The sequence below is a fragment of the Aquila chrysaetos genome, chromosome 4, assembly GCF_900496995.4.
Source record: "Aquila chrysaetos chrysaetos chromosome 4, bAquChr1.4, whole genome shotgun sequence".
In the NCBI taxonomy this organism is placed as follows: domain Eukaryota; kingdom Metazoa; phylum Chordata; class Aves; order Accipitriformes; family Accipitridae; genus Aquila; species Aquila chrysaetos.
The window spans coordinates 53823388-53895476 of record NC_044007.1 but is presented as its reverse complement, the minus strand read 5'-3'; the positions used below and the strand labels follow the sequence as shown (position 1 = coordinate 53895476).

At 40.6% G+C, this 72089-nt stretch overlaps 1 long non-coding RNA gene across 1 annotated transcript; it reads left to right on the top strand.

Annotated features, from left to right (window-relative positions):
• The first annotated feature begins 17066 nt into the window (after positions 1-17066).
• On the top strand, positions 17067-26835 carry LOC115340625. Its single transcript, XR_003923109.1, has 3 exons — positions 17067-17077; positions 26233-26235; positions 26726-26835. It is a non-coding gene; the product is annotated as an uncharacterized LOC115340625 (long non-coding RNA).
• Positions 26836-72089: the final 45254 nt, after the last annotated feature.

The following is a 72089-nucleotide window of genomic DNA, read 5'->3' as shown; positions in this document are numbered from 1 at the left end:
AGCAGTATCAGGTTGTATTGATATGATTTTCTCTGCCGGCTGTAAATGCACCAGCGCAGTATAAATAAATTTCCATGTCGACAACAAGGTTTTAGCAAGCATTCGTGAGTCATGTCCACATGAGTTAAAGTTGACCCAGAAAATATATGGGACAAAACTGCCTGCATAAAAGGAGATTTTAAACCATACTGAGCAATTGCAACTTTTGCTTCTTTTATGATTTTCCAATCAAATGGAACCCATTGATTAGGTCCACCCCCAGCCCCAGCAATAACCGGAAACACTGTGGGAGCTGTTATGATCTCTCCCTCAATTAAGGCATCACGAATAATTCCTTGCCATCTATGCCGGGGGTCCGTTGTTTCTGGAAAGGTGGGGATCGGTTCCCTGGGAGGTGGAGAAGGCAGTGGTATAGGTGCAGGACAAGGAAGGGGCAGAGGTAAAAAAGGGTTTGAAGGAGGGGGAGGAGGAAGAGGGCGGGGGGGGGGAAAGGGGTGCATCAAAGGATACGGCTGGCGGTTTTTCTTGCTTCACAGCAGCCTCCAGCTGTGCCAGCTTTTCTATTACTGACTGCAACTGCTGCGAAGTGAGCTCCAGCCCCTCTTCATGCTCTTGAGGCGATCCAGGCGTAGACAGAGGCAACGGAGGGTATATGCTAGGTATAATTTGTTCATGTTGAGCAGCGATATCTGGGGGCTGTTTTCTCGTAGGCGGATTTTTACTCGCTTCCTGATTCTGTAAGGTTTCCTTTAAGCATACGGTTAGGGAGGCTTGGGAACTGTCAGATGGCTGATTAATATCAGCAGTCCCGGGGAGTGGAGCAGAAGTCAAGGGCACAGGAGCAGGTGGACAAGCTCCAGGGAAGCCAAAAGTCTCTCTCACTGCATTATGTTTTTCTCCCCGCATTTCCCCTTCGCTTGCGGTTGGAGAGACAGCAGCAAAAGCAGATGCAGACGCTTTACAATCTGCTTTCATTTCTTGCAGAGTTGTCTTAATTAATTTCCATAAAGTTGCAAGACCTTTAACTTCTTTAGACCCGTCACTAATTTCATCCCATAGGGAGGTTCCGATAGCTTCCCAGGTACTAAGCTCAAAAGCTGTACCCACACTACTTAAAAGGTTTCTGTCCTTGCTCCATTGTAAAAGCCGCTTTAAACAAGCTTCATCATATTTTATGCCTCTGAGAGTATATGGAGGAGCTTAACTACCGCTTCTTCTTCCTTGGAAAGCGTAGACCCCATCTCCTCCCCCAACCTCTCACCTCTTTTACGGGTGAGTCCTCACCTCGCCTCCTTTACGGACGAATCCTCACCTCGATGGGCGAAAAAAATGACAGCGCTGTCTTACCTGCCTCTACGGGCATACCAGCCGGGGCAGCCGGTCTTTCGGTCGGGATCCTCCCGTCTTCCTCTTATCCTGCCGTTCATTCTCCAAACGTAGCGCAGAATTTGGGGGTCCCTGTTCAGGCACCAATTGCGGGAGCATAATCATGGACTCAACGACAGATCAATATGATCATAGTTGAAGACCCTTTACTAGAGCATCAGACATCATTTTATACATTGGTTACATCCGTACATGCGTTTAGCTATTTTACTATTGGTTACACACATTATTCACGCGCTGTCCGCATGCCTAGTTACACTTAATGATTGGTTATATCAACACTGTACACACGCATAAACATAAGACATAATTGGTTATACTAACTAAAACATGCGAGACTTGTCTCAGTCTAATTGGTCAAGATAAACTGCCGAATTGAGGTTCTTTGTGCCAAGTTCCCTTTATTGTGGAAAGCGCACCTGTGTTCTTCTAATTGGTATCTTTCTTTTTTTGTCTTCTTGTTTATTCTGTTCAAGGCCTTCTAAAGGTGTCTGGAATGCTCTTGCGACCATTAGCTAAATATATGTCCACATACCAGTATTGATGAAATCAAGCCCTTCATTGACTTGGTTGTATGGGTGCAAGAATGATGTCTAGAACAGGCTTGATAAAAATGCAGCTTTTCCAGTGCCTTCCCAATAGCTCCCAGATCAGTATTTGCAGAGGTGACTCCTGACGTAGAACAGAGAATAAAAAAGATGCTAAGGGCAGTGGGAGACTGCTTTGTATTATGTTGTAGACCAACATGGGCTATCTACTTTAAATGACGCCTTCAGGAGGTGAACTTTTGAGGATGCTTTTTATTTCCATGGTTATTCAAATAATTACTGTCTCATCCTTTGCAGATTTGGAGAGGTGTGGCTAGGGAAATGATGCTGTTCCCTCTAAATATCTACAACTAGAGGGAGAAAATTTCTTTTCCTTAGAATATTGAGAAAGAGGGAGAATGAACTAAACTTGGGTGCAGAGGTGTGAGCTGCGGAAAGACAAATACTTGCTATGGTGAAAAAGCTGGTAACAACCAGAGGATCTGAGATGATCTCTTTAACCAGCTTTGCATCCATCTTAGAAGACTTGCATGAAATATCTAGAAGATGAATATCCAGAAGATAACTGAGAATTTTGGAAAAAAGGTTACTGGTAATAGTTTTGATTTTACTGATTGTTGGAGAGATTGGAGATCCCAGATATGCTTTCTATAGAAATTGCAATACCATGGTGTATTGAGTGTCCATGCCAATGTGCTGGCAGTGGGGGGTGCAGGCGTGGCCTCTGTGAGGAGAGGCTGCGGCTGCCCCGTGCTGGACACAGCTGGTTCCAGATAGCTCCAACCAACCCATCGCAGGGCACAGCTGGACCCCTCAGCCAAGGTGGTGGTGCCTCTCGGATAACATAGTTAAGAAAGGGCAAACAATGCTGGACAAGGAGAGGAGGAGAGAAACAAAGTGTGAGAGACAGCCCTGCAGACACCAAGGCCAGAGAAGAAGGAGGGAGAGGAGGTACTCTAGGGGCTGGAGCAGAGATTCCTCTGCAGCCCTTGAGGAAGACCATGGTGAAGCAGGTTGTTGCCCTGCAGCCCATGGAGTACCATCGTGGACTAGGTATCCACACTGCAGCCTGTGGAGGACCTCAAGCTGGAGCAGGTCGATGTTTTCCGAAGGAAGCTGCAGCCCATGAAGACCCCACACCGGAGTAGGGGAAAAGCATGAAGAGGATGGAGCAGCAGAGAGGACTGACCTCTGCACTGACCACAGCCCCCAATTCCCATCCCCCTGCACTGCTCAACAGGGAAGAGGGGCTAGGAGTGGAGGAGTGAAGTTGAGCCTAGGAAAGGGGGGAGGAAAGATGTTGTTTTAATGTTTTAATGTTTGTCTGTGGGTAACTGCTAAGCAATCTCCCTGTCTTGACCCCCAAATTTTCTCATTCTATTGCCTCCCCGTACCATTAAGTCAGGGGGCAGTGAGCAGCTGGCTGGACATTTGGCCCTTAACCAAGGTTAATCCACCACACAAAGTCAACTGCTGAGGTTTATTGATTCCTCTAACATAAGGAGGTGAAGCTGAGGAAAAAAAAAAAAAGTATTCGAAAACTCTTCAGTAGAAGTGGCTTCAGCATTAGATACTTCAGGTCTGTATCTTCTTCCAGGACTTTTTTTTTTCTTCCAGGCAAATACTTTGACAAATTGTAATAGGTGCTTGTTATACCTGCAATGAGAGTAGATGCTGTGAATTTTAAGAGCAGTTGAAACACCGGTAGCTGACAATAGCTGTTTTTTATTTGCATCTTTCTTTTGAGTATAGATTGAAACTACCTACATGGCATAGTTTATTAAGCATCTACTTGTGAGAACAACTGTAACATCATTACTTTTACTTTATGCAGACTTTGTGGACCTAGCCAAGCAAACCTTCTCTAATCATATGTATCACTATTGGCCTGAGTAAATAAGCTCAATTTTCTATTGCCAGCAATATATTTGCTCCTAACTAAACATTTTATTATAATCTAGCATTTTCCAGTGTCTCTGAACACTGGAAGGAGTTAATGCATAATCAAATGATTTCTTCTCATTGTAGTTTTAGCTAAACTTGCTAAACCTAGTAATATGGTACACCGAAGTTTTTTCTGTGCTGTTACCACATACACCAATGCATATTATGAGCTATCCTCCTCATAGCAACATTGATAAATCTTCTATTTGGCAAGTGGCAAGCAGAAAATTGTATTAACTACACAGTTGTGAATTCTTCCAAGCCTTCCACCTCACACTGTTTCCTTTTACCTTAGTTTTTCAACAGAGTTCTGCTGGAGGACTTCTCACTTCTTTGCTCCTTACATCAGTAGAGCCCTCAGCCTTGTTTGCCACTTTAGTTATTACTTCAGTACCATGACAGTATTAGCATAGACACTCACCTAAAGTATGTTTTCTGAAACATCTGCCTTTCTTCTAACCTTTAGTGAATAGAAACTAGTCAGCTCTTCCTCCATTCCCTGTCAAACTAACCTATTCATGAAGATGGAGAAACAAAGAAGCACTAATGAGGAACTCCTTTAGTTAACACTGATGATTGAAATCTGGAGAGACAGAAGTTAGTGGGTGCCTTAGGAAAATAGGCAACTTGTGATGGTATTTAGTTGCTTTTTATTAATCTTTGAAGCTATGTCTGGAGGTCTTAATTTCAGTAAATTGTTTCTTGGCTTATTCTTTCATGTAGTAGGTACTACTGAGAGGCTCAGATTTGACATTGTAGAAGAGATTTTGTACAGCTCTAGGTCTTGTGAAAGTAAGAGAATTTTTTTTGAAAAGAGAAGCAAAAAGAAATAGTTCTATTCAGTGTAAGTTGAAAAGCATTTTTATATCATGTTATTTACCCTGGAGTAGCACCTGGTATATGGGGGCTACCCCCGAGGCAAGGCAGTCTTCTCCTCAGTGTTCCTACATTCTAAGACCAAATATAACTTAGATGGTGGTAGAGCCTCGTGACTGATAGCTGAATGAAGAAAACAGTGGACTGCGATTATAACTAATAGTAGGCTAGCTGTGATATAAATAATATATATTTTTAACAAATATACAATATTCACAATATGAGTTAAATAGAATATATATGGTTATATACAATATAATTTATATGTTGTTACCACCATTGTCTTATTGCAGTTCCAATCTCTTTCTTACTCCTTTGTTTCATCCATAAAAGCCTGTCTCTGTCTGTGCTTATGGGTTGCTATTTATTACATCTGTATAGTACTCTGCACAAGAGTGCCATGACCTGTTGGGAAGCCTCAAGGCTTTATTGCAATTTGTAATAAGATAGAATTAGAGTCCGAAAATAAAATCAGCCAGAAACTATCTGTAAAAGTGAAGTAGACTAGTCTAGTTTAATAGTGCAAACTGGGAGTAATGTAGGAAGTAAACACCTTAGGGGAGAGTAAATTAGATCCTTTAAACTCTCTTGATTTTAATAATCTTTTCATAACACAGGCAAACCAATTTGTTAGAAAGTGTGACATTTAATCTGACAATGTTCCTTTAATAGTCTACCTATACTTGCTGTTGCTGCCATGGTCTCTTTGCTACTCTTAAATGTCACTGCCCCCAAAATGCCTTTGCTGTAGTAGGGGTGCTGACTCCCCAAAGACCATTTGCTGCAATTTTGGATGCAAAGCTCCACTTCTCTCCCTCTCTTCCAGAAAATAAAATGGCTGGGCTAGGGATGGGAGCAAAGCTGATCTGCATTGGAAACTCGTGGCCACGTGTCAGTAGCAGCAGCCTCAGGGGTCATTTGTCAAGGGCACTGATGAGCTCGGTGCTTCAGCTGTCTCTCCTGTCACATCCGTCTCTCGTGGGGCAGAGGCACCCCCCTGGGTGTTGTTGACTCTTCAAAATGCTCATGGGTTTCCTGGGGTGCCATGTCAGCTGCCAGCCATTTAACCTCTCCATTCCCTAAGAGGTGCTGTATATTCATCCATTCTGAAACCTTGAACTATGTAGATTTGAGCTCTTGTTTGTCTTATAATGACCCCAGATTTTTCTCCAGAGTTGTTTGTGCATTACAGGAAGAGTTAATCTCCTGCTTTCCTTTCACTTTCCACTCTTTGAGTTTTAAGTATCTTTTGTCTTGTTACCACTGTCACTAATAGTGTTATGCAAGGAGAAGAAGTCAGACTGAAAAACATGAGAGGACTACAAGACTTTGTATGTGACCTTACATGGAGTAAGAGATGATCACTGGATTGATGCAATTTCAATGGGAAAGCTCACTGGGCCGAGGGGAAGGGTAGAAGACCTGGCCTTGCACATACAGCCCTGTGGGCAGGGCAGCATTTCTGGGGGATTCCCTGTATAAAATGGGTGACAAGTGCCTCTCAGGAAGGCCTTCATCTTTGGGGATTGCTGCTGCTTTGTGTAGCCTCTCTCTCCCTTTTTTTTTTAACTCATCAGACCGTTTGATGTGTTCTGTCAGCTGCGTTCTTTAAAAGCTGCTGGAGATGTTTTACAGCAGGATCTCATTCATTCAGTATAGCTTACATCTTTCTTTCTTATTTCTGCAGTAGCTTGACAACACAGCTGTCAGAACAAGTCAGTCAGCAGAGCCACCTTTTCAATGTGTAGCTGTGTGTATGCATATACACACACACACACTCTTACCATTTCTGTAAGTATCCCCCAACATCTTATTAATAAAATCACAAAAGAATAAGTGATAAAGCACCAAATGCAGGCCTGGGAGGGAAACAATGCCCATAATCAGAATATATGTCTGTTTTCATAAGGGAGGGAACAGAAGGGGGAAATAGAAGAACTTTCATTTCATGCAAATATTAGGAATAGACCCAAGCACCAGTTCAATTCATCTGTCAAGCATGTACAACGTGTGTAATGATTTTTTTCTCTATTATTTTTAATGAACAAAGTATTTTTAGAAAGGTGACAAATTTACTATTTGAGTGTCATTTATTAGGAGATTAAGGTCCCATTGTGTGAAGCATTGTAAACATGTATCATAAAAGGCAATTGCTGCTCTGCCCTGAAGACTTTACTGCCTACAGAGCCAAACAAAGGGCTGCAGAAGGGAAATGCAGTGTTCAAAAAGAAAGGCAGAAATGCAAACTGAGCCAAAGGGAGAAACCTTAGAATCCTACTCCCATTACAGGACTTTGGCAGCACCTATATTTCCAAATTTCTCCAATCTAAGCCTTTTACCTGAGTTGCTAATGAATCTCTCAGTCTTTCTCATTTCCCACACGAATTCTTTTGGAACTGTGAGCAAATGCCCTATTACAATGTGGTGAACTTCTGACATATAACGCTTGGGAAGACTGGTCAGTAAATTGGCTTCTGGTCATTGGAAGATAGAAGTCCTTCACTATACTGCACCAGATTTTGGTGACTGAGAAGCACCTGGGAAAATGTACCTAGATCATGCACAGTAACATCTTGTAGTTCTGCAAGTTTTGTAATAATCTCTTGGAAATTTAATGGAGAGGCTATCCAGGGGCTATCGGTTCCCCTAAATGTTTCATCACTCCACAGGGAGCTTTTGGTGTAAAGCAATCCAAACTGCTAAAGGGACCTTGTGACGTTACCAACTTTCAATTGACCAGGCCAAGACTTATGGTCATCCAGGGCCTTTAGAGCCAAAGTTTTTAAGGAAAAGATGTTTTGAAACTTGTGGGAGTTTTCACACAGAAGTATACAAAAAGCCATTTGATTTCCAAGCAGGAGGTCAGGAAACACCACTAGAAATAGTTCTATTGGATCCCTGTTCCACACAGCAATGCTCTTCCTTAGTGCTGGCTGTTTAGGGAAAATCAGTGCTGCTGGAAGATAATTAGCCTTGTAAATCTTTGTGCAGAGTAGGTGAAGCATGGTATCTCCACCAAAATCAGTGGCAACTTGTCTGTTGACTGTGTGCTTTTTTGTCCTGAGGAGTGCAGCTTATTATCTGAAAGAATTTGATCTGTAGACAGAAAGAATCTAAAAGAATAAAACCAGAACAAAACTTGAGAAAGAAAAAAAAAAAAACCAAACCAAATCCACTGAGAGCACAAGGAAATGGCCTTTCAATAAGTTTCCTTTCTCCCTCTCTATTAATATTACATGGTTTTATTTGCTGTACTTTGTACAGTCTGAGAAAGCTTGTACTATGAAATATTTTACACATCCTCTACTTTCCTCTCCTGCACTGCTAATGCCTCTTTTACTGCCTCACAAAAAATATTCACATTATTTAAATATTTCATGTAGGACCTAGCAGTACCTTGCAATAGTTGTAGATACCATTGGGAAATGGATTTTAATATTACTTTTAGAATCACAAATTATTCATGTAGTGCAAATAACAAACTGGAGGAGAGCACAATCTGTGATAAAGCACTTGCTTTTTTTTAACATTTTCCCGTGTAGTTGGAGTTGACAGATCATCAGATGTTTAGTGCATTATTTATTAAATGTTTTAGCATAACTTTTAAATATTCAGTGAACACTGAGCCCACAAAAGACATGGCTGACTGAAGACGCAGTGACGCTGATGATGGAAGGATGTTGCATAGTTCTCGCTACACTACTGCAACATGCAGTTTGTGTTTTATAAGTTTTTGCTTATATTACTCATTCCATCCTTTTGGGGACTGTGGTTTATGCTTCACTGTGTTGAGAACACAATCCAATATTTTATGGACTGCTGTGCATGGCTTTACTGTATTTAACTGTGAAGATTAGAAACATTGAAAGAGTTGCCCTGGTTAATGTACCAAAACTAAAGTTGAAGAAAATGCATTTTCTAGTCTAATTTATGGTTTTCTAGGAAAGTGAAATGCGAAGAATTAACAACTTAATTAATTTAAAACAATGAAAAATACACAAGAAAGTAAGCAACAGTGGAACACGACCTTCAGTTTAGAAGTGTGCTCTGTCTGCTCATTCAGCTTGTCCTGGCACATTGAAATGAATAGACTGTATATTTCTGAGAACATAATCTCTTTAATTTAATCTGTCTCTGATTTCTTTAGTGTTTCATGGCATTTGGAGATTGTGCCAGAGCGATATTTAAGAACTACTTCAATGTTTTAGGAAGCCCAGATCCCAACTTTACTGTTCACTTTTTAAAAAAAAAAAAAAAAAAAAAAGAAATCGCCCATTTCCTCCCTTTCCCAACCAGATTCCTTGTTTGAGGAAGAAAGACAAACATTGCACTTCAGGATTATTTCTGACACTAATATGATCTGTATTGTGTGACTGTCAACCTATGACAAGCCCAAAAACCTAGTAGGGGATATTAGAGAGGAGATGCAACCAAAAATAACATAAGAGAAATCCTAGTGGAGTGAGGTTTGTTCTTTCTGTGAGTATAAGCATTGTTGTAACCCGAGCCTCCAGTGATCACCAATTCAATTCCTAGTGTTGAACAGAAGATGATACTGGGACTGTGTAGGATGGAAGGAAGCTTTGGTCTGAAATGGCTGATATGCCTAATAGTGAGGCACGTTTGAGGAATGCATGCCCATGTCAAAGTTGCTTACCTCAGTCACATTGAGCTACGTTCTACTAGGGAACCTCATATCCCATAACTAATACAATTAGACGTGGTACTGCAGCCTGGGAAATTAAGAGCTCTGAATCTGAAGAACAAGTTACTCAATTTAACTGTTAGTAGAGAAGGCATTAGAGATAACAGTCTTTATCCAAGAGATTTTTTTTTTGTTTTGCCTCAGGAGCAATCATCTTTAAATTAGCTTTACCTGGCCAGCATAACCATATCAAGAATAATGAATAAATAAACTCACTCAGAGAAGCAATAGCCACAGCAATGCTATAAAACAGTGCTGTGGGTCTTCTCTTACCATAAAATTTCCAATTTGTGAATTGAGTCCAAAGTCTCATTTCCAAGGGGATGTATGCCTGAATCAAGGCACAAAGCACTTCTCAGTAGCTGAACCTCACCTTAAAGCCAGTCTTCTTCAAAGCCTTTCTTTTCTTTCTGATGAAGTATTGGCAGACGTCAAGACCTTGTAGGCTGATTCTCTGTTAAAAGAAAAAATCTCAGCGATTCAGATGGATGCTTTGTTAGCATAACCTGCTTAATTTCACCTATTGAGAGAGTCCTTGAAGTGTGGTTGTCATACAGTGTATAGACCAATCCCAGTTTAAACAAACTCAGTGAAAATGCCACAGTTTGATTATCAAGAAAAATTCTGTGCCTAATCATTGCATGGAAATAAAAATTAAAAAAATCATGGGGCTGAAAGGCTTCAAGAGGTCACTTAGTCCATGCCCCTGTAAAAAGATGATAAAAAATACAAAGAATGTCCCGAACAAATGTCAGTGTAATCATTCTTAAAATCTCCAAAGGAGAAAATTCCTCAATCCTGTTGTATATATATGTGTGTGTATGTATATAACTTTATTTATCATTAAAAACAGCTGCAGCATTTTGCAGCAGCTAACTTAGATCTCCTTTGTTTTAAATCCAATTAATTTCTTCCTGTCACATCCCCAGTAAATTTGAAAAAACTGTAACAGTTTTCTTCACAGCGGCTTTTAAAACATTGGAAGGAAGTTGGTGTGCTTTCCTGCCCCTTCTCTTTCCTAGTCTGAGCAAGCCCAGATCCTTCAACCTTTTCTCCTAAGCAGTATTTTTCAAGTCTGTTATCATTCTTCCTTTTCTTCTAGATAACAGGCCCTAGAGATGGGTCCTAAATAGCACCAAGTAGAGCAAAACAATGACTTCCACCACGTTTCGGGTGTGCAAGCCCTGTTAGCACAACAGGGCATTTGATGCTTTGATAGGATCATTGTGCTGTGGAAGAAGAGACAAAGTCATTGCTTACTGCAGCTGCCACATCTTCTGTAGATGTGTTGCCCACCTGGCCGTACCATGCTCTGTGCTTGGGCAATTGGTCTCAGAATGAAACTGAGTCAGCCTGACCCATTTGGTTTCTGATAACCCCTGACCGGTGGATTTCTTATCTTTGTTATTGTCTTGAGGCTTTCAGGCCTCATGGTTTCTAGTATCTTGTATCTAGTAACTTGGAGTGAGGCTGACTGGCATATTACTTCTTCCCTCTTTTTACATGTATGTTGTGCTTGCATGTCTCCAGTTCTTTGATCATTCCCTGTTCTAATCAAGGTCCTAATGATACTTGCTAATGTCATTTTGGGTAGCATTTGAAACAGGAGTGAATTTGAACAGCCTGTGCCATGTTGAACACTTTTTTTTTAATACTTTCAAAACCATTTCAAAACCTGTTTTAGTCTGTATGCCTAATCCCTTATCAAAATTAAGTGCATTCACAATTTATGTTTATTGTGAATACAAAAGCAAAGAAGACAATCTATGTTCCTTTAAGCTCTTCAGCAAATTACTTACTTTCGTTTCCTCTTTTGTATGAGTCCATTAAGATCTGCAGGTGCTTAGAAAGTTTCTAATACAGTCATTTTGGTGTCCTATGATGATTTCCATCTTTTCTCCACATTGGAATGATTTACCCTGATGTGTCATATCTCTCAGGTTATCTTTCCATCTTTTCCTGCTCCCTCAGTTGTTGAAGTCTGCTTTTTTTGGAAGCCCACTATTTTAGTTTCCTATTCTGGCTTCTTCCCATATTTAGCCTTTTGACAGAAAGCAACGCCCTCCCCCTGCCCCAGCTGCTTGCAACAGCTTGTCAATAATTATTGTGTCAAAAGAGTAGCAACAACAAAACCACGTTCTTCTTTGTCCAGGAAGAGCCATTAACTAGCCTACTAAAAAACCCCACACCTATAAATCATATATGGTTTTGCCCCTCGTCATTTCTGCCCTAAAATTTTACTTTTCTTTAATCTTCCAAATGTTGTGTGCTACAATGGTCTCTGCTGACAATATGCACCTATTTTGTAGAGGTTTCCAGATATTTCTGGGAGTTTTGATGACCAGGTTGGAATATCTGGAACTGTTGTGCATACTGGCATTTTGAATTGGATTTTTGGACTTGGAGGGCAGCTGGGACTCAAGAGGGATGCAAAGAGGGACATGATGTCAAAACTGAGAGAAATCAATGCCAGAAATCCTTCAATACTACTCCTGCCACTCATTCCTCCTCCCATATCTCTCACTGCATCCAATAGCAAGCAAGGACCTTATCTGATTTTTCAATCCTTGACCAGCAGGTATGGTGAGGCATATGGAAGGTAGGAACTAACATCAGGAAAAGTTGGCCAATGTCATGGGACCCAGATCCAGCCAGAGCCTTGAAGAGACTCTGCCCAAATAATTTATTTAAAACAAGCATGTTAGCAGCACCAGATGGCCTTTGAACAACAGGAAAAAGGTTTTACTGGAGCACACACTGGAACACTGAACATTTTAAACCAGAGAAAACCCAGGCTGAATCAGAATATGAATAGCAGGGGGCTGCACAGAAAACTACTGCTATGCCTTTGTGAGACAGAGCCTTACCTCCAGCTTGTTCCCAGGCCAGTGACCACATGACTGTCTGCAATGCAGCAGCTGTTAGATGCTACAGATGCCACAGAGCTCTTGTTCTGGATGATGAGGACAAACCTTTCCTCCCACACCCAGGACCTGCATGTGTGCTGTCTTCCTGCTCTGCCCAGGGGTCTTCCAGTCCCTGCCTCTGCCTCTCCTGCTCACTCTCCCTGCCTGCCTCATCCTTGCTTGAGAGTGGGGGGGTTTCTACACCAAAGGGAGCTCAGTTGCTTCCAGGAAAAGAGGAATCTCTTCTCTCTGGCAAGGCAAAGGCAACTTTCCTCCCTGCTGCCCGTGCATGGCATTTTGGCAGAATGGGTGCAGAGCAAATACCCTCCTAAGCGTAACTGAGTGTAGGACATAGAGCAGACTGTCCATCCTATCCAGCAGCAAATATCTCATGCTCATAGCAGCACAGATGTTGGTGTACAGCTATGTATCAAGTAAACAATCATTTACAGGTTTGATATGTTGCACTAGCAAGTATTCCATTAGTGGCTGAAGTGGCACAGTTGACTTACACATCACCTGTGCATTGCCCGCAGCTTCTCCTACCTGGTGTCCTGTGCAAGGGATGCCTTGCTTTCTGGCTAGTTTGGAGCACACTGACTGGCCAGGCACTGTTCTCATGCTGGTTGGCCAGCAGGCTGCTGCCATCCCCTCAGTGGGTGCTCTGATTTGGTACCCACCACTGATTTTATGATGCCATTTGTCAAATTTGACTGAAAGTGGCTAGTGGGCTCAAAAAGCTATTGGGGAGAAGGGACTGACAGACAGCTCAACAGATGAACAGGCAGATGGACAGTAAGTGTGACTGCTTAAGCCTCCCTTTTGTACGAAGCCAGTCTGAAAATAATATGAAGTGAGACAAATGATTCCTTTTTTTTCCCCCTAGAGATATTAATCAAAATGAACGACTGTGAAAACCTCTCTCTATTTTTTTGCTACTTTTCTGCAGTCAGAAAAATAACAAAAGAAAGAAACAGATATTTCAAGCCAGAGTAGTGCATTAGTTTACAATGAAGTTGATAAGTTGCTTTTGAGTTGACACAAATTATACCTTTGCACTGTGTGTGATTACAGTGTAAACTACTGAGAAAACTAGCTCTCTTACCACTGTAGCACTTGCCACTCTGCTTCTGCCTGGGAGAACTTCAGTGAAGCCTTGACAGTGAGGCAGGGAGTAGAGGGGAGGGATGGATGAATGATCAGGAAGTATCTCAAGAGAGGGTATAGAAATATAATTTAAATGGAAAGCCGCAGATTCCTTGAAGGTTAAATGAAAATGTCTGTGACCTAACAGAATGAGTTTGGTACTTCAGCATGTAGGTAGCCTGACCATATTTCTGTTCTAGGTATTTGTGCAGTGCCTAAATGCCAAAAGCAGTAATTAAAATTCATATAAAGATTCTGGTCTTATCTAACAGAGATGATTCACCAGCAGCCATGGGACCTGTCAGAGAAGATTGATGGAGAACTTTCAAAGACCCTGAAGTACCCTGAGCATTGTATAAAGGATAGACTGAGACCTTTCATCTGAGGCAAAGGGAAATACATTACGTACTGCACATTCTTTTCAACTGAATGCTTTAATCTATCGGAGTTCTAGGTCTGTTTTGAGCTCCAGGATTAAAAATATCTGCATTTATCAAAGATCAAGGTTTATCAGATACCAAAACCGCTGTCTGTTCTGCTAATATGCTTAATTCCACATCACTTTTTTCTTTCCTCCAGTGAGTTATCTGCAATACAGTAAAGTCAGTAGACAGACAAGTCTTTTGTTTCAGTATAACCTTCAGTAGCACCAGGTTAGGAACCTGCTGCTCAGCCCTGGGAGAGGTGAATGCACTGTCCCTCTGCTTGGCAAAACAGGGAATGTTAGTAACACTGACTACTTGCAATGTGAAATCTCTAGTATAACAATAATCATACAGAGGAAGAGGTAGTGCACTTGGCTTTTCTTTCACCTGTGTGAATAAGCATAAGCTACTTAAACATGGGATCAAAGGCAAGTGGAAATTGATCATGGTAACATAACTGATTGACAGAATCTTTACACAGATCTTTCACTGGCATTTTCTGTTAACTTCTAGACAGCAAAGGCTGGCCACATGTGAAAGTGGGCTGGTACAAGCTCTTTATATAGCTCTGTTAGGATAAAATTTACAGTCCTACAAAAAGCTTTGGAGGTGTCAAGCTGAACCATAAGAGGGAAAAAAAGTCACTCTTGGGACTCAGTAAAAAAATTCTCTGCTAATATATGCTGTTACCTAGGGGAGCACTGCACCAAAGCTATCAGCTTGTCAAGGACAACATTACTTCAGCTAAAGTTGCTCATAACTCTTTGCTAAAGAGAGAGATTTTCGTGCAGTATGTCCAGGCAACTAATACCAGTGGTACTTATTACTCACAGATTAGTTTCTTCTTTGAACTCTGCATCTCTTTTATCATATTTCTTTCCATCTCCTTACTTTAATTTTCCTTTGCCATCACATCTTCTAATTTTCCCAAGTCACTTGATTTATGGCATTTCAAGAAATCTTTGCTGAAAGGAGTATACTCACAGTGCCTCACAGATTCCTGCTGCAGTTTGCAGGGCCTTAATTTGCAAGCACAAACATGGTGATGGAATGGGCCATTGTATTTCATATGCCATTGCTCCTAGGCCAGGAGACAGGGCACGGTTTGACTGGCACTCTTTGCTGCATCCACTGGAGACCTGCTCAGCTCTGTTGATAACATACTTTCCTGATTTCTTCATGGCACATAAGACATTCAGAATTTTCTGTTCAGTCATTCATGTGGAAACCTCATGACAAAGGATGACAAAAGAGGACTGTAATGAGTACTTTTTTCTTTCTCTCCTTCAAGAGCCAAATATTGCAGAAATACCATGCTGATGATGAAACTTCATATTTTTACCAGCATGACCCAATTTGACCTCCTGAACTTTCAGAATGGTTGTAGAAAATACATAAGATGACTTAAGACACCAGGCAGAGATTTTAAATCAGGAAGGAAGGAAGAGGTATATTGTTTTACTTACAATTTGAACATATTTCATGCAAAAATCATTGAGAGACAATAAACATAGAAGCTCTTGGGTCTATTTTCAGTCATTTTTTGGACTGGAACATTTGGGGCTTGATGCAAAGTTTATTGACTTTATTTGAAGGAGTCTCACTGATCTCAATAAGCTTTCAATCAGACATATGCAGTGTCATGACAAGGGGGAATTGTCTAGAAGCTCCTCATGCAGGTCAGCCCAATGCTGGCTCCAGAGGGGGAATTAATAATACTACAAACTCAGACAAAATGCAATACAGAGAATGAGTTTGGAATGAAGAAGCATCAGCTCTGTAGCTGTTCAAGGAGGGGGATAGCAAGATAAGAATGCAGAGGAATATAGTTTTTCCTCATTTTCTCCTATCACCGGTGGTTCCTGCTAAAGGGAACAATCTCATGCTATTTTCCTCTTCCAGTCTCACCCTCACTTATTTCCCAACACAGCATATTTCCCATCAGTCAGAGAAAAGGACATATTGCTGAAACTCAGAGTAAAAGCAGGATTGTTTGTCATTTACTTGCCTTGCAAAGCCTACAAACTCTAAGAGAAAATGGAGTGAAAAAAGATACCAAACAGGATTTCCTTACCTTGACTGAAAGAAAAATGCTTTTATGTTTGTAAAAAAAAAACCCCAAAAGTAGAAAGAAACACCCAAAATGTTCAATGAAGGACATAATTGACATTCAGAAATTTTATATGGACTTTCTTAACGAGATGGTTCTCATTGTCAAAGTGTCAGAAAAATTTACCCTTCATCATGAAATTCAGCCAAAAATAGAAAAAACATCTTGTGGAAAAAACCTGGTAGGAACATGCATTGAAGCAAGAAAAGGCTGAGTTAACTGTCCTGCATTTTTAAAGAAAATTAAGTCTGCACAACAAAAAGGGATCGTGAAGGAAAAGGAAAGTTCCTGTAGAAAACTGAAAGAGAAAAAAGACTTCTTTCTTATCTTTTCATCAGAGGTGGATCTGTTTAAGGACACAGGAAGCAATTCACAAACCAAACACAGCGTCCTCTAGAGTTCTTTGCTCACATTTCTGTAGGCTAAGTTGTTTGAAACTGAGAAATTTTTTAATGTGTATTTTTTTCAATGGAATCAGTTTTACACTGTTACTGTTATTCATGCAGCATTATTGCCATTAGCTATTTAGCTGTTAGAGCAATTGCAGCCATCTACATACCCTGTTAGGCAGCTCCCAAGCTGTGCTGTCCTCTGGAGGACTCTGCTTGTTGTGGCATCACACTTCTGGCTGCCTGTCCACTTGGGCTGCAGCTGTGTGGGTTCTTTGGTCTGAGCCATGCCAGGTGGTCTGGGAGTGGACATTACCTTGTGAGCCACAGACTGAAGACTACTAAAGTAAATAGATTCAAAACAAGATAGATTTGGAGCTGATGTGATGTTTCCACACTGTGAGACTGTTTCAGTTTCCTGTTTAAGGTACCTCCCCCTGCAGCAGCTCTTTAGGTGTTGAATTTTTCAGGGCAGGGCATTTCTCTTTGCTTAAGCCCATGTTAGTAACTTCAATTTGCTGAGAATTGCTCTACAATCTGAAGTCAAACCATCAGGAAAAGATGTAGACCCATATTCGCAAAACCTCAGCAACCAGAACAAGCTGGCTGCCGGTGGCATGCCTTTTGAGACGGCCCTCAGCAGTCCTCATCTTTCTTTCTTTACCAGTTCAGATGTAGCCACAGTATCTCTTATGGCAAAACCCAGGGCTTTGACTACTCTGTTCCTGTAGGTCACAGTGCCACCATAGCATAAGTGGTTAGTATTATAGCAGCTTCATGTATGGCCTATTGTATAAGGTTTCCACCAAAGCCTTCTCAAATATATTTAAATGTATTTTGAAAGTGTAATTGAACACAAAGGGGCATGGCCAGTATGAGAAGTAGTTGTTTCTGCATGTGTATGGATACTGTAAATGCTACTGAAAATGAGTTTTTCACAACTACTTTTGTGGTTCACACACATCATATCCATTCATTTAAGCTGTAATAGCCGAGGTAAAGGGCTGGGGCTTGTAGGAAAGATTTTACAAAGTGACCAACATGATCTTTATGGAGTGGTTTTTTATACTTGTGCTTCTAAGTTATTTTGTGTGGTTTAATAATAAGAGACCTAGATTGAAGATCTGGATTTTTAGAACTTTCTGATGGAGAAAGCTCACAGTAAATATTAATCTGAAAACAGAAGAAAAGGATTCCCCAAAGGTTAATTTTTCTGGTCACAATTTTTTTGATCACAAGAAAGGAGACTTCCGATATCCTCTCGCAGATGTGGTTGTTTTGGGGACTATGCATCTGTACTAACTTTGAGCCTCTCACCCGGGTGCCCCAGTATGGAGACGAGTGTCTCTGGGCACTGAAGGCAATAGAGGGACGGAAACAGGGTCTCCCTTATGGCAGCCCAGAGACTTGTGTACTTTCCTGGGGTCCCTTCTTCTCTCAAGAAGCCTTTTCTCCTTTCCCAGAGAGATATAGGGAAACTAACCTTCTGAGCACTTCAGGTAAGTGTTTAACACCCAGTGTCACAAATGATTCCCATGGTGCTTATTAGCAGTGCAAATCCAACACAGCCTCCCAGTTTTAAAAATCTTCCATGGACTTGCTCTTGCTCATCTTCCACATCTCCTCTCTTTCCCAGCCCTTGCCCTGTACTGCTCCAGATTTTGCCATGCTGCAGTGGGGCTGCCTTTCCCTGGAGCTTGGGCTGCACAGAGGGGCTTCATAGAACACCTTGGCAGCAAACTGGTACGCCACTTGCTGTGAGGTCCCTCACTGGCACATCTTTGTGGCTGCACTTGTGCCTTGGTGACTCTCAGTCTTCGTTACTATTCATTTCCAAACACCTATTTTTTTAACTTGGGAAATCAATCTGAGCAAGTTTACACATCAGATAAAATGGCACTGTATTGCCCCAGTGTTAATATATTTTACTATTTGGTTTAAGAGGCAAAGTTGTTTGCCTGATCTGATGAAATGCACTTAGAAGGAGGCTTGAATGCAAAATTGAAACTGTATGTAGCATAATATCTTAAAGGAAAGAAAGAGAAGGAAATCTTAATACAGGAGGCAAAGGTTTTAGAAGAACTACTTAGGCCAGGTCATTTGATACCAGAGGTAATAAAGCACAAGAAACAAACCCTTACAGTATATTATTTTCAATGACAATGGTGGGAGACAAAGAAAACTTGTATGTTGACTGGGGTTGATGAAGGATGAATGGTTCAGAGGAGACAATAACTGACACAGAATTTCAGCCATAACATGACCTAACTTACTAGCACTTCCTCTTTATTCTTAAAACTTAAAAATAAAACCAGATACTTCTTTTCCAGCTTCCACCATGTCCAGGTCTGGTCTGGGAAACTTGTGTCTGAAATCCTATTTCCCTTCTGAAACTTCAGTCTTTATTGTTTTTTACACAGTATTTCTAAGGAGGGTCTAGGGTGGGTGCTTTTGTCAAGCCAGTATTTGCAGCTGTAGTATGGAGAAACTAGAGCCACCATGTTAGATAAAGTTGCACAGGGAGAAAGAGCACCTAATGGACTAACTCCTCTCTGACTGGTATTGTTTGTCTGAAGTCAGGAATCTACATTCTGCCTTTTGTTTTAACCTTTCCTTTTGCAGGAGAAAGGTTATTGTGTAGTGGAGCTCCTAGAGCTAGGCTGCAAATGGAACAACATATACCCTGGGGCCCTCAACTGATTTTAACTTCCTTTGTTATCCATTACTTCCATTTTCAAGGTAGAGACACAAACTTTAGGTTGAAAATCCAGCATACCCCTCAAGTTTTGTTACACTTGAAGTGTCCCCTTCAATTTCATGACTTCCCGGAGAGTTTTCCTTTTGCTATTTTTTAATGATTTTTGACCACTTCTCCTTACGTGTGTTCAATAATTATTGCATGTTTTACTAAGGACTTCACTAGAGGATATGTAGGGGTCTTATAGGAAGAGTGGAGGAGCTACAATTTTGTAACTTTTTAGAAGATCTAACTTTTTTTTTTTTCTCAAGGACTTGCAGAAAAGTTATGTATAACCTGCTGAAAGACCGTTAATATTCTGGAACACAGAGAATGGAAAAATATGCTTTAATTATGGAATGGGAGACACCAGCAAAACCAGTTTTCCTATTAATTTTTTGCAGTGGAGAATTATGAAATGGTGCTGAGGGACAAGTTGGTGCAGCTGAATTTTGGGCCTAATTGATGCAAGTTTTTACCTGCAGCACTACAAGTTATCTGGGAAATTATACCCTGTTGATCTTCATGTGTCTATTTCATGCATCTTCACCTCCTGCAGCATTTTTGCTCATAAATTAAACACTAGACTTGTGTTTGTTTAGCAACTGAAACATGATCAAGAGTAAACGATTGTTATGGGTGGCCAAGCATCCAGAGAAAAGAGAATAGACAGCTTCAGGCATAGCTATAATCAAAAACCTGATTGTCTAGAAATGAGATAATTTCAAATGAAGTTCAGCTATCTGTGCTCGTTGTGAATTATGTTACTCACAACATCACAGTTCCTACTACTTTATAAGACGATAGCATTGCTGAATCAACAGTGTTGTGAAAGGCAAGCTGCAAACTGTATTGGCTCATATTTCTTTGACAATATTGAATTCCAGATGGAGGGATTTGGTCATGATGTCGGCAGAGGGGAAAGCTTGTGAATCCATGTTGTGTCCTGCCTTGAGAAGCCAGCTGTGGCTGGGCAACCTGGGTGGAAATTGCTGCTGGTTGTGCTGGTAGTGCTTTACATCCAAGTCCAGAGAAATTATATTAGCTTCACTCTGGCCCAAGTGATCTAAAACCAGCTATGGACATGGCTGCAGGTAATGAAACTGCTCTGTGTTGCATAGAATAAAAGATTTCTTTTGTCTCAAAGGAAACCTGTGTTTTATAGATAGGGAAGTGGATGCCTGTGTTCTGCTGCTGAAAAAACTATCTAGAGAAAAAGGTGTTATTTTAATACATTATATTAACAAATCTCTAGAAATGTGGAGGCATCAGAATTTTTCAGCAGCCTCAAGCTGGCATTGATTGCTCTATGGTTATGAACATATACCACATCCCAGCACGATGTGGAGGGTATGGCAACTTCCCTGTGCCAAACCAGAGGTGTGGAAAGTTTAAGTGTAGAAGATCTGTCTCTGTCATCCTCCTGTGTTTTCAGATCCAGCAGTGACTCCATGGAGCTCTGACAGTGCTGGAAGCAAACACCTCCGTCTCCTTGGGGATGCTTTGTGCCCCATCAAACCTCCACGAGTTTGGTTTCTTTGACAGCCTCAGAGTGCAATGGTCTGCCTGGATATCTGGCCAGGTCTTTTGGGCTGCTTTATTCTCTTTATCACACAATATTATATATGTCTGGCTTTGCTGATTGATAAGTGAAAAATGGCTGTTGCAGTGATCCTTGCTGAATAGCAGAAAGGTTTTTCACTGCATCCAGCAGCTGTAGAAATATGGCATTAAAGTAAGAGAGAAAACTATGAACATTAAAAGTGTAAATTGATAGTGATAGCCTTTATTATCCCTTCAGACACTGATGTCAATTTTTTTTAACAGCTTCTTCAGTTGGCTGATTGCATGAAGTAAAGCAATTACGAGCTAGGTAACATTCATTGCACAAAAAATCTCAGGGAAATGGTTTGTTTACTGTTTTCAGCATCTTTACAGAACATAGCAATATTCTCAGTAGAGCTGAAAGATGTCGTACTAAAAGCAGAGTCAGGGAGAAACAAAGTTCACGCTGTCCTGAATATGCATGTTGTTGTAATAGAAAAGGTAGTCAAGCTAATTTTTAATTTGTAGGCATCTGTGCAAGACTTATGCTTGCCAAGAAAAAAAATATAATCAAGGTGTGTGCACACCTAAAGAGCATCAACAGGGAGAATCATGTAAATATGAAAACAAAGCTCCTGACATCCCACTTCAATTTGTAATAAACAAGATTTAAAAAAACAAAAACAAGAAGAGGTCTGAACTGGAGCTGTCCTGCTGTGAATAATGAGAATGGCATTATGCAGCAGTGGTTTAAACTTCCCTGCACCAAACTGACCTATGAGTACTCACATGTCAGCATGGAGAAACAGCTTCCAGGAGGAGCTGCAGCCAGCAGCAGGAGGTGGTAAGTGCTTGAACCTGATCCACAAGAGCCAGTCACCTTGGAAAGCCCGCTTTACCCATGTGTGCTGGCTGCAGGCAGTGCTCATTACCCCATTTGGTGCCATCAAATAGACCGTGTTTTTCTTTTCACCCATCCTGTGTCCATGAAGTCTATATCAGTTTTAAGTTGCCTGAGCACTAGTTTGTTTGGCCACATTAGTGATAGGTCAGTGCCTATCATCTTAGTGTTCATTCTTCACCTGCCCCCAGATATGCGTGAAATAAACTCCAGTGATGATAATAGGGACACCGGGTTTTGCAGTGGTTGAGCTGAGAGAGGCTTTAAAAGAAAACGGCTTTGAAAGTGAGCAGACGGAAGTCCAGACTGAGGGTTAGTTTGGCAGTGGGGGAAAACAGGCTTCTGTAATTAGTTCTAATGAATTATAATAAACAGAGAACAATATCTCCCTAGCTTCTGGAATTGAAGGAGTAATTAAATCTGGAATAAGCCACTGTTGAAATTCTGACTTAAATGCAAAGGATTATTTATTTTGTGAAGGTTGAGCTATGTCAGACTGTGCAGCTGTCTTAGTGACCAAGGAAGTGGTCATTAAATGAGCTAATACCAGCAGAAAGGGCAAGGGAATCAAATGTCATACTTCCTTTCAAAAGATAGTAGGAATAATATGTTGGTGAGTCTTATGTTAGTACCCAGTAAATAAGGAGAAATGGTAATTAAGTATAAAACAACTAAAGAGCATGATATCTTGGAGGATATTGGTAGGATTTCCATGATAGAAATTTATGCCTGGTTAACCTCTTTTAATTCTTTGGACTGTTCAACAAAATAATGAAGAACGGAGAATTAGCTTTCAAAAATCCTTGGGCAAAGGCTTTCATAAGAGGTCATTAAAGACACTAATTATGCATAAGGTGAGATGTAAAGTTTTCCTGCTGGTTTAAGTACCTCTAATGAGTTGTTTAAATTTAAGGGAACTTTTGGGGAGAAACTAAAGCAATGGTTATACAGTCAACACTAGCCAGAAGAGAAGCAACTTGTATCAGCTAAAGGAGCTTTCTCCCTTCCTCTGGTATAATTGCATCACATCCCTGTTGCATTGGGGAAATTTATTACACCTGTCCTGTAATTACTTGCAATACTTGCAATTATCATGCTTTCAGTTATTGAACTATATGTACAGCTGTTTTTATCTTAGCTAAACTCTACCTGTCTGAACTGAAATTCTTCATGCTGGTTCTGCACCTGAGGCAACATAATTCTGGAAAATTTGATCTGTAATGTTTTTTGCTGAGAGAAGAGATGAGGAAAAAATACCTTCTTTCTCTACTCTAATTTTTAGCATTGTCTTTCCTGTAAAGTTCTAGAAGCCCTATGATTTGGCCCCAGTAATTACAATTTGTCTTGGTGGGGTGTTCTTGTTGGCCCAGCACTGCTCAATTTTGGACAAATTATAGCTTTCTGAGGGTAAAGATGTGAATACTAATTGTCACAGAGACCAGACTGTTTGGTGTTCTTATGATCCGGTCCTTCTGCTCCCTTGGGCCCTGTAGAGGGGAGCTGCTCGTGTTGGGGTGAAAACAGAGATAGAGCTACTTTGGCATGATTAACCTAAATAATCTTGTAAGATTGTCATACTGCTGTGACAACTCTACTTTTATTTTTCTGGAGCACTGTAAATATATTAAATAAAACCAATATTAATACAAAATCTTAAGACACTCTCTTCTTATGATGAGTTGTCTATTTCTTCTTACTCTCTATTTTCTGCTAGCTGGTCAAATTCTAAACCAATTCCAGCAACTATTGATATTTCTTTTTTTGACATTCAGTTTTGGGTACTATTCCTTCCCACAAAACAGAAGCAAAGCCCAAACTGAACCTCACTGAACCCCCACTTCAAAAAGTTTAGTTGTTGTCTTTCCTTGGGTTGCTTGGCTTGTAAGTTTAGGGTGGATCTTTTTTATTTTAAGGAAGCTTCTTTCACAATTTCTTGGAAAAACTAATAAAACTAATAAACCTTCTGCAGTGAATTTCTAGAGAATCATTAACCAGAGATTTGTTGCTGCGGATACTAAGGCAGGTAGGTAGCCTACTTTTAAAAACCAACAACAACAACCACCACAAAAAATAGCCACACACAGACACAACAACAAAAAACCCCCAAACAATTTGACCTCAGCTCAAAAGTGAGAAGCAGCAAAATTTTCCTTTTGTAACAGCAGATGTTGCAGGTACAGAGGAGGTGAAGAAATACAAAAAGCAGAGTGGTAGTAAAGTAGGTCTTAAGGGTTGTTTCTACCCTAATATAAAGGCTATAACATAATCCTCACAAAAAAAATACTTTAACAGTGAAGTAATCTACAAGTAATGAATCAATCTTTTACAAGTCCAGAGATTTTGGGTTTGTCGTTGTGGGAAAATGTCCTTATGGATGCTGTGCCATACAAATTTAAAGGTAACTGACAGCTTAAGGGGTTTCCTTTTTTTTTTTGCTTTTGTGTTTTATGGGTTTTTCTGCTAGGTTTTTTTCAAGCCATCATCAATATGAAAATGCAGAGTGATGCACAAGAAAAGAAAAGAAAAGACCTTGTGGAACCAATTTCAGTGACAAATACACACAAATTGCAGGTGGCACCTGAACTCTGCATCGAGGCTCGACTCCTGGGGTCGGTGGGACCTGCGCTGACAGCAGCAATGGCCCAAGTTATTTGTCATCACACATGGAGGGTGGGATGGAGAGAGGGAGGCAGCGTGTCCACTTTGGGCGGGCTGGCGTGAATAAGGGCTCTTTCATGTCACCCTAGAAAGATGTGGTCCTGGAAGTGGAGTCTGCGTTCACCCACCAGGAAGATGAGGCGAAACCAGGAGAGGCATTTTTTCTCTGCTGGCAGCCTCTAATCAGGGGCGAGCCATTAGTGAGTCAGCTGGGGGCCGGGCTGCTCCCCTTGCAGCAAGGGCAGGCAGGTTCCCTCTGTGCATTGTTGCAGGTTTCTATAAAAGTCTTTTCCATTTCCAGTGCTTACCTGAAGAGTTAATTAGGGAGACAACCATGTTTCTGCTTTTGGTAGCACTTAATGATCCCCAAGATGCAAATAAAAGAGAGACCTGCAGCTGTTTAAAATATTCTTGCTGCTATGTTATTAAGTAGAAGGGGACAAACATAAGGGCAGGAACCCTCTGATTAAGAGCAAGTTTGTATGGCATATGTGACTCAAACATCGACGTTGTTTGAACTCGGTGCTGGCACAATTTTACCCCTGCCCAGGAGGCCAAGCTTGCGCCTGAATGTTTCATACATCTGTGCTCTTTGAATCAAACAGGATGCAAAATCCCTCTGATGTAAAGGTTTTAAGGCTGGTATTTATCCTGCTGACATAAAACTGTGTTTGTTGGGAAATACCACATGGTGCCATAGACTCAAGAAAGTATGGATGAGTGAGAGATACTGTCTGGGACTGAGGACAAATGGAATTAACTTACTGTCTCCTCCATATTTGAGTAAAGTCTTTTCCTTTTTTGAACACAGGTCTTTTTCAAGTGTCTTCATGGCTCCTGCTAAATAATGACAGTAAAACGGCTAGTGCCCTGGGAAAGAGGTGTAGTATTCCTGTTTAAAAAAGAGAAATGGAAATGGAAAGAGCTCAAGTAGTACAGGAGCTTGCCTTGGGCAACCATGTTTTATGACCCATGTTTGGATGCCTATGTGTTATCAGACTACAAATACTATAAATCCCATGTTTTCCATCATCTTGGTCTTTCTGCTTACATAAAATATATATAACTTTGCTAACAATGAAATAATGTCAAATTCAGTCAGCCACAGGCAAGATAAGTGAGAAAGGAAGGTTTTGCCTTTAGCTAATGCATGTATGAAGGCCTGGAGTAAAGGATGCCATGTTTCATCTTCCTAAGGCTAGTCTGTACTGTAACTTTAAAATATCATTTCCTCTGACACTCCAGGATAGCCTGGGAGAGTTGGGCCTTAAAAAACTTAGCTCCCAAAAGATACCAGCAAAAGGTGAAGCTTGTTGAGGAACCAGGTGCTGGGGAGCAGTGGCTCCTCTCCAGGAGCTGCTTGGCTGGTCTGTCCTTTGGCACTGTTAGTATTTATTTCCATTGCAAGAAAAGCACTTCCTGCTGCTAGGATGTATACAGACAGTTTTGGTATCCTTTCAAGGCTTTAGTATGTTAACAAAGGTAGTGTGCTTACATTTCTTTTTTATTGTGTATAACAGCGAGCCTCGTCTTGCCCATGAACCCAAGCGGCAGAGCTGATGGGGGTGGTGTGGGCTGTTGTCATCATGCACATGTTTCATGTTGTTCTGTGTCACAGGTATGACAACATGGTGGGTTGCAACTGCTGTCCAGGAAAGTGGCAACTACCTGTCAATATAGCTAAATGTAATCTAGTCAATAGCTTTCTGATGAAACTTGGATTTACGTTATGAAGAAGGCTGACAGCCACTTTTCTGCACAGCTTTCTGCACTGTTCCTGTAAGCACTCCAAAGTGTTTGTTGGAATAAGAAATGAGCATGTTTTGACAATGTCAAAGTCAATGTTAATGTTGTAGAAGCCTTTATTAAAAATAACAGTTCCATGAGGCATGCACATGCTGGTTAAGGCAGTTTCAGGAAGGCAGCTTTTGGAGGGGTTTGCACAACAGCTGGAAGCAGGTTCCAGCAGCCACTGGGCATAGCTTGGCCACGCAATGACAGCTGCTGCCCCAGCCAGCACTACCCCTATTCATCCAGGCTGCAGTGCCCCACGGCACACCACAGCACCCCATAGAAATGCTGGCTCGTACCTGAGCACATTGCAGTTGTGCCAATGGGGTTCTCCGAGCAGGGCTTCTGCTGGGGCATTGCGCTGCACAGCTGCAGCAAAGATGCTTGGGCTGCTGCGGTCTTTCACCTTCCCATCTCAAGTGCTGATGCACAGACTGGACGCATCTGTCTTAGCCCTCCTTTTAGAAGCATTTAACTGTGAATTGGAACATGTTACAGCAGATAAGTATAGTCACTGTTGCTGAGTTGTGAATAACAAATTCCTAACAGCAAAATCTCTGTGCAAAAGTCACAGTGAGTCATACTGAGGCCATTAAAAGGATACAATATGCTAGCATAAAATGTCACTCTCTCTATATAAAGTCAATCATGAAATTAGGAAAGACATAGACCAGTTGGAGCGGGTCCAGAGGAGGGCCACAAAAATGATCAGAAGGATGGAACACCTCTCCTATGAAGAAAGGCTGAGAGAGTTGGGGTTGTTCAGCCTGGAGAAGAGAAGGCTCTGGGGAGACCTTACTGCAGCCTTTCAGTACTTAAAGGGGGCTTATAAGAAAGATGGGGACAAACTTTTTAGTAGGGTGTGTTGCCATAGGACATGGGGTAATGGTTTTAACATAAAAGAGGGTAGATTTCAACTAGATAGAAGGAAGACATTTTCTATGATGAGGGTGGTGAAACACTGGGACAGGTTGCCCAGAGAGGTGGTGGATGTCCCATCCCTGGGAACATTCAAGGTCAGGTTGGATGGGGCTCTGAGCAACCTCATCTAGTTGAAGATGTCCCTGTTCATTGCAGGGGGGCTTGGACTAAATGACCTTTAAAGGTCCCTTCCAAACCAAACTATTCTATGATTATAGATTCATAAAAACTCTGAAGAAAAAGGTCTAAAGCAGTCTTTTGTTATTCTCTGGAAGTTGTTTCCTACTTATGCTGCTTTCATTCAAATTATTTTCATGTGCTCCCAAACGGTTTTTCCTTGGAGGTATAAGTCTATGTTTAGGGTTTGTGTGGTGGGGTTTTGGTAGCGGGGGAGGGGCTGCAGGGGTGGCTCCTGTGAGAAGCTGCTCGAAGCTTCCCCGGCTCCAAGTTGGACCTGACTCTGGCCCAGGCTGAGCCCATCAGCAATGGTGGTAGCACCTCTGGGAGAACAGATTTAAGAAGGGGAACCTGCAGCAGGGGACGAGATTGGAATGTGAGAGGAACACCTATGCAGATACTGAGGTCACTGAAGAAGGAGGGGAAGAAGGTGCGCCTGAGGAGGTGGATGCCCCTGCAGCCCGTGGTGAGATGGCAGGCTGTCCTCCTGCAGCCCATGGAGGTGAGCCGGGGAGCAGATGCCCACCTGCAGCCCATGGAGGAGCCCATGCTGAAGCAGGGGGATGTGCCCAAAGATGGCCGTGACTCCACAGGAAAGCCTGCGCTGGAGCAGTCTGTGACTGAAGATCGGCCCACGAAAAGGACCCGCACTGGAGCAGTTCGTGAAGAACTGCAGCCTGCAGAAAGGACTCACATTGGAGAAGTTCATGGAGGACTGTCTCCCATGGGACAGACCCCACGGTGGAGCAGGGGACAAGTGAGGAGTCCTCCCCCTGAGGGGGAAGGAGTGGCAGAGACGTGTGATGAACTGACCCCAACCCCCATTCCCTGTTCCCCTGCACCGCTGCGGGGGAAGAGATAGAGAATTTGGGAGTAAAGTTGAGCCTGGGAAGGAGGGAGGGGTGGGAGGAGGAAGGTGTTCTAAGGTTTGGTTTTACTTCTCATTATCCTTGTTTTGATTTGTTTTGTAGTAAATTAAATTGATTTTGCTTCTTCCCCAAGGTGAGCCCATCTTGCCCGTGACCATAAGTGGTGAGTGATCCCTCCCTGTCCTTGTCTTGACCCATAAGTGTTTCTTTATATTTTCTCATTTTCTCATCCCACCAGGCCAGGGGGCGGGGAGTGAGGGAGCAGCTTCCTGGTGCTTTGTTACCAGCTGGGCTTAAACCATGGCAGTCAAAATTTTTAGTACAAAGAAATAAAACAAAGAAAAAGACATCCCTTGGTTGCCTGACATACAGAAATGGAGAAAAAACTGCTCTGGAGATTAGTTTCACTGCTCAGCTATTAATTCAAAGCCAGTCCAACCTGTAACTAGTTGTCTTGGTCCAGTTCCAAAGCCCACTGAAATCCATGGCAAGGCAGGGGCTGAAGTCTGACAAGGCTGAAGAGCAGTTTGTTGGTTCATCTGGAATTGATTTAATGTTCTTAAATCAAGGTTTTGGGTGACAAGTGTTTAGATTGCAGTGTGGGCTTGTATCATGTGTTGCTTGACCAGACCCGCTGGCCCATTACGTGGGCAGTGCAGATACTCACCAGGGAGGCTTTGCGCTGGGGAGCACATGAACCTCCTTCTGGGACTTCCTGATGAGATCTAGTCTGGGATTGTTACCCCTTCCTGTAACACTGTAGAAACCATGGAAGTGCAGGTATATATCTTGTTTTATATTGTGCCTGATCTCCCATATCTGACATGCATTAGCTCTAGTTCCTTGATAGGTGTAAGGCCTTTTCCATCTTGTGCTGTCTGCTTACGGTGGCAGAGATCTATGAGGACCGAAGGAGCTGCATGGAAGCAGTTCCTAGCTGTTTAGAAATCACTCTGATGGATGCAAGGGGAAGGCATAAGGCACAGGAGACTTCTCTGTGTCGTTCAGGACTCTTGCCATGCCTGGAAACATCCCCGTGTTTTGATGCTGTTGCAGTGGGGCCAGCAATCTCCATGGCCTGGTGAGTTTGGTTTATGTTTTGGACAAATTATCACTGTGGTCTTGCTTCTTGTCCATGCTTTTGTTCTGCTAATTTAGCTCTGAGTTCAAACACGCTATGAGGCTGCAGTGAATTTTTATAATTGCTTTGTGGGGATGAGGGTCATCTTCTTTGTCAAGAAGAGTGATGTGGTAGGAAATATGAATTTAACTCACAAGACATGACAGCGACTACCTCAGCACTGCTGATGTCAAAGTGAGGCCAAGGCCAGGCAGGAATTGATGGCTGGTCCAGCTTTGTCTGCAGCATGTTCAGGAGGAAACACTGCTAAAGATCTTCTAGACAGGGTGGGGTAACAACAGTCACCATAAAATATTATTGCACAAGCTGATAAAAACTGTCTGGTCTTGGCTGAACCTGAAATGCATGTCCTTGCTGCATCTGAGTCTTCACTCAGCAGCAGACTGCTGTGCAGTCTGAGCTGATGAAGCTGCTCAGTCATATTAAGCATACAACTAGCCTTACCTGCCTGGCAGTATTCTGAGTTGTAGTAGACCTTTCCCTTTCCTACCCTCACTTAAGATGAACCATAGTACAAGCAATTTGTTTGTGAACCTGAAAGCCGTGCAGACTGAGAGTTTAAGGAAAAATTCTATCTATCTGACCACACTCACATTTTTTGATACAGCAACTGGGAAAAAAAATCCTCACTGCAGGTTGTGTACTGGTCAACTGCTGACAATGCTCACTATGGGGAGGATTGGTCTGCTGAAGACTGAGAGTAAAAGCAGCTAATAAAGGATAAGAACCCTTACACAGTTCCATTATACCTTCGATCAAAATGCATCTCATGGGCATTAATGAATCAGGCTATAACATTTTACAGGCAGACAAAGACTTCAGCAAGGCTAAATAAGGAATTTTTGAAGGGTCAGTCTTGGGGCATTTGGAGAGGCCAGTCTGGGCACTTACGTAAGACAAGATGATGAATATGTGAGCACCGAGAGCTTGTGCTGAGTCCTAGGCTTGTTCCAGGCTGTAACTTCAATGACCACTGCCTAAGTGGCATTTCTGAACATTTTCTACAGTCAGTCCAGCCATAAGGGATGGAGCTCAATGGTGTTTCTCTTGTGGAGGAAGGAAATATGAACATGTCAGAGCTGGTATAACAATTACTCAAAATAGGTATTTTACCCCTGCTTTTGTAATTTTGGCACAGCCTTCTGCCAGCTGATTCTTCCTAGAGGTTTGACACAGAAATTTCTAAATAGGGGTGAAATGAAGAAACTGTGTAGCTCCACAGGATGCATTAGCAGAAGATGTATATGTGACCAAGGTTTCTGCAGAATCTGGTTGCCAGCAGGGAGAGCATACCAAACTGCATTCAGGGTGACTTTCTGGAAGGCTTGCCACCAGTTTTGTCTCCACTGTCGCAGCACCAGTCCCCCATGCTGGGTGTCAGGGAGGAGGATTCTGTGCAGGGAGTGTGAGGGTGAGTACGCTGTCCAGCCCCTGCTCCCACGCTGGGAGTGTCTTGACTCTTCTTTGGCTTGCAGAGGTTTCACTTGGCTCATAGTCTGAATGCCATGAGAGCATTTGCTTCTTCTGTGGGGCAGGAAGGGAGACACTTGTGCAGGCACAAGCACGGCAGGGTCGCTGTCACTGCCTGAGATGCTGGTGCTGCTCCTTGCAACACGTTGCATGGGGGATTTGTCTGCACGGCAGCTGGTTGGTTTGACTCTATTTAGCACATGCATGCCCTGAGCCCCAGTTCCTCTGGGTGTCATGTTGAGCCATGGTAGCCTCAGAAACCTTTGAAGCAGCTTAGGAACAAAACCTGAGAGGGGCATTTCTTTCATGGAAGGTCTCTGAGTCTCTAGGAGGACTGGCTGGAAAGCAAGCTAAAGATCCTTTTGAGGAAAAATAAATCATGACCTCCCCACTGCACGGTGTAGGCACAGTTAACTTATGTTTTGGGTACAACATCGGCATATCCTCACAACATGTGGCATGAATCCTGCAAATCTCTGCTGCAGATCCTGATATAATGCTCCCAGCGCCCTGCCCAGACCCCTCTGTAAGCCCTGCAACACTCTGCAGGCACTTGTATTGGCTGGGAAGACCTCACTGGTCGTGAGTAGAAGTCCACTGATAGCCTACAATGTAAAGAAGTTCAGTAGATGATCTTGAAACAATATTTTTCTTTTGGGTAAAAAACCTCTCAGGTAAAGCAGCTAATTCATCACTGGACCTGATTCAGACCACCCACTTGAACCTAAGGCTCTCATCACTAGCTTCATGTGAGCACTTCATTAGTGAGATCCCTAAGCTAACAAGCTTATTTGCTCCCCTACCCCACCCCCCAGTGATTGTTTCTTATGTTTAGAGCAGCCTCTATGAGTTCATGATTCTTTGCACTTGAAGTCACAGCCTCGTAGGAAAGTATCTCATTTACTTAACAATCTAATTTCTTCCTTTTTAGTCCAACAAATTGAATACCTTCATGAAAAAAAACCCAAACAAACCAAAACCAAACAAAAAACCCTCTCCAAAACTCTAGCTCATGTTTTCGTAATAATCATTATTTAAAATACACATTAGCATTCTGTATTTTATTTTAATTACAGGTGCACCAGAAAAATGAAATATCTATACTTGCGTGCACTTCTTTCCTTTTTGACAGCGGTAAATATGATAAGCTTTTCTGAGACTGTAATAAGATTAACATTTTTCAACTTATGTTTGTATACATATGATATATATTCATCAATACGTTCTTATCACAGCCACTGAAGATCCGTCAAAGGTGGAAAAAGTGGAAACAAGCATTTCTCAAGCTAATGGACATGTCTGCGAAGGATACGTAGGCACTTATTGCCTAGGAAAAAAGGGTTCTCCAGAAAACCAAAATTTCTCTGGCTTTTTCATTAAATCCAGTCATCTTGGGCAACATTGCCATATAATTTCCCTTTTAAAAGGAAAACTTTTTTTCCCTAAAAATTCTGCGTAAAGTCTCATTTTTCTCTTCCTGACATGCTCAGTGTCTGGATATTGCCATTCATTTTCAGTGCTGCATCTCACTACTACTGCTAAAGGAGAAAGACCCTTGAAGTTTGGAGTTTCACCTTGGAGTTTCATTGCCTCCTGTGGGAGCAGCTCAGAACACCTGGCATTTGTTTTCAAGAGTGACCGTTAGAATTTGTTGTGCTGCATGTTTGCCAAGCCTTTGAAGAACTAGTTTCACAAAGTCAGGTTGGAGGATGGCCTTTTGTAGGCCTGGGAAGATGTGGCTGAAGACAGTCACGAGTATGTCTATGGAATGTTTTTATCTTTAACTGTTCTGAGGACTGGCAAACATCCCAGATGGGCCAGATATGCCCTCCTGTGCTAGTAGTATTGGCTGTATGCCGTTAGTACTTTCTGGACCTTTGTTGAAACATATATAAGTTTGATCTTTTAGTGAAATAAAGGGAATCTTGCACAGAGAGCTTGAGCGCTTGATTGAGTCACCGCACCTCCTTGATTGCAGAGGAGCTGCCTCTCTGCAGCTGGGGGTAGTACTGAAAATTATTAGAGACAGCAGTGCAGTGCAGAGTGCCATTTAAGCTGTGTACAATTTCATTGCTCAGTTTAGAATAAAGATCAGATTAGAGAAAAAGCTCTAAAAACTTTGTATTAGCACGTTAGAACTATAATCTTACAATGAAAAAAAGGCAAAGGCATAGTTTCTGAATCCTTCAGCTGGTCAGCTGAACTCCAACCTGATCTTCTGTTTCCTTTCTCTTCTGGCTGTGTGGTTCTTTCTGAGTTTTGAACTGCCACTAATGCTTAAATTAAAACTCCCATGTTGAAGGGAGTGCAGGCTCTGAATCTCAGATAAAGCTGCTACCAGTCTATCTAAGGCTGTCTCCTGCACACAGATGGTGTAAATATTCACTCTGCTTTTGATGTGACCAGGTTAAAAATTACAATTCTGTTATTATTCAGACAAAGTGTCCTTCTAGTCCACTGTCCTGGTTTCAGCTGGGATATAGTTAATTGTCTTCCTAGTAGCTGGTACAGTGCTGTGTTTTGAGTTCAGTATGCAAAGAATGTTGATAACACTGATGTTTTTGGTTGTTGCTAAGTAGTGTTTAGTCTAAAGTCAAGGATTTTTCAGCTTCTGATGTCCAGCCAGTGAGAAAGCTGGAGGGGCACAAGAAGTTGGCACAGGACACAGCCAGGACAGCTGACCCAAAGTGGCCAACGGGGTATTCCATACCATGTGACATCACATCCAGTGTATAAACTGGGGGGAAGGGGGGGGGGGGGAATCGCTGCTTGGGGACTAGCTGGGTGTCGATTGGCAGGTGGTGAGCAGTTGCACTGCGCATGATTTGTACATTCCAATCCTTTTATTATTACTGTTGTCATTTTATTAGTGTTATCCTTATCATTATTAGTTTCTTCTTTTCTGTTCTATTAAACCATTCTTATCTCAACCCACGAGTTTTACTTCTCTTCCTGATTTTCTCCCCCATCCCACTGGGTGGGGGGGGAGTGAGTGAGCGGCTGCGTGGTGCTTAGTTGCTGGCTGGGGTTAAACCACGACATCCACTTGCACCCGTTCTTCATTGACAATAGTTATTTATTTTCCTCACATGAATTATATTCCTCTATCCAAAGGCTGTAAAGTCTAGCAGTTTTTCACAGACACAGCAAATGGCAGGTGCCAAATGCATAAGGCTTTCCCCCAAACTCCCACTCTATTGCTAAATACGCTTGCTTAGGCCAATTTTATCTGTCCAGGGGCCTTCCTCTCCAGAAATGTGTGAATAAAACTACTTCAGGCATAGGAATTTTACAGGAATAAAACCTGCAAAATTTAACCCCATTGTAATATGTTTAATATAATAAGAATGTTTAATGTCCTAGCCACTGTGTAAGCAATACTATTTCACAGATGATAAAATAGAGTTGCTGCTCCCTTGGCTGATCCATACAGATGTGGGAATTTTAAACCATATCTTAGCCATATATTAATTTCAATTCAAAATTAATTTCAATTAATTTTTAGCTTTGTCATTACTTGCAGCCTCCTAAGAACTTGCCACGGGAGGCACAAGTGTAATCTTATCATAGTGAGTTGAGGAGATTGAAGTAGACGGATGCCTGTAAAGTTGAAAGCAGATGACCCTTTTTTGCTAAAACACACACATATTTATAGTCACATATTCTGCAAAGTCACTGTACACGCGCATAAACATAAGATATAATTGGTTATACCAACTTAAACATGCGAAGCTTGTCTCAGTCTAATTGGTCGAGATAAACTGCCAAATTGAGTTTTTTTGTGCCAAGTTCCCTTTATCGTGGAATGCACACCTGTGTTCTTCTAATTGGCTTTGTTATCATCTTGCTTTTTTTGTCTTCTTGTTTATTCTGTTCAAGGTCCTCTAAACGTGTCTGCAATGCTCTTGCGACCGACGTTAGCTAAATATGTGTCCACAGTGGGTAACTCCTGAGGTCCCTCAGAAGCAGTATGTGGGCCCCAGGAGTCCACTGACCACAAGCTGAAAACCACAAAGTAAGGCAAAAATACCACTAACAGTGATGAATGCATTGACAAAAAAAGACATAAAAAGGCAGATATCAACAATGCAGGAAACACTAGCTTGATCCGAGTGAGTGGTCTTTAATTCAGTGGCTTCTTCCTACTTGTGCTGAGTGCCAAGATTTTCAGAAGACAATATAAAATGAATCATAAGGGAATGTTTTTCGAGGGAGCTTTCCTGAAACTCCTTATTTTATGCACTGAAAATAAAAAAGTTTCTCTTCATTATATTATTTGTTATTCTTTCACTGTAACAACGTGTGTGTACATCACCAAAATAGCCTGAGCCTTCTAAATCTTTTAGAAGGCTGCTGCACCTAAGCTACGTAAAATTTTGTGGTAAATGAGTTTGACAGTCCAGTCACACATTTTAACAGGAGTGTTTCTTTGTGAGATATATATATATATTTATTACCTTTCACTTTAGGGAAGGCCTTTACACCGTTATCTTGTGAGAAAGGAAAAAAATCTCAGCAGACACCCAGCTTTGGTTTGCACTGGATGTCAGGTTGTATATAAGGCATATTTTGAAATGCTACATTAAATAATTTCCATCTTTCACCTTCAGCTCAGGGATAGCAACAGCCTGACTGAGAAGAGGTTTAGCCAGGATTCTGTTCTTCCAATTTCCATTCAAATCAGAAGTTAGTCTTTCTGTTTATTTCCATGTTTTTTCCAAATATTCAAGGAAAAACACAACAGCATAGCAAAATAAGCATGCGTGGCAATACTGAAATTTTAATGTTTATATCTTATGACTTTATCATCCTAAGCACAAACTGTTGGCCTTGGTTACAATGCACCAAATGCACTTGATTTTCTGAACAGAATAATAATTCATCCTATTCAACAACTTCATGACTATGGTTTAATAAGACAATCTTCAGTAAGAGGAAATTCATTCAGCTTCAGTTTAATTTGTTTTCTCAGTTGCTGGAATTCAGCATGTCATGAAGGGTTAAAAAAAGAGACTGAAAAACATTAGTTAAAATATCCTATGCAGCCATGTTTCAAGACAATGTGCATTGTAAAAGAAAAGATGTGTTTCTGTGCATCATCTGTGCCTTGAACAAGCACATGCTTGGAAATAGGCAAACATGATTTACAGCTGAAGTTAGAACACAGTTAGTTTCTTTAACAGCTCAAATTCTGGGCAAAAAGAATGGTTGATACTTTTTATATTTCATCCATCCAAGTTCTATATCCTACATAAGCTCACAGGGGGAGCTAATGCAGTTTTAAATCAGAAAGAGGCCTACTGGCTTTGATTCAAGTGTGCCTGATGCATGTTTTGTTAGATTTGTTAAATGATAATTTCCATGGGAGTAGGCAATCTGCTAGAATAGGCATGAGAAAATTCCTTTTCTAGCAGTATTTTTGGCATTCAAACTGATCCCGAAAGCACTAACAAAGACTGAGGTGAGTGAGAGCTGGTCAGGAGTTTTCCCTAGAAAGTGCTGATTCATCAAAAGGGGAGTGCTTCAAGGAAGTCAACCTGTTTTGACAAACTGGGTGAGAACTGTGGTTGGTTTTGTCCTGGGTCTGTCCAGGCTTCATTTCTGTGGCTCTGAGGTTGCTTTGTCAGCATGACAGTCCCAGGTCTGGCAACTCTGGAGTTTCCAGGGATCTGGAATGTCTCTGAAATCCAGGTTCAGCTTCTCTTCAACTCTTGGCCCTATAACAGGGAACATAGAGAGTACTTGAATATCTAATGCTATAGCATCTTATAAGAAAGAGTTATGAATACATCTGCATCTGCTCTGGTATGCTGCTAGAAAAAGTCTGTGAAGAGGTCACAGAGGCAAGAAATCAGTAACCACCAGACTGCAAAAGATTTATCCTGTTTCCAGGTTATAAGACCCCAGCTCAGTAGTGAACAGAATTTTGTCTTTGGCTTCAATCAGGGTTGAATACGTTCTACAGTAAACCAGAAGCCAAGTCAAGAAAAAGTAAACAGAGGTATGGTCTCAACTTTAAATCAGAATACCCTGGTTTTTATCCCAGTAAGGCATTCCTCAAAACACATGGGACTAACTGTGAAGGAATGCTGGTATGGCCTCCTCTGGTTCCCCTGGGCTCTTTAAGCTTTGCTTATCAGTGTTCTTCTGAGATACCTGAAAACTCACATAGAAATCTTTGCAATGTCAAAATAGTGAACATTCTCTTTAACAACCATAACTACTAGGGCTATACATTGGAAAAAAAGAGAAAAAAACCCCTACAACAGAAAAAAGAAACAATATCAAAAGCTGAGAAATCAGAGAACAAGATAACAGCTTGAGAGAGGTGGTGGTTTGTTATACTGCCACAAAACAGATCAATCCATGCCTTGAAGTGAACACCCATGTGTACATCCTTTTCAGCTGAGTTGTCGGCAAAACTTAAATAGATCTTCTTCTGCCACATTCTGCTATCGTGTATGTCTAGCCTCCTTCTAGCTGCTTGTGATTGTATTAGAAATATTTTTCAGGTCCTAGTTTTAATTGCCTGCAGAGCTAGCAGTCAGTTGACAAACACATGTTGTTCAACAGTTACAGAAGTAGGGCTGCACCACTAGCTGGTAAAAATAGATGTCAGGACTTCCAGAAGGTGAGATATATCTACTGCTGAAAACATGAAGTATGCTCTGGCAACAGAAGTCATGAGACTTACAGCCTCCCAGTGCTTTTGTGGTGCTGCTAATTATCATGTCATACACACAGTGAGCATGTAAGGGGAAAGAACATATATTCACATCCTGTTAGTTGAACTGGCAGGTGAAATGCATGCATCCTGTAACTGCTGATGAATGTGAGATCCAGTACAGTACTATTCTGAAAACTGGCTTGATAGGAAAGGCTCCATCTTAATGCTGCAGTTAATACTACCATTTGGCTTATGTGTAGAAGTGTGTCACCTACCCCTCTGAGCAGTGGAAATCTACCAGATTTCCTGATAACCCAGCAGCTAGTCCTCTAGTAACAACACCACATCCTGCCTTGGGCCTTTTACCTTGAAACTTCTGCTTTTGAACATGCCATATTTGGTGAGTCTGAGGCATAACCTAATCACTCTCTTTAAAAGATAAATAAAGTGGGATTTTGGACTTTTGCATCACTGGGCGGCAGGTCTGTTTTCTGAGTCCTATCTGTTTTTTTCAGCATGCTTCTTAAAGTGTGGAAACAACTCAGTTTTCCAGTAAGAGCTGCAGGAATGTCATATGCATTAGTTTACATAATCTCTAGCTATGTTTTATATTCCAATGTTTATCAAATTCTCTCTTTCAACCAAAGAGTCTCCCTGGGAGCTTCTTGCATCTGAGTATTGGCTATATAATCCCCAAGAATTCCACAGAGGCACAGGCTGCGGCTCAGGAGGGCACTTTCTGTCCTCCCAGTCTGCTCTACTTTGCAACTACAGGTTAAAGCGGGGCATCCTGATGTGACAGCATCTTGATATGTGTAAAGCCCTGGGCCTTTCTGAGATTATTTGGTGTGTGAGGCAGGAGATATACCTCCCTTTTTATACTGCTTCAAGTATATAATAATACCCATTATAATCCTAGTAGCATCTAAGAAGTAAACTTTCTAGGTAGGTATTTTTGAGACACCTCTCCTGAATTCATTTACTGTATCTCAGTGTCATGCTTCTGCAACAGCAAAAGCAGAGTTCAGTTTTGCCTTGCAGGCACAAGAAAGACATATTTCATATACATTATGGTGCTTATGCTAAGGCAGAGTACTGGAAAGAAGGTATTTCAAATATCTAGCTCTATTTGCTGCATATGACTGAACTCCCACTGAAGAAACGTTACTCTATCAAACAGCCTAGGTTCTCCTGGAGGTAACCAAATTCATTGTCGTGGTTAGTCGATATTCCTGAATATTTAATCATAGAGTCATAGAATGATTTGGACTGGAAGGGACCTTAAAGATCATCTAGTTCCAACCTCTCCTGCCATGGGTAGGGATACCTTCCACTAGATCAGGTTGCTCGATATATTGCTTCTTGTTCTTAACAAGGATTTTGACATTATAAATACAAACTTCTAAAGAGACAGCATTACCATTTTGATAACAGTACATAATTTTTGGAGGGTTGCTGCCAAGGTTGATGTTGGGAGCAGTGAAGGATTATTTTAGGGAAATTTCCTAGTTTTCTTCTATTCAGAAGGGGAGAAAAGTGCTTGCCCTACAAGGCTGTCCATGTTATCTCCTGAACTTCTTTGACCTTTCTGATGTCTTTAAACTGTATGTAGTTCCAGTGAGTCAATGCTACTGTTGATATGCTGTCTGTACATTTCATGTAAAATATAATTTTATGCTTGAGATAAGATCCTGGTGCTATTTAGATCCACATAAAGTTTTGGCTTCTGTGAAGATTTTCCCTGGAGTGTTTTCTTAAAATTTTGAGATAGTAAAAGACATACAGTGATAACATAAATGCTTATGTCATGAGAGAAGTAAGTTACATCTTTGAATCTTACAGTCTTTCTCTGTGTTTCTCTGCATGTGCACAGACACACATGTGATTTAGACATTTCAAATATGAAGAAGAAAGGCTAGTCCCTCTACCAGAAAACAGAGTATAATTACAGAAGCACAATGGCATTTTTTTTCTTTATACCAGTTTATTTCACGATCTGATGAATTCCTCTTGACTGCAAATGTTAGGCTGGGCTCCTCTTGAGCAACTTTATTTCACAATATTTGAACCAGCACCAGGAGGAAGTAGAAATGGCATTTATAACAAAAAACAACAGAGAAAACTCTTTGAGGGTACAAAGCTCTGAGGAATAATGACTGCTCCTCTCAGAGGTTTAAAAATGTCATCAGTTACAGCTGTTGTAAAATAAGGTACAGGCAAGGTGGGTTTGATCCTGTAACAAGGGTGAAAAGGAATTGATTGAAACTGACATGAAAGAAATTCCTTAACGGTTTGAGTGAGATTTAATGTTTTCCAAGAAATCTGTGATAAAACCATTGAAAATCCGTTAAGATTTTAAGGTTGTTATAATTTATAACATAAAAACAAGAAGGTGGATTGAGAGACCTAATTAGAGCATGATAGTGATAGCAAAACACTTTGGGTAACATCCTGTAATTGATGGTGACACTGAAATTAATGCTTCAGACATGGTATGCTACTTGAAGAGAAACTTTCAGTCTTCTTAGATGGAGGTGTGCTAAAAGAAAATTAGGGAACTCTGTCCACAGCTGATAACAGAACATTTAGAAACTCTGTACAGTGTTTGTTTGTTAATGTTTTTATCATCTCCCAGATATCTGGTTACTTTTAATCCTAGACTTGTTTCTTTGCTCATGGAGCATACTTAAAGGCGTTAAAGGCATAAAGGCAAAACATATAAGTATGTGATTAGAGCTCTTACTGCATGAGTCTTCTTATACGTTTAAATTTATATACACGCTTAAATGCTTTGCTGGCTTCAAGCCACAAAGCAAGTTAATGTGGTCACGAAACCAATCCATTCAAACTATTGAACTTGTTGATTATTCTTTTATGCAGAAAAATGTTGGCAGCTGATACAGAATTCACTGCAGTCTCTTCAGGCTGCAGAGACTGTTAAAGGAAACAATACACATTTTCAGAAATTAGTTTGACATTGTAAAAGTTCACCTTGACAAACTGGGAGCCAATTAGATGTGTGGCAATAGACAGCTACATGAAAAGACAGACTAAACTGGGTGTTTCTGAAAAGAGCAAGCTTGATGTGTAGAATCTAAAAATGCTATTTTTCATGACGGTACTACAACCAAGAAAAAACAGACTCACAAAACACATTTTGGTGCAAAAACAAATACATGAAAACTCAGAAAGGACTGTCTAATTTTTGTCAAAAAATGGTTAAAGGGTGACAAATTTTTGATAAAACCAAATTACAAGCTAAGACGGAAAAAGAACAACAAATGAAATGATCACTTATATTAAAGCTGGTAACATATTCCAACACAATTCAAATAATACAACAGTAAATCAGATTCCTAACATTACAAAAATCAATGTATAAGTGCAATCACAAAATGACAGAACAGCTTTGTGAGGTTCTGTTGCCTTGCAAGGTCTCTCTGGACTGAAGATCTGTGCTTTGGGGTGTCAGCCACACCCTCTCATAAGGATGGCGTTTTCTGGGACCTCCTTTCTGTCTCATCATATACATCATCAACAAATATATTGAACAACAGTGGCCCTAGTTTTGATGTCTGAAGTAGATTGCTTGTCTCCAGCCACCAAATGGATGTTGCCCTCTTTGTACTTGTTGGTCCAGCCAAGTTTGCAGCCCATCTAGCAGTCTGTCCAGCCCAAGATTACTTGGCTTCTTGCTCAGCAGACTGTCGGAGACAATGTCAAAAGCATTATGAAAGTTGAGCCATATGACACGCACCACTCTCTCCATGTTCACAGAGCCAGCCATTTCATTATAGAAGGCAATCAGGCTGACCAACCATGATTTGCTTTTGGTAAACCCACCCTGACCATTTCTGATTACCTTTTTGTCCTCTATGTGTTTGCAGGGCTGGGGGTAAGGCTGATCAGTCTATCGTGTTCTGGATTCTCATTTTTCTTAAAGATGGGCATATTGTTACCTTTCTCCCAATCATCAGAGACCTCACCCAATAGCCATTTTTTTCAGAGATGGTAGACAATGTACTAGTCATCTCTCTCAGCACCCTAGGTGGGATCCCACTTGGCCCCATGGATTTGAATACATCCAACTTCCTTACACCATCACTAGCCATGTTGCCCTCCACTACCAGCTGCCCCTCTGCTTCCCAGACTAGACTGGTATATGAGGTGTTTAGGAGCAGGCTTTGACTTTGAACACTGAGGCAAAAAAGTCATTAAATGTTTTAGTCATTTCTGTATCCGCCATCATGAGGTTGTTTTTTCCCATTTGTTAGTGGACCAATATCTTCTCCAAACTTTTGTTCTGAACACTCCTGTGGAATCTCTCCCTCTTACACAATATGTCCCTATTTTTAGCTTCATCTGAGCACTGGCCTTCTTGATGTTGTCCTTAAGTGCTGGAACAATGCTTTTACATCCTCCTTTATTGCTTGTTCTCATTTCCACTTCTTGTATGCTCTTTTTTTGCATCTTAATTCACTGAGGGGCTCTGTACTCAGACAAGTGCACCTAACACTGAAATTCCCAGTATTTCTGTCCAACAAGATAGTTTTTTCCTGAGCTTTCTGTAAGTTCTCTTTATAAAATGAACCCAACTTTCCAAGGCACCTATCTCCTTCGGGGCTACTTTCCAGGGAATTCTGCTTAGAAATTCACTAATGAATTCAAAGTTTGCAAGTTCAGACTCGTAAGTCTGCAGCTCCCCTTCCCAGGCATCCTCTGGATCCTGAAGTCAACAATTTCATGGTCACTGCAACTCAAACTATTGTCTATAGCCACATTTGCCATCAGTTCTTCCTTGTCTGTGAGCAGCAGGTCAAGTACAACCTTAATACTGCTGGCTTTGCCAGCATTTGTATTAGGAAATTGTTACCTATGTCCTCTAGGAACTTCTTGGACAAAAAGTTTCAAACCTTTTCCCCTTAAATTTAGTTGGGATTGGCCTTCCAAAGTTATCTTTCATCTTTCCTCATCATCTTTACAATTTTTTTTACAGATAATGACACTTGTGATGTGTTGGAGTGACAAACAACTAAAACAGCAAACCCTGATTGATTGTAACTTTCTTCTTTTTTTTTTTTAGCTTGAAAAAGTAATTCCAGTCTTGTCATATCTGATGACAACAACAAAATCCTGCAAGTCAGTGAGCTTGCTTATATTTCAAAATTCCTGCTGTCTCTGTTTACAGACTTACTACTATATTTTGTTAAGCCTGGGTGAGATATTCAGGACTGCATTCAACAGGAGTAAAGACATTTCTTGCCATGAGGAGAATTAATCATAAAAAACCCACACAGATAAAATCAGATGCCCTGGGAAAGTTCGAGGAAGGAATTAATAGAGGTTTCTGTAGCTTTATTTTTCCTTTTCTGTTCTCCATTTTCTTAATCCCACTCTCTGAAGTGGCATGGAAAGAAAGTATGTTGATACTTAGGCATGGTTTGTGATCATTGCAGTCATGGAAAACAGTGAGTTTTAGGAGGGATCTGAAAAAAAAGATTGTGTTGTCTCTGTGAAAATGAAAGCAACATAGGTAACAGACAAAAAACTTGGGCAAGGAAGTGAAGGAAGGAAATTAATGCACTAGGGATGTGAGTACAGCTGAGGTGAGGAATCTCTTTTCTGCAGGGCAATGAGATGGCTTTTTGAGTGCCGGAATAAACAAGTTGCAGGAAACAGAGCATGCTGTGCAGGTCTGAGGCGTGCAGGGGAATGACCTACTACAGATCCACACCTGCTCTGGGTAAGCTGGTTTTGCTGTCTGACACATGGCCAACAAGCCAATGGGCTAGTCTGCTGCTTTACCTGGGTTAACTAACACTGTCTTTGAGCTAACCAACCCGGCCAGAGTACTCTGCTCTCATGGCCATAATTCTTACGTGCTTCTGAAGCACCATGAATTGTGCTTACCCACCCCTGTGCTGCACACTGCAGATATCCCATGGGACGTTTGGGTTGCTGGAAACAGATCCATTTGGGAAGAACGTACAAATTTTGTCCATTAGTGACAGGGAATTATCAAACCATTCTGACATTTTGTTTCAACACAGTCAAAATGTCTGAACTGGTAATGCCCCAAAATGTTGTTTTGCCCCTTTTCCATTTGGACTTTGTTATGGCAATGTTTATGTTGTGGTAATCAAGCACCTCTGAGTATCTTTTGTGAAATTCAGGACAGTAAGTGAAAGCATTGTCAACTGAATTTCTCTTGATGAGCTTGTACCGAAATATTTCAGAAATCAGGCTTCACAGAAGTGTTTGAATTTTCATTCCAAATTGACATGTAGAGGGAATTTTCAAGTATTGGAATCTCATGAAATGTCACATCTTTTTCTCCATTAGGTCTTATTCTGACCTTATCTGAGAAGAGAAGGTGTGTGATACTAGATTTAAAAAGTCCCAGCTATTTTCTATGAATCTTCTGAAATGAAGAAAACCATTTTCTGTCAACTCTGCCCTTTCTCTGATGAACATAGCCCTCTAGATACTAGTATAAGCAGATGGCACAGATAGAGTAAATTCTACAGAGTTCTTGTGTAAATGGTGTGCAGCTTCAAAGGCTTGTCAGGTTTCTCCTTTTTTTTTTCACTTTTAAAGGTTATTGTTACATGTCAAAAAATTTATGATGCCATTGGAGAGGGTTCATCTGTGTGTACCTGCCTAGAAGGAAGATGGTGCAACTTGTAATTAATACTATGTTGCTCTCCACCAGAGTTTAATGCAGAAACAGGGCAGATGTGCCCCTCATTGTAAGCACTTTTTGTTATTTAAATTGTCATTTTTGTCCCTTAGATTGGAAATCTAATCCAGTGTCCACTCAAAACAGTTCATCAGGGACTTGCAGTTGCTTTCAGGCAACCTTTCTGTACTCTCTGTAGATGAAGATGCAGCCCTCTGAAATCATTAACCCACACTGTATAGTACAAAGTACTACAGAGTATAGAGAGGTGGTACTATCTTCAGGCAGGAAAACCTGAGTCAAATGACTTTAAAGCTTTCTTATCTGTAGAAATTATGGCCTTTCCACTGGCAAAAGCTGGCCTTGCTCCATTATCTTGTTAATGCTTTGCCAGTTTACACCAGCTGAAGTTTTACCACTAATCAAGCACTTCAATGCTGTCAAGCATTTCTCAGCAGTCGTTTTCCACATTAGCCATTCCTCTGAATAAATGAAAATAGCTAAACCAAATAAATTTTATCTGTCAATGGACGCATGAGAAAAAGAAATACCCATACACCTCAGTGTGTGATATCTCCACATTTCTCAGGAAGCTAAAATAGTTTGTGGTCTTCTTAGGTCATTTTATTCCCAGTCTTGAACAGACTGTCTGACAGAGTAAGAACAGCACAATATCAAACAAAACGAGAAGGGCCAGAGGGTATTTATTTCTATGTAGGGACAAGCAATCTCTTTTTTCTAAAGAGAACAAGTCTAAACCTAAGAAATATAACAAGTCACTGATACTTATCTGAATGAGGTTCACATGGGATTATTTCCAATCTCTTTTGTATTTTCTGCCCTTTTTAAGGCACATGAATATTCAAGTGACTAAAAAAGGGGGGGGGGGGGGAGACAAAAAAAGGGCACTGTTCCTCTTTTGACTTGAGCAAAATTATTTATACTGATGTTATACATCCCCAAAGAGGCCATGTTCTGTAGCTGAAGCCAGGGAAGGATTATTCAAAATTAAAATCACCAATAACAACTTCCTCCAAATCACAGCTAGCCATTCTACCAACAGCCATCCTAGGAGGCACCAAAATCACAGCTATCTCAACACATAACTAGCAATTACTTTCATCCTTCTCCCCTTATTTACTCTTGTAAAGGACTCATTATGCTAAGGAATGACAACGTTTCTGAACTGAGCCTTTTTGATTACTTTCCTTCCCAACCTGAATTTATTTCTCATGACCTTTAGAACTATCAATTTAGATTTTTCCCTTTAGTCATTTGGGCTTGTGCTTGATTGAAGCATCCTTCTAGCTGTGGACGTGCTGGTGCTGTGACCTGGTGTGGCCCCTACATTGGCGAACTCAGTTTAAAAAATCTGACACTGTAGCACAGTCTAATCCAAAATCCTGAACAGACTTCTCATTCTGTGGGTTATTTATTAGCTTAGCTTCTGAAGTAGGAGGTTTAATATGATGCTTTTCCCCCCTTTACATTATAGTCCTTTTATTCCCCCTCCATGAACTATTTGAAGAAAGGGTAGATCCTTTAAATGAGTGTAACAGGGAGAAAATATAAAAAGGTTGTCAGGCTCCAGTATGAATACCTAAGCTTGTTGATTTGAAGGTAAAATGTCAGTGCCTTGTTAATTAAAACTCCCAGGAGAAGTCTATCTTTTTTAATCTGGATGTGTCTCTAGGTGAGTGAGCTCATGAATACCTTCTTTGCATCTCTTTCCCTTTCCCCACCCCAAAGAAAATGAATATATTGCTATGTTAGCAATATGTTATATATTGCTAACAGACGTGTTACAGATTTCAAAAAAGTAAATGGATTTCATTCTTTTACTTCCTGGGCATTGATTTTGGCCTTCCTTTGGTTTGGCTTGGTTATTTATACTTCTGTCTTCGTACAATATTGTATTCTTCCACATTCTTATTTAGTAAAAAATGAACCCGTGGCAAGACTAAAAAGTGTGAAGATGAATTAGTGATGCCACTACTCAGTGATAATGTTAACATAACAGCTTATGATAATGTTAATCAATGACAGCCTCTTCCTATTACGGTATAAGCACTATTTTTGTAAGAAAGTGCATTGTTCCAAAGTCTGGGTGCTTAAAATCTATAGATCATTTTTCTTTCACTGATAATTTTTCATGGTAATCTTTTGCCTAGAAAAGGTTACATTTATCACTTTTATATTTTATCAATATGAAAAATATATTCTTGCTTTTTTTTTTTCCTCAGAATTTGTTATTATGTTGATGTGGCCTTACTGAAAGAAATGAGATCTTTGAGCTGGTAAATATACTACAGTATTTTACGAATGTTCTGAAAATCTAAATTTGATAGTTTGCCTAATATTTAGAAATGCCACGGGACCTAATCCTATTTGAGACCTGAACAGTAGGCAGAGCAATAAATACACAGTCACATTTCTTTGATATTTCATTGTACTCGGTACCACAATAAATTACAAAACACCATAAAAAAACCTTTAAATCCAGTACACAAATTCAATGAAAGGCAGGTTAAATTTAAGGAAAACAAGACAGTTTACATTCTCAGGCAAAAGGCTAATGTAATATTCAGAAAGGAACAGTTTTAGCTGCTGTAGCCCACATGCATCTATAAAGAGGTGCAAAGACGTGCATGGATGTGAACATTGCTTATTTACTACATATCTGAGAACATGGCTATCTGAGAGTACAGCCCCAGAAAATAATTACAGAGTGATAATTTTAGCTCCAAGGAATGTATTCCCTAAATCTCCATGCCCTTGGGTTCCTTGGGTCGCCTGTGGCTCCTGATTGCTAAATTCCAGCTGTAGTGGCAGCTTGCTTTACACAAATTACTGCCCCTGTCATTTTTCTTCCAAGCTGAAATCACCAGCTAACTCTATGTGGTTGTTTCATGCTCCATTTTGTTCCATTTTAAAGCAGCTGATTGAATTCCACACTTCACAGTGCTTGGCGGGACATCTTAATTAAACAGAGACATTTTCAAGGAAGACCCGTACCATTCAGTGGAACATCTTTCTTCCCCCCCCCCCCCCCCCCCCCCCCCCAGTATTCTGAAATTGGTGCAGAAATCCAGATTCATTAAAGTCAAGAGCTTTTTTTTTCTTTACTGGCCTAGGGCAAATTCAGAATTTTAACCATAGTATTTAGTGCCATCCGCTGTTGTGAATTTCATACCTTATTACCCAAGCACAGTTTATTCTGAAAAGGAGTCCTTTCACAGCACAAATCACAGCTGAAACTGTATGGTATGATCAGCACCTACTTTCTTGGGTTGCTTTCCAAAGCAGATGAAGAAACATCCTAGTGATTGGCTGATAAATGAGATACTTTGTTCCTCCTGCCACATGGATTGCTTCTGCAGTAAATGTTGCTCCCTGGAAAGAACAAATTTAAGTGCACACCTGAGTCCAGACAGAGCTCTAGGACACCAAGCAGTTCTGCAATGCACTTGACAAGATGGCCTTGCTGGTGCACTGATAATTTTTTCCCATCACTCTTTATGCATTTTGCACTAATGATTCCTTGCACTAGCGTGGAGAAAGAGTCCTGGTAGCAAACACCTGATTCCTGTTCTGAGCATGGTTTCCAAACCTACAGCAGCCTTCTCAGCTGATCTCTCCACTCAGGCCCACAGATTTTGCAGGATGAGCTAGCTTTTAACAGAGTGTCTCCCCAGCCAACATAGTCGAAGCTAGTAGGTATGATATACACAAATCTCATATGAAAACATAAAAAAGGGGATATAGATGTGGCTAAAACACTAGTAGCTAAGTAAAGGACAGCAGTTTGATGAAAGCAGGTCAATGTGCTTTTCAGGAAAATAGCCTTCTTTAACTGTCACTGCAGTTATTTTTTTGATAAAATTACAAATTCAGTTCTCAAAATAAGTGTGTTTTCATAATAGATTCTTGAAAGCGGTGCAATATGATTCAAAATTATTTTCAGAAGGAAAGGTAAGAAGATATCATATGAACATGTAACAATAAGAGTTAGGGCAATGGTGCTTATTTTACTCTAGTTTCTCTTTTTACATAGAATTATTTAGTCTTTCCCTTACTCACAATATAATTATATGTTTATTCACACAGTACTTTGCCTTTTAGAAGACATTTTCTAATCCGTTAGTACTAACTCATACAAAAATTTTCTAACATCATGCGTATATTTCTCATTGGACCAGAGGGACATCAGCAGTTACTCCAGTTTCAAACATTGTCATTGTTCATTCTTTAAACACTTCACTAATCGTATTTTTTTACTTTAGGTTTCTAATCTTTTGTTTTGTTTTGTTTTGTTTTGCCTGGTGCTTTATTCACTGGAGTATTTATCTTGCCAAACAGACAAGTATTCCTGATAAATGTGCTTCCAAAGCACTAAAGCTGAACACAACTGTCTTGCACTATATATGCTGTCTCTGTTGCTTGATGTGTAAGACCTGTAGGTGAAATATCTTCCATGAAGCTTAGCCATGCAAACATTGGCAATCTGTTAACAAGGAGGACTTTCTCCCGCTACATTTTAATGAAGGCTACCAATGTCTTCCCACATCCCACTTCCCTTCTTTTAGATACAGCACTGCTTGCTAGGAAGAGTCTTTTGAAGATGCAGTGAATGTACTTATCAGAGCTCTGCCACTTTGTTTTATTCCGTTGTGTCAGACTAAAGAATGAACAAGCTGGAGGTATTGGTCTGTTCTGCCTGGTGGCCTGTGCTGGGCTTGGATATCACAGCTACCGAGCAAATGAAAAATGAAAGGTCTGAGGAACAGAGAATGTAGCTTCAGGTTCCTGCAACACCAAAAGGAGGTAAAATAAAGTCAGTAGACATTAGTGTTAAAAGAACCATGTCTGAACTTCACCAAAGAAGAGGCATATGGCATACAGGCAGCCTTATCCAAGCTGCAAAGCTTCCTCATAGAAGATCTGCTGCAGCTGAGGAGATCATCCCTGCTGCCTGTAACACATAGTATGGCCTTGAATGGTGCCCAAGGGTTTTTGCTAAGCCACTGGCAACATCACTGTCAAAACCAGACAAGCATTAAAAAAAAAAAAAAAAAAAAGTTGTAGGAGCAGAGGCAAAACCAAAATGTGGGTTTGGTGAAAATAGCAGGATTCTCTTACACAGCTAAAGGTGATGAACAGGTTTTATATGGGGGATGAGGGTCTGGTAAAACCAGATTTAAAAATTCCCCTCAATCTAAAGGTTATCTTACAGGAACTTCCAGTGTTAACTTAGGATGTGAATGTTGGGTACCTTGATTGACGGCACCGTCTGAGAAACAGAGAGCACAGAGTTATGGCCATTCAACCCCAGTTGAAAGCAAAGCATTGGTGTCAGAGGTAAGTATTGCTAGAAGAGCATCTGAACATTGTTCAGCATCAAAGTAGTCTTAGCACATTATAAGCCTGGTCTTCTGATTTCCCTTTTGGTTTCTAACAGTGATTTGACTTCCTGGCATACAGAGTGAGGTGGGAGTGTAGGATGCCTGAAGGATATGATAGCGCCCTGCAACTACATCCTACTTTGAATGGTATGAAATGAGGTAATGAAATACCACTGCAAGAAGAAACGGGGTGGTGAAAATGCTCTCACGACAGTCAAGCCTAAGCACAGCATCTTTCATTAGCAACAGCTGTCTCACAGTGGCTGAGTTCAAAGTCCATACTTGTCATTTTGATTTTGTGAAAGATGCTGCACTCTTGCCACCTACTGTCAATTGAAATGCTACTTGCAGGCATCCATGAGAGACAGAAATCCACAGAAACACAGTCTGGAAGAATCATGCATTTTTATTGCCTTTCCAAGATGTTACCTTAACAGAAGTGGACTGTGTATTACAAACATGCTTCAGACCTGAAACACAACAAAATGCCAGTGGTGTGGTTTCAATTTCAACAGCTCTCTCAAATACTGGATATGTCAGTGGAAAACATAATATCTACTCAAAAAGACCTAGCAGCTATCTGTAAATGTAGGCTGATATTAAAGAAGAGGTTGAGAAGGCTAATAGCCCTCAGTTGCCTCTTTTTGTTGTGCTCTGCTGAAAGCCAGCACAGCAGGGAGTGGCAACTGTGTGAGAGGCCAGGAATAGCTGTTCTGGTCAAAAAGCCTGCGTTTGGCTCTGATGATACAGCTGAAAGTCTTGTGCCCTTTCGGACACTGTCAAGTCTTATTATCACTCTACAGGAGACACACTGAGCTGGCAGAGTTATATTATGAGAAATTGAATTACCCACAACACAGAGGTCCTGAAGCGCTCTGCAAGTTACTGCTGCGTGCTCAATAGGGAGCCTCAACCCAAGTAAGCCTTTCCATGGGGGCAGTCTGTTTTGGGGAGCTATGGTCTTCATCATTATCACACACACACACACAAACACACATGTGTACACACACTCTGCTACATTTGCAGCTGTGGAGGGAGGAGGAACTGTGTGCTCAGCCAAAATAACTTTCACAGGCAGATATGGAGAAGTATTTTATCAACCTTTCTTGCCAGTCACCTTGTAGTGTGTAGCAGGTAAAGAGGGATTGACATTCTTCTGGAAATGGTGCAAAGTTGGCTGTTTGATCCTCAAGATGTCTAAAACCTGGAAAGTTTAAATACCTATGTGCTGATATGAGCTTTGTACCTGTATACTAGCCTCAGGATCTCAAGAAACAGAGCAGAGAACTGCTTTTGCTTGCAGCTGCTTCTTGAAATCTCCAAGAAATGGCATCCAGCAAATGTTAGGATCACAAAAAACTTGTCTAGGGCAACTTCAATATTCCCTTCTCCCTGGAAAGCACTGCCAGGGAATGGAGTTCTGAAGTGTTGTGTCAGCCTTGTGCTAGACCTCTGCAGAGGGGGCACATTACTATTATCCTGTTTATGAGCCTCATTTTGTAGAGCAGTATGATGTTGTGCTGTTTGCTATTATAAGCTCCCGACAAAAGTAGATTCCTGTTCAAACAACTGAAACCTGTTATAAGCACAGTGCAAAGCTCAGGCAAAACATCATCATCTCGTCTTACACTTTTTCCAAAGGTTTGCTGAAAACAAATTAACTTGCAGTGTAAGAGTCAATGTCCATTTTAGTAAATGCTTTCTTCATGCTTGCTTTCAGCCAGCCTGCTTTTTGGCTGCAAAACTGAACAAAAATGATTGAAAAATACTGTTATAATGAGAAAAAAAGTTGGCTGAATTAATGATTCTCATATTGCGTTTCATATGACTACACTGTTATGGATGCATTAAAAAACAGGAAAAGAAGGGAACTTTGGGGGACATCTGTGAGAACTGGAATTTCCATAGACTATCTGCATCTGTTCTAGGCAAACTTTCCTAAAACTGTTCTTGCTGCTCCTGTAGTGTTCACTAAAAATAATGTTGCTGAAGACTGTGTTAAGTTTAGTGCAATATTTTACTTCTGCTGGTTTGATGAAGAAAGCAAAAGTAAAGCAGCTTTACCAAAATTAGTTACCATAGCAATGAATACGAGTGTATCTTTCACGTCCTTTGGTTCCTAAAAAATGATCCAAGTGCTTCTATATACTGTACAGCACCAATAAGAAATCTTCTGTTATCTTTTGTTGCTTGTCTTTCTGCAGGAACAGAGTTTATACACCTGGAGCCTTTGTTATAGAATTCTTTCTAAATAATCAACAGAAGGACGTATGTGAAAATTTGAGGAGATTTTATCATGTGAATGTTACAAAAAACAACATGTCCAGGGTATTTTTTTCTAGCAGCAGCTAAACCCCAAAATGACAGCAGCAGAATTATATCATGTACTTGCTAAATTATTATATGGCCTCTTTAATTGCAACATTAATAACAGAAGCATACCCTACAACTCAACAGTGGAATAGACCTCAAATTACTCACTGTGTGTCAGGCACAGTTACTGCACAAAGAAAAGGAGGAGAACAGAATATCCTAAAAAATAGATTCATTGCAGGGGCATGTATTATAAAGGGAATGTCTTACATGGTAAAATGAACCACAGTCCCATGGCAATATGATAACTTGCTCCTTGACTTTATTTTTAATCAGGCCACTATATTCCTAGGCAACATGCTCTCTCTTGAGAGCTATAAATAGGAAGGATAAAAAAAGGATATTTTACTGAGCTGTTTTGCCTTCAAGGTTTGCTTTTGATTAATGACATAATTGCATTTCTTCAAAGGATGCTATGTAGATAAGATTTGCCTTCTGACGTGATGGAGTAGGGAAGGATTTAAATAATTTTAAAAGTCTCTGTCATTGCTGACTTTTCACTACTTTAGCTTTGTGGAAAATGTTTGGTTGAAACCTTAGGAAGTACCTGGAATGGTCAATAGCAGTCAGGGACCTTAAAAAGTAAAGAAGAATCTAACAAAATATCTAGCTTTGAAATACTTAGAAAATTGATTGGACACACTCATAGGATTGGAGTCATTAATAAGACATGGAGTCTTTCATCAGTCAGTCAGTCACTATGTTCCTATAGCAGTTTAATGTGTTATTTGCACCAGTATACGTGTAGTTAAAATACTCCAGATTAGCTCTGCTGACTTTAAAATTAAAGGAACACATGTTTAACACACAATAAATGGTACTCAGTGAAAATTACCTGTAACACCAGTGTTTTATTGAAAATTCGGGTATTCAGTTATGGTGAATTTTTTATTATATGAAACAATCTTCGTATGCAAATTGTCCAAATACAATTATTTCTCTCAGGGAACTAGGAGGAAAAATGTTTCATATATTGTCAACCTGATTTTCTGAATTTTTTTAATGTTTTGAATAAATTTAAATTTGTTTCTGTTTGAAAATTTTAATTTCACTCCAATTAGAAGCATTCCTTATTTTCAGCTTACTCGACCTTTATCCCATTCCACATCAATGGGCAAAAGAAAGGGAGAAGTCACATGTTCCTCCTAATTTAAAAATTAAATTTTATTTTATGAGGAAAAAGATTTTGCTCCCTAATTTTGGACCACTCTATTGGTTGGTAGCACAGCTGGGTTTTACACTTTGTTCAAGGCTTTTTATCAGTGACTTTAAATCCTACATTTCTGTTGAATACATCCAGGTCACTTTGTACTCCAAAAGGTATGGCTGTTGCACTGACAATTTGCAATCACATGCAACAGAAAGTTTCAGAATTTGCTTAAAATCAGGATAAATGTGCTATTTAATGTAGCTGGATTGTTACTGACTTGGGATGCTTCCTCTAAGCCTCCCTGATCCCTCATTGATAGCAAACAGTATTCCAGATGTAACAGAGAGGTTTGCTGTTGATCTAGATATTTCCATTTTTGGAAGTATTGTTAATACCATAGACTTTCTTGTTGTTAGACCGTAAAGAACACAGATACACATAAAGGGGCCCAATTCCCCCATCGTCCTGTGTGCAAATATGGAGTTCCACTTATTTCTCGCTAAACCACAGATTTAACTCTTGGTTTGTATTAACTTAGCGAGATCTATGTTACAAACACATTGCTAGCTTTCTGGCATTATGCTTGCTATTAGAACAGGGGAAAACATATGTTTTTCATCTGTAACACAGGTAATACCCCATCTACTGTACCTCCAAAAGCTCTGATTGAAACTGTTTCGATTCTCAGCACTGTTGACCTGGTGTTAGATTAGTATGGAATACTACTTTTTCCTACAGTGTGAGCTAAACCAAGAGACTTAAAAGTGAATGAGCCATGTATTCTTCAGATTGGGTTAAGCACAGTATTGATTGTTTTCTTCTTCTATATGTCAGTGCTGTGCTTCCACATATATCTCTTAAATCCCAGATGTTCAGGAGCTAACGCAAGTAAGAGAAGCCAGGAGTTAAACTCTGCGAGCTTTGCCTCCCCCAGCATATATTGACAGAACAGGACTTTTTGCTGCCATATACGTCTGAGTGAACATTGATTTTGATGCTTTACCTCCTGGTGGGCTCCTCTAGGCCACTGAGCAGAAGCCCTTGCTTTTACCAGCAGGACTCTGTCCACTAGTAACTGTGCTAATGAGGAATGGCAGAAGAAGGAGCACAGCAAAGGGGGCAAACCTCTTGCGTTCTATTTTTAAGGATAAATGTTGTCTCTTCCTTTCCTGTTTTCTTTGTTTATCTGCTTTCCAGAGCTCAGGTCAAAGGCTGCAATGCAAGAGATTTGAGGTGGCTTTAGTGCGGCTAATCAAGAAAGGTTTGCATTAGCCCCACTACAGCTCCTTGCTCTGTCTCAGGCAGGACTGATAAGCTTGGAGGGAGTCTGCACAAGAAATGAGGAAAGGCATCAGAAGCCCAGGTGATGATGTCGGCATTTGGGTTTCCTGAATGTCAGTGCTCAGAGGAGCAAACCTCACTAAAAAACAGAAACATGTTTCCTAAGCTTGTGCCTTCTTTGTGACATGTCGACACGGGGCTGCACACAGTTTCGGTTGCATATATAAGTTAACATCTCAATTATTTTGACGTGCCTCTGTGATAGACATTTTCTATTGGCTTTATTTGGGAGGGATGCCACTGGGGGTGGCAGCTGTTGTGAAATCCTAGAGGTGTCATTGGCATGTCAGAGGCATCAGAGGGGTGGCAGAGAGGACAGAGGAGGAAGGTCATGGAGTTTGGAGGGATCCCATGTTATTTATATGGGAAGAAGTCCCACGCTCATGGGTGGCAAGCTGGGCATACAACCTCACCCTCTTTGGAAAGGCAGTGTCCCGGCTCCCAGAAGTGACTGTGCCGGTTGGCTTGTGGCAGTGACTAAAATGTGAAGGAATCTTGACTTTCCTTTCATGACTGAGGAACATCCTAAAAACAGTTACAATTTTGAATTATGACTCTTTACTAGCAACAAACCAGAAAATAACTTGCTTGTAAGAACAAAAATCACCTCACCACAATACCTAATTCGATCCATTTAGTTTGATAGTACTGAAGTTAATAATCTATAGATATAGTAACCCATAGAAATAGTAATCTATTAGATAGAAAGAGGCTAGTAATCTATACTCTACATAGCAAGGTAAAGTAATTGCAAAAGAAGTCAGTGAGGGAGATTGAATGGGATCATGGAATATGAGTTACAAATGTTAGGCAGAAATAAAAAGAAAAGCTTTAGTTTCCTCACTAGAAAAAAGAGAAGTTACAAAAGGTGTTTCTGTAAGCAATTAAAATCTTTCAGGTTCATATAAGAGGGAAGAACAGGTGCACAGATCTGACAGTTCATGGTGTTTCAGAGTGCTGAATGAAAAAAATGCTGTTTCTTGACACTTATTTTAGAATGCTCCAATGCAACTGTCTGCTGAGGCCCCATACAGTCTTTAGTGGGTGAGTAGAAACAATGATAAAAGTGCCTTCAAGATGTCAGTGCTTTCTGTCTGGATATGGGAAAGTGTGTTGAGGCAGGACAGCCCAGCACATGAATATGCTGGTTTCCAGGTTTCAATAAATTATCAGAGTCCTTCTAACTACAGAACTCCTATCAACTTCTCTGAGTGTCCAAATGGCTGAATCTAGGTGGTGGCCAAGTAGGGGTGTATCGTGATTTCAGCCCAGCCAGTAACAAAGGACCATGCAGCCGCTAACTCACTCCTCCCGCCCCCCTCCAGTGGGATGGGGAGGAGAATCAGAAAGGAGAAAAGGAAAAAAACCCCCAGAACCTCAAGGGTTGAGATAAGGACAATTTACTGGGACAACACGAAAAGAGAAGTTACAACAACAACAACGGTAGTAATAAAAGAAATATACAAAACGAGTGATGCACAGTGCAACTGCTCACCACCCGGAACCCGACGCTCCACTGCTTCCCCCACCGAAAGCCAAGAGAGCACCCCCCAGCCCGCTCCCCATTTATATACTGAGCATGATGTTACATGGTATGGAATAGCTCCTTGGCTTGTTCAGGTCAGCTGTCCCAGCTGTGCGCCCCCCCCACCCCCCACCCCCCGCCAGGTTCCTGTAGAAATTAACTCTATCCCAGCTGAACCCAGGACAGGGTGTAGCTCAAAAAAAATCAAACCAAGGTACCTTCAAAGATTGTATGTCAGAAAAAAAATTAATCTTTCTCTTGTAAAGATTTCTGCTTGTTATGAGCTCATTTGTGGTGTGATTGGTTGCATAACTAAATCACTTGACCTAATTAATAAAGAAACAGAGTGTCATAAACAGTGCCGGCACAGCCCTTAGCAGCTCTGCACAGAGGTCTGGTCTGCAAGCAATGTACTGAGACCATCACCATGCCCCAGTGATGGCAGACACACCACTCCCAGAGAACTGCCAGCAGCTAACCAAAACACACCGATAGGTTGAGTGGCGACCATGTGAACTAAACTACCGGTGTCTCTTGGAAAGTAAGATATTTCAGGTATGGACATCCTTTCCCCCAAGAATATATGAAAAGAAGAAGTACTCTCATTATACTTTTTTACATTTTTATTGTTTTCATCAACAGGCAAGAGTAGAAAATTTGCCTGTGCTATCAAAAAGGAAGTTCAGGGTTGGTTGGCATATATTCTGTTCTACACATGTGGAATGTCACAAAGAGTATTGTATTGCTTGTAAATGCTAATTTCTTGGTTCTGTGCCAGAACTTATGGCTATATACATATAAATAATAAATATGAAGGCAGTTATACTCTCTAACAGTGTTGTTTCTGTAACATTCCAAAACCAATATACTTTTTTTCCAGGATAAACAACAACTGATGAATTTTTATTAGGTATCTGAAGTTTTCTCAAGAATATTTACAGCAACAATATCAGGTTCTGGTCTTGGTTCTTCTTTTAGTAAGCATTACTTTAGCATGTGGTTTGTCTTTACAAATAAGCTTAAACACTGCTACTAATTTTTAATTGCTGGATTTTGTATTTATTTTTTCCCTTGCTCTTTCTATAGCTTACTTTTTCTTGCTCTTTGTATGGCATGTTTTCATTCCTTTGGTAGGTACTCAGTTCCTTGTAACAATGGCAAACTGTATCATTTCAGATTTTGCTTGACCTCTGCCTCTCATCCACACATAACCAGCATAAATGTTTTTTCAGTGCCTCATTTAAAGTTTAGCTCATTGCATTCCAGCTTTTCTCTTTGAGCATTTATCATTCCAGCTTCCCTCTTTCTCACTGTAATTTTGAATATCAAAATCTGGTCCATGTCCAGCTGATAATTAGTAAGTGCCTCAGTGTTCAGCCTGCTGTTCCAGTCTCTGGATATAATTTAAATTTTTTTCCTAACAGGTGGGTTGCTAAAATTCTTTTTATTGCTGCTGCAGTGTTACCTAGTGAAGAGTGCAAAAGCTTTGCTCCTTCACAGGTTTATTAACTTTTTATCTGTCTTTTCATATAACCATTCTGTTTCCTGAAAATACAGCAGGAAGTAAAGGCTAAATGCTGCTCACTTCTCAGTTTATTTCCAGGCCATATGCATGGGGCAAAGGCACTCCATTTGCCTTTTATAAAATTCATTTTGGAAGTAACACGTTTTGTCTTTGTTTCATCACCTCTGCTTACTGCAGCATTAGATGATGTGTTCGATTTGTCTTCCCATCAATATTTTAAATCTGGTCCAGTTATGCTTTGCAGATTGGCAAAGGTCCATTTTTTTAACATTAAATTTGGATTTTCCAAGAGTCTACCGGACTTGCAGGACAGCAGGGCATTAGTTTCTTTGTTCTTATTTGGCCTGCTCTCTGCTTGTGTAATGTGACCATTAGGCTTTTGTGGCATCTGCTGAAAAGAGTGTTGATTTATGGCAGATGATTACTTTCAGAATAATTTTTCAGAGAAATGGATTGGCACTGCAAATGATGAATGCTAGAGAACCTGCAGGTATTAAAACAATTGCTTTAATTATTCGTAATAGACATTCAGGATGCCCATTCACCACCTGCCTTAATAGGCTCAGAAAGACTTCACTAGGTTGACAGACAGCAGGGAAGTATTTCACAGGACCATAAACCAACCATTCCTTGGGAAAATATGCAAAATTAATATCTCTCTCCCCAACCTTTTGGGTATAATCAGATCGTCATACTAAGAGATAAAATAAAATTTTCCCTGGAGGGCAAAAACAATTCATACCAGACACTCTTTGTCCCTATTGAGCAACTATCCTGGACAGACAAAATTGAGATTTAAAACTAATAAAAATCTTTACAGTCTCGTATATAATATGTTTGTCTGAATGGGGCAGACCAGCAGGTTCAAAGTGTTATCTTCTTCCAGAGCCTTTATGGCTTGTGTCATTTTCTATTAGTGAAATATGCAGACTCATTTACACTGGGTTTGTATGATCTCCATCAGGTCATTTTTAACCATGATTTTGGTTCCTCACCTGCTCTCTGGCCTCAGTGGAATTACACCAGGTTATATTGGTTGAAGATCATGCCCTTGTGGTTTGACAGGATTTTGGTCATGAATCCTGGCCAACTGATGCTTTAAAATTAAGCTCTAAGTTAAAAGAACTCCCAGGACCTGGGAGGGTGTGACCACTGCAGCCGAAGGAGCTCCCTTTTCCTCTACTGGTGAATCAGCAGGTGCTGGATGAGGCTGTGCACTGCTTCTTAGGTACTGGCATAAACCCTGCCACACTGTTTTCCTCTGGATATGTTCTAATTTTCCCATTGTTTTCCTCTGGATATGTTCTAATTTTCCTCTTAAACATAAGTTTCCTTGCTCTATTCAGTATTCTTTATTACCTCTAAACTCATCTCTAACCTTTTCCCAAGGCAGTTCCTTGCACTTGCATCTGCTTTTACCAGGTGGTAAAGGCTGCTGTGGATGCATGGGACACTGGTGCATGCTCTAACACCTGAAGAGCCTGCATGGGAGGGAACACCTGGAGAAACTCACATTCACCCTGCACATGGTCTCCCCATTTGGGGAGCCATGGGGTGCTTCTCCCTGGGGGTGGTTAAGAGTGGTCGAGCACTGTGGCAGGTGCCAAGCTGTGGGATCCACATTGCTGAGACAGATAGTCAGAACTCAGCAGGACAAGGCCATGAGCAACCTGGTCTCGATTTGCAGTTGGCCCTGCTCTCAGCAAAAGGCTACTTTAGATGCCACCATTCAGGATGTCCATTCCAGCTTCTTTCTCCCTCCCTCTATCCTTTCCTCTCTCCCTTTCTCTTGCTCCTTATCTTTTTTGCTGTTTCTTTCTTCTAAGTGGAAACGAAACCTGGCATTTTGCCCTCAGATGCTGAAAAATTAATTAATGGGCAAAATCGCCATTTATTAAGGTCAACAGTCAAAGGTGTTGACTAACTACAGCAGGACTAGACCCCGCTTGCTCCTGAGTTTTAAATAATAAACCAATTCATTGGCAAAAGATAGCTGAAGTTTGAGTTGTTTTTGCATCCGAAGTCACACTTGTGACATTGTACTTCATCTTTATGAGAAAGCAGTATTTTGGTACTGATGTGTAATTGGTAAAGGACAGCCGGTATAATTAAACCATGAAAAGGACATAAAAATGCAGCCAAAGGACATTATTTATAGGTCACCCCTCATTTGTAAAAAAGGTTATTTTCAAGCAGAGATGTAAAAAGACAAAATCCAATCACCTACCAATAAATCTTTGCCTTAAAAGCTTTCCATCTGATATTTGTGAATCTGCATTTCATCCTTTAGGTCTGAAATACACTGTTTTTCCCTAGTCAGCCTCTTAGCTTGAGTTCTGAACAATTTACTTAATTAATTTTAATTATTTTTTCTGAGATGTTTTTAGTACTAGCCTTCAATGACTACATCATTTTGTATAGGAAAATATTGGAATATTTTGGATTTCAGCAAACATATTCAGCACACATCTAGCCAACATTTAGAATATTTTTCACACAGGTTGTATACAGTTTTCCCTTAGGGGAAATATAGCAGGTGACTTTATTACATCAATTCTTGATTTAATAACACTTAGACTCATTTTTTAAAAAGAAGACTAATAATTTCTTGGAAAGTTGTACTGCCTCAGGTAAATTCATTAGATGGTCCTAGACAGGCTTTCATTTCTCAAAAGCCTCAAACTTTATTTTCTTTAATACTCTAATAAAAGGAAAGACATATTCTGAAGCAGTTTCGTAACAGACTAACAATTATTAAATACAATTTAACAGGAGAAATGCACCCTGATCAGTCTGTTAGTTATTTTTAAGGCATTCTAAAAAATTTCATTTTAAGTAAATACCCAGGAAAGCTGATCAGTGCTTATAGGTCTAGAATGGTTATTACCTTTGACAAACAGATTAATGGTGATCCAATCTGAGGGTGCCTCTCTCTTTTTAAAGATGGTGGCTGTGCATTTTCGATACTAAGTAATACATACTTTTAATAGACAATTCATGAAAATAAAGCCCTGAGAAGAAATGCTATGAGAAAAGTCTGTGTTGCTCACCATAGGAGTACAAATAGATTCACCTTTTATTGGAAAGTGGTTAGAATCAAATTAACCTCTCCTGTTGTGGAGAGCAAGCCTAAGTGCATCTGCTTGTCAGATGTTCTGAGGTGCTATTTCCTAGCAACTAGAAAATGCTAATTCATGACTTTGATTAAATTGTCTGGGCTAGGCCAGACCTCAAAACTGCCTTTTTATGCTTCGGATTTATTTCTCTATTAAGATGCAAAGGAAGGAGGTTATTGCTGCAGTTCACATAGCAAAACAGTGTGGAGCATCATGAAAGTGGAATATAAGGAGGAAGAAGAGGATGCAAATGCGTTGGCAACCAGATGAAAATGTAATGTTGAAAGGTATGTTGGTGATAGGATCAGTTTCTTGATAAATTTGTGGTTTTGTAATATAAGATGATGCGTAATATAAATCTTGAGTGCACTTATTTCTCTAAAAGTGTAAAGCAAGAAGCACCTTTCTAAACACGCTAATATTAAAAAAAATAAAATGATACTGTAAAATTAGCCATCAGCAATGCTTAAATAGATAAATGAATCAAAATCATCAAGCTGCACTAAACATGTAAAAATATTAAATATTCAGTTCACTAGCTGTGACCACATGTGCTTCTTGAAAAGCCCCTCTAAAACAGCCCTATGGCTCCACTGTTGTTCCACATAATCTGGTTCTTCCAAACTGAAACAACCCTTTTCAGACATTGGTACGGCACCAATTGGGGCAGTGCCATGTTCTCATCTCTGGGTCAAAGTCCGAGCCAGAGCCACCCTGTGGTGGGGCAGACAGGAAGGTCCAAGAGGGATGGCAATGGTGGGGAAGGACTCACAGGATTCAACAGGATGCTAGGGGTTGAAATGTTAACACACATTGCTTTTCAAATGTGACTGTATAAAGCACTGATGAAGCTTACATGTTGAACATTTCAAGACTCAATGAGGTCAACTTTTCAATGAGGTTATCTACATTATACCAGGAATTGAAGACCATCAATAAGAAAATACATCTTATTTCTAAGGGTAGCCTCCCTCCTGCTGCTTCTTCCTTCAGTGAAGTAACTATTTGCTGTTGACATTAAAATAACTTAGCTGTAGCTATGAGCTCTGACTGTAGCTATGAGTTGGTGGTCACAGAGAAAGGATCATGAGTATCAAGTACCAGCAGTAGGAGCAGATAATCTTTCAAGAAACCAAGATCATGTTTACATGCAAGTGTCTCTGATGATAATAGATTTTAAAAAAAGGGAGAAAGCATTTCTTGCTCTCAGCAATTATGATCTTGGCAAAAGAGAAATATTTCCACGAGGCTTTGGTAGGCTTTCATGGCTGTATTCTCTGGTGTGTGCAGCTGCTTTCATAAAGGAAATTACACAGTTCCAAGGTGGGAAGGAGGGGGGAGACTTTGTTCTACAAGAAAATGTAGGATTTGTCCCCTCCAGCCATCGTTTGAAATGTTCTTAGCTTTGAAATTGTGTACATATCAGAGGCTGTTAGGTACAAAAAAATAAATCAATCAATGTTTTCTTAAATAAAAACTTCGGTCAGCAACTTGGCAGAATTCAAGTATTGTTTTGCCTCAATGTGGGCTATGGATTCAGAAGGGTCCTTTTTTAATTTTAAGCACTTAGTGATTTCAATCTTAAGATGCTGATAAGTAATTTAAATAATGCATCATCTTTAGCAGAAATAATTATTCCTCTTCATCTTCATTTACATTCTAGCCCATCAGTCAATGGCTTAGCACTACAGCAAATTTGTACTAACATCCTCTTGGGACTAATTTCCTTCTTTGGCTGGAGTCTGTCAGTGTTCAGGGTGGTTCATTTTCTGGGGAGATCCTGAGCAAGGTTGAGCAGTGCAGTGTGTAAAGCCTCATGAGGATTTCTTATACTGCTATAAGTATGTGTTTTTATATATATGTGTGGTTACTTGGAGGGATAATGAGCCTGGTTATTTATCAATGCACATCTAATCAATTGCCAAGTGCGCAGAAGGTTTTTTATGGCTTATTTTAGTTTGGTACAAGAGTGAGATAGATAGAAATAAATACAATAAATATGGCAAAGATGCTTAATGTTTAGGGGTTTTGTTGTACCTGAATTCCTTTAGGATTACAGTAGTCTTAGAAACTGAAAATCCTTATTCTTCCAGAAGTGAATATCTTAAATCATGAAGTAGTCTGCCACAAACACAAAACATTAAATCTGTAGTAAGTTTACTTCCCTGAGGCATCTCAACTGACAGTAGATAGACATAATCTTTGTTGAGGGAAGCACAAAACGAGTATGTGAAAATTAGCAAGATAGCAATAATGTAAATAAAATAAGCATAACACTGTGCTGAAGTACCAAAGGAATTCCACACAGGTAATATGTGAGTGTGAGTATTCACCAGCAGAAAATTAGGCAGTTGCAAGCTAAATTATATAGTCTTAAACTCCTCTTCCTGCACTTCTTTCTTTTCTTCACCTTGAATCTTATTATCTTTTCCCTTGACCCTCATTGGCATTTTGGTTTTGATCTCTTACTAGACCAAATTTTACTTTTGGAAGCCTTGCACCAATACATGTCAGTACTCATTTTCTCACTCGCCTGTAAACAAGAGAAATGTGCAACTTTGTCTTCACTGAAGCTTTGTCAACTTATAGCTCTTGTCTGAATGTGAAGCAGAATATTGCCACATAGTGAACTTCTTTTTTTCTGTACTTGTTTAACATCCTTGCTTGGTTTCACAGTTTTGGAGCCTGCTTAATCCCTGAAGCATTATTTTTTCTGTCCACATACCATGGAATCACAGAATGGTTGAATTTGGAAGGTACCTCTGAAGACTGACTTCTCTGCTCAAAGCAGGGTCAGTTAGAGCAGGTTGCTCGGGGCTGTGTCCAGCTGGGTTTTGAATATCTCCAAGGATGGAGACTCCGCAAACTCTCAGGACAACCTGTGCCAGTGCTCAGTCACTCTTACAATAAAAGAATTTTTTTCTTACATTTAAATTGAATTTCTTGCATTTCAATTCATGCCCATTATCTCTTGTTCTGTTGCTGGGTACTGCTGAGAAGAGCTTGGTTCTCTCTTCTTTACCTCCCCATCAGTTATTTATACACATTGATAAGATCCTCTTGAGCCTCTCTTCTTCAGGCTGAACAGTCCCAGCTCTCTCAACCTTTCCTCATCTGTAAGATGCTCCAGTCCTTTAATCATCTTCACAGCCCTTCACTGGACACACAACAGTAAGTCTATGTCTCTCTTGTACTGGGGAGCCCAAAACTGGACCCAGGACTCTAGATGAGTCTCACCAGTGCTGAGTAGAGAGGAAGGACCACCTCCCTTGACCTGCTGGCAACACTCCTCCTAATGAAGCCCAGGATGGCATTGGCCTTCCTTGCCACAGGAGCATGTTGTTGGCTCATGTTGTCCACCTTGTTGTCTACCAAGACTCCCAGGTCCTTTTTTTGCAGAGCTGCTTTCCAGCTGGTTGACCCCCAGCCTATACTGGTGCTTGGACTTATTTCTCCCCAGGGCAACGACTTGGTATTTCCCATTTTTTAAACTTCACAAAATTCCTGTTTGTCCATTTTTCCATCCTGTTGAAGTCCTTCTGGATGGCAGCACAATCATCTGGTGTATCAGCAGCTCCCAATTTTATATTGTCTGCAAGTTTGCTGAGGGTGCACCTCTGTCCCGGTATGTAGGTCATTAATGAAGTGGTTGAACAGTACTGGCTCCAATATTGAGCCCTGGGATACACAAGTAGTGACTGGCCTCCAGCTAGACTTCATGCTGCTGATCACAACACTCTGAGTCCAGCAGTTCAGCCAGTTTTCAGTCTACCTCACTCTCTACCTATCTAACCCATACTTCATCAGTTTCTCTATGAACATGTTATGGGAGACAATGTCGAAAGCCTTACCTAAAGTCAAGATAAACAACATCCAACGCTCCCCCCTCATCTACCCAGCCAATCACCTCCTCACAGAAGGATATGAGATTGGTCAGGTATGATATCCCCTTCGTAAATAACCTTCTTCTCCTTCATATGTTTGGAAATGGTTTTCAGGATTATTTGGTCCACCACTTTCCCAAAGGTTGAGGTAAAGCCAACTAGCCTGTAGATCCTTGGATTTTCCTCCTTGCCCTTGAAAAAAGGATTGACGTTGCTTTCTTCTAGTCCTCAGGAGCCTGCCTTGATCACCATGACCCTTCAAAGATAGTAGAGAATGGCCTCACAATGACATCAGTCAGCTCCCTTAGCACTCATGCTGCACCTCATCAGATCCAATATCCTTGCATATATCCAGTTCGCTTTAGTGTTCACTAAGCTGATCCTCTTCCGCTGAGGGTAAATCTACCTTGCTTTGGACTTTTTCACTAGTCTCAGGAGCCGGGGATTCCTGAAGGCTGGTGTTACTAATGAAGACCAAGTTGAAAAGGCATTGAGTACCTTGCCTTGGTCCATTTTTTCCAGGTCCCTGCTCCATTCAGCAGCAAACCCACATTTTCTGTGGTCTTCCTTTTGCTGGTGATATACCTATAGAAAGCCTTTCTTGTTGCCCTTCACATTCCTCACCAGATTTTTCTCCAGATAGACTTTGGCTTTCCTTATCAGGTTTAAATAAGCTTCAATCATTCTTCATCGTGGGCGCAAGCTTATCATGAGCCTTGTTTTGCTTTAGCACTTTCATTGTTGTTGTCATAATTAAAAATTTAAAAGGTAGTTACTTTAACTCACTTCACACTGCTGCTTGGCTTTAAGAAATAAACTGCATATGGTATTTCAAGGTGTACTCTTACTGAACTCCTCTGAATGCTGACTGTCTTCCAACTCATGATTATTTTATAACTGATAATGCTGGTATCTGAACCATGGGAAAACACCAGGGGCTTAACTGTGCCTGTGAGCACTCTGAACTCTTATCTGTGTTCTTCATGGTCTGAGCAGTGTGTTTCTTTTATCACTGTAAAATGCCACAAAAAAAATCCTGGCCTTTCTTTTTGTTTTGTTACAAGATGATTTTATGTTACACATTCCATTTTTACTTTACATTAACCTTTAGTCCTCTATGCATGTGGGCATATTAATTGCACAGGGAACTGAATGCATGCATACAATGATCCAGTGCATTGCCCAGTGGAGGCAGTTGAGGGTATTAGCTTGGATTGCTGCTGAAAGAAAGGAGACATGCCCCTCTTCAATTTTTTTCTGCCATAAGGTGTAGATTTTCTGGTTAAATGTGAACTCCTGCAGGTGGAAGAGCCAAGTGGCATTACAATGGGGGATGCAGAAGGTAAACTGTAGAGCACTTGAATGTTCTGCCCACTTCCATGTAAAGCTGGGGAAAATTATAAACCTTATAGAGAAAAATAAACATGCATTCAGAGCTCCTCCTGGAATAGAGTGTGTACAGGCTTGTTCATTTGGACTTTGAATGTAGCAGATTTCACCACTCTTGCTCAAGCTGGGTAGCTCTTACAGGAGTAGGACTGTTTATTTCAAATACCTTCTCCGTGTGTGTGCACTTCTCATCAGAGAAAAAAAAAAAAATACTACTTGTCAGTTTTCCTTGAGAAGGGAGCTTCACATGACAGTTAAGGACAAGCCGCATTTACTTCACCAAAAAGTTTAAAAGCTATTATACAGTGCTCTACCATGCTTTGGGAACGGGAGCTGCATGCAGAGCACCCCTGAATGTTGGCCAGAAATCTGGCCTTCCCTGCCCGTGCTCCATAAATGCAATTGTTTTTGTCTTAGCAGATCATGTGAGACCAGAGACTGGCTGATGGAGATGAAGTCAGATCTACTGCTGCAAAACTAGGTTACCTATGTAAGATTTTAGGATTTTTATTGTCTGAACAGACAGCAGGTTTGACTATCCAGGGGTAAGTAAATTGGCCATATTTCTGCCTGTTTCTCTGTGCAGCAGTGCAAATAACCATCTCATCCCAAGCCTGAGCGGAAAGTGGTGTGTGAGGGCCAAGAGAACCCAAAGAAACATCCATTCTCCATTTACAAGGAATGGAAGTGATGAGCAGGGCTGGCCCATGACAGTGGTAGCAGCTGTTCTCAGGTGATGGCAGAGGTGTTGCTTTCATTTCAGGACTCTTTTTTTAACCACGCACAAACCATGTGAACAATTTGCATATGTGGCCAGAATTTCTGATGAATGTTAGAAGGGCAATTGCAATTTCAAGCAGAGAGGAGATTCTAGCTCTGCATATCCCCAGCAGTTACTGTATGGTGACTTGTCCCATAAGTATCAAGGCACAATTTCAAACCCCACCTGCATGACAGCAGCAGTTTCGAATGGGCCAGAGCTATGGTGATCTGTTACACAAAGAAAGGTACTGGATCTCCAGGGGTAGGTTCAGGTTATCACACAGTATGAGTATCACCTTGAAAGAATGTGCAGGTAGAAGCAATACCGCTCAAAAGATACAAAGCCATGGGGTTGAAAGAGTACTTCAACCTTGTGTCTTCTGTGAAGGAAGTTCACTGCTGAAGTAGAGAGAAGCAGCTGAGGTTTTCTTCATCCTGCTTCTCTCCCAGATACCAGACTATTTCCCCAAACGAAGTTCAGGGTGAAGATTTTCCTTAAAGCATGAGCAATTATCAATGTATTCACACACCACCAAGCTCATTATATTCTGTATATAATATAATATCAAATAATAATATATAATAATATAATAACGTATAATATAATATATAATATATAGTAAATTATTATATATTATTATATATAGTATATATAATATAATAAATATAGCTCATTATATTCTGTGTTTAACTCTGTATTCTGATTACAGATGAAGACTCAGTTCTCTTTAGTTCATGCATTTCTGATGAATTTCTGCATACCTCTGGGATTCTAAAATTTACCATTTCTAAAATACTATGTCACCTCCTGCTGAAGTTCTGTGATACTGGGTAAGAGTGGAATTCAACAAAAGCACAAAGCATTGGAAATGGTGGAAGACAGTTTAATGATACTCTTTGGCACTGCCACCAAGACTAAAGTTTCATAGCAGTGATGTGGCTGGCGTAATCAATCTCCAAATTCATTTTAAGCCCAAACCTCTCCAACCTCAACATAAATCTTAACAAATAATTCTGTATTTTCAGAATAATTCTCAGAGGACATAGACTCACCTACTTAAAATTCAATACAGCCACAAAATACTTATATTTATTAGTCCCATAACTAATCCAGTTTATATTAAAATCTCAAACAACAATTCACTTTCTGGATATTTTCCATTTTTTTTTTTTTTTAATATTGAACAAAACTAGGCTTGCATAAGCCAAACAAAATAGCAATGATTTTTCTTCACATCTGAAACAAACATTAATAAGTTAGGAAATCCAGAGGAGTTTAAAGTTCTGTGAGCTTCACAAGCACTTGGCAAATCTACAAGACACCTGGAGGCTCATGATACTTTTTATTTCATAAACGAAATAAAAGGGACCAGATCTTCGAAAATGAAATCAGTGTGGATGACTGCTTGCTGATATATTTTCAAGGAGGATTCAGTGAAATGGTCTTTTTCAATGTGTAAAGATTGAATTATGCAAAGAGTTGAGAAACCCATATGTATTCTTTAGTCTGCTACAGTTTTTCTACTCAGAAAAAATAAAGCAATCCAAATGGGGGGCCCTGCATAAAAAAATCGAGTGGTAGTCTGAATGCACTGGATGTCACCATGCTGTTGGTGAAATACACTGTGATCTATTTCAAGGTTTGCTTATTTGGCTTGGATACAGGGAGATGATTTTTTCACCTGAGGCTTGAAGTATATTGTAAATGTGGCTGCGGGCAGATGCCCACGCTGCAAGGAGCTGTGGTGGCTGAGGACCTCAGTGCCTCCCTGCCCTGCCTCCATGCACTCCATGCATTGCCTGAGGCTGTGGTGGTCTGAGTCCTCCCTGCTGTGCTTCAGGCAGCCAGCTGGGTTGGCTTGCACACCTGTGGAAATGGTCTCTGTCCTTTGCAGAGTTTCTAGCAAATGCTTGCTGATCTCCCTCCATCACACGTCCTGTCCGAGATCAACAGTTTCCCCCACATGTCTCCTGAGAAGCCAGACCTTCTGCTCTGGATGCTTTTCCTTACAAAGATCCTCCAAACTGCTCCAAGGGTCTGGAGAACATCCCACCCATACCCTCACAGGGCTGGCTGCTGGGATTTGGGGCCATCTTAGTGGTTGTGGGGGTGAGGGCAGATCCTGTCCCACTGGTCATGTGGAGAGAGGCTCCCTGAGGCACTGTGGGGGACAGCCACCAGGGCCTGTAGGAGTTACTTCCATATGAGCCTTTGTCATTTTGTCCCTGCCGGAGCTACGGGTCCCACCGCATTGCAGTGTCCAGCTGTCAACGTGGAAGTCATGGACATTGCACACAATCAATGTGATTAAGTAGATGCCACTTTATCGTCCAAATAGCTTGGTTTAAGTATACATTCTAGTTCCTGCTCATGTGCAAGCCATCTGTTGATTGGTTAGCATGTGCTGTCCACGCGCCTAAAGCAATAGATTGATTGGATAAGGTCTTTTGATCACGCAAATGGTTCCCTTCGTCTGTGTCCTGTCTTGAATCCTGCTTTCAGTCACGTATACCCGACCTTGTTCTACTTTTTGTGCTTGTTTCATCAAACTTGTAGCAACAGTTGACCTTCGCTACATCCTTGAGGCCTGCTGCCTGCAGAGGCCTCTGGCTCACAGATGAATCAGTTCCATTGTGTCTGGATTGTTCACTATGTGTCCATTGCTTTCCAGATATCCCACAAATCCCTCTTTTTGTTTTTGAGCAATCCAGACTTTGGTCATTGCATTCTGTATCACCTTTCCTATATAATTGAGTATAGAAGGGATAATTAGTAACAAGACTAATAATACTAGCAAGACAATTCCCAGCATTTTTAACAAATCTCTTATCCATCCCATAATTCCCCAATGGGTTAACAGTCTGTCTAACCATTCTAAACCATCACTAACTTGTAGTTTTTGAACTTGATCTTTCATCATTTGTATGGCTTTATGGATCGATTCAGAGTGATCAGATAAATTCATACAACACATTCCATCTAAATCTTCACAACCATGACCATGTGTTAACAACAAAAAATCAATAGTAGCTCGATTCTGTAACGTTGCATGTCATACTCTATCAACATCACTAAGCAAGCCATCTAGGGTTAGTGAAGTTAAATTACTCTGTTTGGCTAGTCAACAACCCAACTTTCGTGGATTTGTTAAAGCACTTGCAACTCCTACTCTTGGGGCTAAAAGGCTGGCCCACTTGATCAAAATTCCACTTGATCATTGCATTCCAGTTCAAATGCATGGTAATGAATTTTGCGCTTTTGTCTTTCGTGCTTCCTTCTATGTTGCCAAATTTGGGTGTTGTTGGGAAGTAATACAGTCAAACGACCCAAACTACACGGCCCAGCTTGCAAATGAGAGGGTATGCTGGACCAGGCTCGGTCTCCACAAATCAAGAATATCCCTGGGGGTAATTGTATTGGTGTATTGTTAGATTTTGAACGTGTTGAACTGGTATAATTACACCAATAACTTGTATTGCGATACACCAGCAACGTTGCATTGACTATTTGTCTTTTTTTTGTATGATTACTGCTATAATTAAATATCACACAATAATCTATTTTTACAGAACCTAAGAGTTCTAATTCTTGTGGTTTCACTACTGCTCCAGGTAACCATGGCATAATCTGATCCCAGTAGTTAACTCAGTGCCCTTGGTCATGAATGATGGTAATTGTGGTAGTTTTGGTGACGGCCATGCCTCATTGTCCAAAGGCACCCCCACCAAGCATGTAGAAAATGGGTTGTCCATAGCCAAACACAGGGTTGATTGATGGGTAAGGTGGGCAGTCGTGAGCCATATGTTTGTCTTGGGTAAAGAAGGAGTCCAAAGTGCTCCTGCACCTTGACAAAACATTGAAACAACAAACTACCACGTTAGCATCTTTAACCTAAAATAGAATAATGACAGCAAATGACAGATTGAGCACGGTGATCATCCGACTTGCTTGGTTCTGAAGCGAAGATGGTGGTACACGATCAATCACTGCCCATTCAGGTCTCTGTCAAAAAACAAAAATGATGAAACCATGAATCAGATATCACTTTCCCTGTTTCCACGGTTTCACCCATCGGCTTGGCACCCATTTTGGTCTTTCATCTGTTAAAACACAAACATAACCACGACTGGTTAATTTCACTTCTACTGGACCGTTCCATTCCTCAGTTCGTAAATCCCGATATAGCACTTTAATTGTATCAGTTTCTTTTTGAATCCCTGATTGTAATGACATGTAATGAATTACAATGGGAGGGGAGTCTCTTCTTTCTGTCAAACGTAAATAGTTCAACACATACAGCGCTTTTGCAAGTCTCTCAGATGGTGGCAACAGTTCTCTCTCTTTTTGTTTTTGCAAAAGCGATTTAAGAGTTCCATGAGCTCTTTCTACAATGGCTTGTCCAGTAGGTGAGTGAGGGATACCTGTTAGATGACGAATCCCCCATAAGGTAAAGAATTTGCTAAAAGAAGTTGAAACATATGTAGGATCATTATCCGTCTTAAGCTCCTGTGGGATTCCCAAGACTGCAATGGTACTGTGCATATGCTTCACTACATGTTTAGCTGACTCACCTGTTTGAGCAGTTGCCCATATCATATGTGAAAATGTGTCAATGTAAACATGGACATACTTTAAACGGTCAAATTCAGGCACGTGAGTGACATCCATTTGCCACAGTTGTAAAGACTTTAAACCTCGAGGATTCACTTCAATGCCTAAGCCAAATCCTACCTTTTGACAAGTAGGGCACAACTGTACAATGCCTTGTGTATCAGAGACTTTCAGGCCAAATTGTCGTGTTAAAACTTTTGCCGACTGATGAAAAAAGTCGTGTGATACTCGGGCCTGCTCAAACAGGTTAATTCTGTGTTGTTGCCATGGAGGAGTAACTAATTTGTCTGTAATATTGTTGCCAATAGACAATCTATGCTGAAATTGATGACTGTGAATGTGAGTAATAAAACACTCTGTCTTTGATTTAACAAAAACAACAAGTGTATCAACAACATATGTAAGACAGGATTTTTTATTTGTTTAATCATTGTTCGTTCTAATCTCTGGGTGGTTCCTACCACATACAAGGAGTCTGACACAACATTAACAGGTGTATCAAGCCAATGTTGAAAGACTCACAAAACTGCTCGTAATTCTAAAGTTTGTAAAGAATTTCCAGCATGTCCTGAAAGTAGCTGTTGATGCCACTGATCATTTTCATACTAGGCTACAGAAGCTTGTTTTGATTTTCTTCTTGCGTCTGTAAATACTGTTAATCCATCAACAGGAGTTTCTGACCTGATTGGTTTTTCTTCAAATTCTTGATTTTGTAACAACGGTAACAGTTTATCAGAGGGATAATGATTTGTAATTTTTCCTGGATATTCTGCTAAGGCAATTTGAATTATTTCTGAGGTGGCCATTAGCCAGTCCAAATAGTCTTGCTTTATGGGCACAAGTATGGTTTCAGGTTCATGTCCTGAAATTTCCAAAACTCTTTTTCGACCTTTCATCATCAGATGCGCCAATTGTTCAATTTTAGTATATATAGTAGTTTTGGGTTGAAAACGTAAAAATACCCATTCCAAAATAGCAATTTTCTGTTTTGTTATTTGAACTATCAACCCAATAAGGTG